The sequence below is a fragment of the Ixodes scapularis genome, unplaced genomic scaffold, assembly GCF_016920785.2.
Source record: "Ixodes scapularis isolate PalLabHiFi unplaced genomic scaffold, ASM1692078v2 PGA_scaffold44__24_contigs__length_19508400, whole genome shotgun sequence".
Taxonomy (NCBI): Eukaryota; Metazoa; Arthropoda; class Arachnida; order Ixodida; family Ixodidae; genus Ixodes; species Ixodes scapularis.
In genome coordinates, this window is record NW_024609873.1 from 916,389 (window position 1) to 988,117 (window position 71,729).

At 47.1% G+C, this 71,729-nt stretch overlaps 2 protein-coding genes across 2 annotated transcripts; both read right to left on the reverse strand.

Annotated features, from left to right (window-relative positions):
* Positions 1-20,219: 20,219 nt before the first annotated feature.
* On the reverse strand, positions 20,220-35,609 carry LOC120841714 (polycomb group protein Psc-like). Its single transcript, XM_042293079.1, has 5 exons — positions 35,571-35,609; positions 35,196-35,306; positions 24,002-24,082; positions 23,196-23,542; positions 20,220-22,566 (listed from the first exon to the last, which is right to left on the reverse strand). The coding sequence occupies exons 1-5, from the start codon at positions 35,607-35,609 to the stop codon at positions 21,516-21,518; spliced, it is 1,629 nt and encodes a 542-aa protein (XP_042149013.1). The 3' UTR covers positions 20,220-21,515.
* A 6,878-nt stretch (positions 35,610-42,487) lies between these two features.
* On the reverse strand, positions 42,488-46,754 carry LOC8042408 (polycomb complex protein BMI-1-like). The gene is made up of 6 exons (XM_040212676.2): positions 46,610-46,754; positions 46,445-46,541; positions 46,227-46,282; positions 45,985-46,032; positions 45,119-45,224; positions 42,488-42,563 (listed from the first exon to the last, which is right to left on the reverse strand). The coding sequence occupies exons 1-6, from the start codon at positions 46,710-46,712 to the stop codon at positions 42,488-42,490; spliced, it is 486 nt and encodes a 161-aa protein (XP_040068610.2). The 5' UTR covers positions 46,713-46,754.
* Between the last annotated feature and the right edge of the window lie 24,975 nt (positions 46,755-71,729).

The window sequence follows — 71,729 nt, forward strand, 5'->3', positions numbered from 1 at the left end:
TTATTTTTGAATGTTCTGGGACTGTCGTTTAGACTGCTGAGTGTGCGCATTTTTTTTTTCATGGGGATTGTTTAAGCGCGTTGGCCGAGCATTTGCATGATTTACTGCTTGCGCTTTTTTCCTTCCTTTTTTTTTCTTGTCGACTGTACGCTGTTTCGCCTTACATCATTCCGTGGCGTGCGTTGCTCCCCATCGGAGCCGATTCAAATCTGTGAACGAGTACGTGACTGTGTCTTAATTCCGCACGTGACGGCACTCCGGTCCTGCGGTCACGGGAACTGGCCCGGCCTTTGGTGGGCTCCGATGGCTGGTGCCCTTACAAAACTATTGAGCGCGAGTTTATCCAACTTGTACACCAAATTTTGGATGCAGTGAATAGATTACCTATTGAGATCGTATCCACCTTTTATCGTGTTTCTTGAGATAATTGGCCGACCACTCGAGATCGAACGGTTACAGACCAAAGTGTCTGATATTTATATAGAATGTATGTCGACTTCCTGTACAATGTTAAAACATTTTAGTGTATACCTTTTTTATCCAAATTGACGTGCCAATTATCTGAAGAAAGTCGTTAAAAATGCGGATATATTAGGGAGTTTTAGCAGGTCGTTTCCACACGAACGGTTCGCCCTCGAACGCATCCGCGACGCCACTGCGCATGCGCGCGCGAGTCGTTCGGGGAGTCGGGAGGCTCTGCTCGTTCGTTTCTCCCATTCCGGCCGCTGGAGTCGTCACCGCAACGCAGCCAGCACCGTTCACGACTCGGGTAAAAAAAGATGGCGGTCGGTTCGGCGACCGCCTTCGCCGACCCAGCCGAGCGTTCACTCTAAGAAAAAACGGGTGTAGTCGGGTGTATCAGCAGCACATGCACCCCCTTCCTGAAAGATGCACCTTCAGTTGCCCAGCCAGTGTATTTGTGCACCGACAATGAGCATCCTCCTCTCCCTTAAAAACCTCTAGGTGTATCAGTGCACCGCCACGCCAGCCACGCGCCCCGACCAGCGTGTGCTTGGATGCCCTCTTGGAGGTCACTTTTGGGTTGGTCAGTTTCTTAGGAAGTATGGAACTGTTTTGTTCACTCGGTATTGACTGTAGAGTAGACCCTATGCTTGTTTTAGGCCAATCGGGTCTCCGGGTAGGATCACGTGACTACAGTCTCCAAGCTAGAGATAAGGCAGAGCACGGCACCTGCCTCAAGGCCAAGGCCACGGGTAGCATCCATTGCACTATTAACTTTGGGTCGAACTTTCAAAAGGATATAGGGGACAAATCCTCTAGCTGCGTTCATTGTTGGGATAACCCTGAAGATAAGCCTTCGCGAGGGCGACCAATTTTGTCCTTGAAGGAGCTGCTATTTTCGTATACTCCTCTCTTTTCTTTCTCTCCCTAAGCTGAAAGCGTGGAAGAGGCTACGCAGTCGTCGGACCGATGAACCGGAGGCTTTTTTTATGCCTTGAGTCCGCTGTCTGGGCGCGGGTAATGGCAAGAGCGTGATCATGTGGCAAAGGTTTCACGAGTGACGTAGTAGCTCCTTCCGATCCGGAAATGTCTGATTCCCGGCCTAGTTTCTTGTGTGCTGTGCTGCGACCAGCGGGGCTGCCAGAGATTTCGTCCGTGACAACCTATTCGAGTGTACCAAGGCTTCCAGTGTTTAAAAAGTCCAACGTACATCGGCAACAAGCAATTTCTTCAAAAAATCTCAAGGAATTCATGTGATGCGTTTAGTGTTCGGTTTGGCAAATTACTTCTTCTGCCACATCGTGTTGAATCTTCACAGACCCCTTTCTTTCCGTGTTTGTGTTTGTGTGGTTCTGCAGTGCCCGTGCCAACATCTATCTCGGATTACATCTTTCAAGTCCGATATTTTCATCGTAAGTGCGCTGCAACCTACTCCCTTGCAGCAATTGACAGTTCCGTTCCTGATTACGTCTAAAATTAGGCAGTGTCTATTTCCTAGCAGCCGGGAGAATAATTTCCGCGAAATTCTATCGGCAGTCGCCTGACATTAGCTGTCTACAATCATGTGATAGCTGCCGGTGACTTTCTTATTCTCTCAGCGTTTTGTGAACACGCGTTTCATGGACACTTTTTCATTGATACACGTTTTCTAGACACGTTTCGTCGACACTAACGTTTCACCGTTACTCGTTACGCGAAATACACGCTGTAGGGACATTTCGTCGTGCGTGTGTCTCTGAGGCGCGTGCTCACCGACCCAGCCCATCCGTTCACGTCGCTTCGTGGCAAGAGTATGTGGCGGCTCATTAAAAAAAAATGTTCACCTTACCTGTGATACCCGTATATATCACCTCGCGCACATAGCCTGGGGCGGCTCATTACAAAAAAAAATGAGAAAAGAAGATTTTTATAGAGGAAAGCTAACCTGAGCTGTCGATGACACGTCGTTCGATGAAGTGATTATATCGCCAATGAGTGACGACTGCCGGCACGATTTCGGGTAAATAATTCTGCCGGCTGCTGAGAGAATAGACACTACCTAAGAATCACCCCGGTTCTTGTTCGCTCAGTAATCTCCTCAGTTGTGTAACAGCTTCGTTGTACATCTTCACATATCACAGATCGCTTGCACGTTTGTACTTGTTTACGGAATAGGCTGTCTAATAAACTTATAGGAGATTTGAAAACAATCCGTTGTGTCTGTTTACCTGCCTTTTTGCAACCACCTGGGCGCGTACGTTTTTTACAGGTTTCCTTGAGGTGGGTACACAAAGAGGTGTAATGGTACATCATTGAATGAGGTGTATATATGTTCCATATGAGCGGGGTGGGTGTAAAAAACGGTGTAATAGTAAACCCTGTTGGCGGGTGTATCTCCGTTCCCTATGAGCGGGGTGGGTGTAAACAACGGTGTAATAGCAAACCCGGTCGGTGGTGTAGAGAAGGGAATACTTATACACCTTAAATTGGGGTGTACCTGCACACCGAAACGGCAGTAAGGGTGTAAGAAAGGAGTAGTGACACACCCCAGTATGGGGTGTATCTGTGCACCCCCGAATGCTGAAGGTGTATAAAAGGGTGCACATATGCACCCCTAGAGAGGGTGTATATATGCACCTCGTTTTGAGGTGTACTTGTACACCTTTATGGGTGTAGTATATGTGGCAGCACTTACACCCCCTGTGGGTGTACCCACTACACCCTTTTTTTTTAGAGTGTTAGGCTTAGGATAGCGGGAGGCGATTTGCCGTCCTGTCAGTCTGCTTCATCTGAGAGGTTAAACCAAATCATTTCGAGGACTGCTCTCCGTGGTAAGGGATCGTGAATGCTGTAAACTGCGCATGCTAGTAAATTTTTGCGATCTGCGGGCAGACTAGCTGCCGTGGCGATCGCGAGGAGACGAAATGATTTGGTTCCACGGCACACAACGTGAACGATTGTTCAACTTCAAGATGACAGAGACACACCACATAGCTTTACGGTCGTTCAGATACTTTTTACTCTATCTAGCTTCGCAGTTCTTGAAATTCCGACCGGCAAATGTTACATCGGCCGTCTTGTTTACATCAGTCGTACGCCGTAAAGAGCTGCCACCACGGTGTCCGCCGCCGTCGCCACGGATTTACACGTTGCAGAATGTTTCACATGCTTACTAGAAGATGGCGCCACCGTTAAGCCCTATCATCATCATCGTCTACACGGTCGCGCCACTTCCACGATTCGCTAAAGTATGTCAAATTTGGCGTACGGTTTCACGGAACGGACCAGCTGTACCGTTCGTGATTTCGGAACCGTGAGCTTGAAAAACGACTCGCTAAAACTCCCTATTGTGGATAGGAAATAGTGCTAGAATGCCTGTAGGTCTTCTATTCAATGTTCAGACACTCAGTCTACAGCTTTTCGATTCCGAGTGGTCGGCCAATAAGCTCAAGTATGAGGGGGAGGGGGGGGGGGGCGGGGGGGAGGTGGGCCGGCCGCCTTATGAGCCCCCCGCCCCCTGGTTACGTGCCTGTTCCCAACCCAACACTCATCGGGCAAAAACTCACCGGACAAAAGCTCGCCAGGTACATTCTTTCCGGACATAACCTCACCGATTTTTTCACAGACCACCGATAAAAGTTACTTTTTAACAAGCCGGAAGAGAAGCTCCCTGAGCGCAAATTTATTTGTTTCTTCTCACAGATGGCGACTCTGATTGCCCTCGGCCCAAAAGTTTCGTTGAGTGGAGGCGATCAGGGGGCGAGATGCAGCACAGGAGGATTGTGCTGGACTCTTTGCTAGAGTTCATTCGAGAAGACGGTATCCCGCACTATTTTTAAACATTTCGTCCTCGGCTCCGCCTCTATAGAGGCGGAGCAAATATGACTCGTACTTCACGCATTATTTGAATTGTCTCTTGGAATAGCCCCCATCTCTTAATTCAACACCCTGGTCAAAGCAAATGTAGATCATTACGCTAATTACTCAAATTTAATACTTATCTTTTTTAATAAGTTTGACGAATCATGTTGACAATGCAGTGTTGAAACGCAGTCCACTGGCGCTGAACATTGCAATCAAGCTATTGCTTGATTGCAGCGTTCAGTGCCAGTGTAATCTATTTTCAGTTTTAGTGGCGTAATGAATCATTTTAATTGTTTCACAAGGATTCTAATGGATTAAAAAAAAACAATATTACTGGTTTTAACAAGACTCGTTGCAACAGCGGAGAACATATCTTGGGTGATGCTTTGTCACCGGTATTACAGAAATTTAGTATTATATTAATCGCCTAACCTGGAGCGTTTTTTCTATAAAAAATAAGCGCCGGAGCGATAAGGACCCACGAACCATGACCTTGGTATCGCAGCAGACGACGAAAATAAGACTGTCTTCGTGAATAAAATGCAACCACTTGAAAACATCAAGTGGCCCCTATCAGAAAGTTAAAAAGCCCGCGCTGGGAGTTTTAGGCTTTTAGTAGATCATTTAGTCCCTCCCGCAACTCCATACGCAATCCGTTATGGGCCTCCGCTATATATTCCGTAGCGGAGCCGCGTTTTCATGTTTTAGTTGAACGTTTGCTACCCGGTGCAGCATATAGCGTTGCGAGAGCTAACGCAACTCTTTCGGACACTAAAGCTAAAATTAAAGGTTTGTACAGCAATTGTTTGTAATCTTTAATTCATGCGGCTATCTAAATAGAATTTTAATTTATTAGCGAGTGCTTATGCTGGTCCTTGCTTCTTTGCGAGTACGTTTGCGACGAGTAGATTTGAGATTCACGTTGTTGACGCCGGGTTGGCTTGGTCGTGTACTACAGCCGCGTTCGTTTCGCGACACGAGAGGAACCCCGCGATATTGGATTAAGTTGGCCGCATAAAAAAAAAAAAGAAACGCGCGCAAGAGTTCAACTGTGTTCCCTTTGTGTGTGTGTGTGCGCGCGCTATTTGATATTGTACAACCCCTCATTTTCGCGGCCCCTATTTTTCGCGAATAGCTCACACAGGACATAATTGCGGCCACTAAATCTCGCGAATTCCAGACGCCTGCGTTGAAACTCTTAAGGATTGAAATTTTCGCGTGCCCTTAATTTCGCGAATTTTTCAATTCGCGAAATTCGCGAACGTTAAGGGCTCGCGAACATTAAGGGTCTTACAGCATGTAGAAGGAAGTTGAAGCTCGGCGCAAACTAAAAAAGCAGTGGTGAACCGTCGGCTGTGATGAATTATCCGTTCGTTCAAGCCCGCGGATCCGCCCTCCCTCCCCCACTTCGCCCCACAACCGGAATGGAATGTGAACCCTTTCTTCCGAGTGGACTCTTCCCGAATTAATATCTGATCATGTTTTCCGGATTCATTGCTTCTTTCCTTCGCCGAGTCGTCATTTCAGTGTCATTTAATGAGCATGGTTTTTGAAAAACGCGTGTTCCCGCAAGCCGGTCGTGGTCTCGGTGTTGACGGACTACAACGTGTGTCGCACGCATTCGCTCGCCGCAACGCAGTGCTCGAGGAACGTAGAGACGGGTCGACTCCAATAGAGCAGCGATCATAACAACTATACCTGATCCCGCAAAAGAAAAAAAAAATGCAGGTTTACGATGATTTATTTTCCGTCCGCCTTACTTGTCATTAAAGTTAAAACAAGTAGGCAGACGAGCTGGTTTAGGGACATATAGTTTCGTGCCTGTCGGTCCTTTTTTTGTTCCTTCTCTCAAGGGTTACTATGTCTACTAGTTATGTATATGATGTCCTCGAGTATTCGCGAAACAAGGAACAAAGAGCGGGAGATGAAAATACAAGAATCAAAGAAAGAATAGAAATAGTAAACACTTAAGGTCCTGTCACACTGAGGCAACACGATGGCACAACACGTTGTCCTACAGTCGGACAACTTGCTGCTCGCTCCCCGTGTTGTCCGACAAACCTGTCACATTGCGTCAACAGCAGCGCAACATGGACGACCACGAAAATGTTGCCTCGGTATGAGAGCTTTCGGCAACAAAAATAGCAGCAACTTGTATTGGACAACGTGTGTTGCCCGGGTCGCTGGCGGAGCGAATTTCGGGCCGGCAACACGACAACACACATAGCTTTGATGGCAGAACTAGTTCCCTATCAATAACGTCTTACTCAAATAAAGGCTTGGAAAACGTTATTTAAAAATAATTAAGGCTGGCGTGCAGCTAAACTAATTGTATGAATGTTTTTACTGCGTAATTGCGGAAAGCGACTCTCGAAATGGTCACGGTACTATCGTGAACGTAAAGACTGGTGATGAAATTAGAACTGCGAACAGACTAGCTCACATTACTGCTAGTGAAATCAAAAGGCATGACTACTCAACCGCTGATGAAGTATAATAAAAATAAACCAGAAAAGCCGAGATTAAAAAAAAATAAGCATTAAAACGACCCCTCTTATCATTATTGCTGATGCTTGGAACTTGGAAACAGCCGCTACCAGACAATTGATTTGTTTCAAAAATACCCATTACGCTTTGGGGAATGAAGCGATCATATAGCAGGCGGTAGGCAAATGGACAGCGTTGAAAACTATTTGTTCCACCGACTGTTACGAACGCCGATCGTGTCGGTGTCGCAGTTTTTAAGCACTGTCAGTTTAGCTCAACTCCACGCTACAAAAGACGCTTTGGGGTACTGCCGGTGCTAACTCAATTTCACGGTAGAAAAAGGAATTGCATGAAAGGGAACACGGTTGTGTTCCCTTTCCGAAGTGACACCTTAGCGGCCCCGACGACACACCTCAGCGACGGCTGAGGTGTAGCGTCGGGGCCGCTAAGGTGTCACTTCGGAGCAGATGGACTGAATGAACGGTAAACGTGCGACCGCGCAGCACTTATGTACGCCTAAACGTTTTGTATTAAACCGAGTAGCACACCGGACGAAAATTCCGTAGCATTTTGGAACCAATAAGTGTGTATTAAGTAGAGAGCATTTCACCAGTCTGCGTAAGAGGGGAGCGTGCTTTCGTACATCACTTCGGTAGAAATCATCACACGTGCCAAACGAAAAGCGCTGAATAAACAGGTAGAAGGAAGCAGACAAAACAAAGTGCAGTCTCAAATGAAGGTTTATTGAAACGAACAGACTCTTAATACCATCGTTCTGGCTAATCGTTTAGAAAATAAAACTCAATCTGTCAGGTGCCTGGACGGGGCAACAACGCACTTGCTTTCTGATACAGAATGCGTCGTCAACTTCTAAGGCAGCTTTATCCGCGTATCTCAAGAAAATTGTTGTTTGTGCTAATTCTGAGTCGCATGGGCACTTAGCCCAGTGCGCTGCCAGATTTCCCGGCGGGGACTGTTTTACTGGCCATGCATGTTATCTTGCTACCATGCATGATCATGCATCTTATCTTGCTCGCTCATTATCTCGTTATCAGCGGCCCGTGGAATATTTTTGGCGGAGCGCCGGAAGTGACCCGCGTCAATATGGAGCGCGGTCGACGGCGTGAAACCGCGAAGTGTCGAACTAACCGCTATCGCTGTAAAACACTTGGGGACAAGCACAGGCAGCAGTTCCTTCAACAATTGTTTCAACAAGACTTTTGTTTGGGCTAGCTGGTTCGTATTAGGCATGATTAAAATGGCGCGAACTTGATCAAGGACAAAAAGGCACACGTACACAGGACTGGCGCTATTTTAATTATGTCTAATACGAACCAACTCGCCCAATCAAAAGTCGTGTTACAACATATTTCTTTCACTCTAGCGCCTTTCGTTTTCACCGATCCAAGCAAGAACCTACCATCACCTGTATCAACCTTATTGCCATTTCTATCTGCCAATATCGGGTCCTGGCGCACTGCGTAAAAAGAAAATGCATTCCTTTTGAGGTTCAAGCTCTGTTCAGGGTACTGGAACCTTCTTGAGGTCATGCAAAGAGAATCTGCAAGATCTTGAAATCTGAATACTGGAGACATGTGCTCGCCTGCTTCAAGACTGGCTGAGGATCATCGCTCAATTGGGGAAGACGGATCTCACAATCAAGACCGTCGGTATGCCGAGTCGGGAAGTTGGCGAAACAGACCACATAATTTATATAGCAGAGAATACGATTAAGCCTACCTTCATCAAGGAAGAACCACGCAAGAGAAAGCGCCAGTGCTGTTGTACGTATGCCTTTTTTTGTCTTTGTCAAGTTCGCGATATTTCAATCATGTCTAATATCTTTTCAACTTTGAACTTCAACTTTCGACAGCTGCCTAAGCCAGAAATGAATTTGTTGTCTTTCCTTTTACTTTTCTCTCTTTTCTTTCCTCACTCCTTTACTTCGGCTTTGCTTGTTTTTCCAGGTGTTTTCTATGTATCATCTTAAGTTTAAGAATATGGGAGGGAGAACCCATGCATTGAAAAAGAATTCACTAAATGTTCGTGTCTAGTTGAAAGGACTGCGTTGTCTCTCCTTGTCGCTATAAGGTGTTTTCATTATTTCTTTTGATTCCAGTATTCGCGACTTCAGCGACCTATAGGGGTCGCACATCTCAACACAAATATCGGCCAAAAACAGTTTCTGGCGTGTCATGTGGTTGCTCAACGCAAGACCTTCTGGTTTGAGTAGGCAAGTTGCTTCAAAATGGTTTGCCGCGGTTTTTATCCCCTACATTCATAACCTGCGGTGACGCGTTGGGGCAAGCGAGATTCCAGAGGCCTTCTTCGGGGGAGCGATGGAAGGTTTGAAGTTTGAATACAGCCTTTCTTTGAGCTAATGAACGTTTATAAACGCACAATGTCTGATTCAAGCTGTTTCGTAGACTACGTTCACAGCGCCCTTGGCAACAGGCTGAGACGACGTAGCGACAGAGTCACGGGGTCAAAACTATTCATCCCGCACAACATGAAACACAATGCAAAGCGCACCATATGGTACGCGTGTTCCCCACGGCCCTGCCGCCGCTGTTGCCGTTTGCGTTGCTGTGAGTCTAAACAACGGAAATTCCGTTCCTTAACTTCTGTGGCCATCGCGCCCCAGCCGCCGAAACATGCAGTCACAAAAGCCACGGAAGACGAGCAGAAAAAAAAAACGAAAAAAAAAAAAAAAACACGGAAAGACGTGTTCCGCCCAGCCCAGTGTTTTCCCGCTAAGTGCCGTCTGTTTTGCACGAGTCGCGAAGTAGTCTCGATGTAGTCTCCATGATGATTGTAGTCGGGCCGGCCCATCTGCCCGGTCGGTCCACGCAAGCCATCAGATACGACGGTAATGCGCGATAAGAACGATAAACACTGCGTCGCAAGATTCGGGAATTATTGTAAATAAGGACAAAACAATTGCCAATGGAAATGCGTTGACGCATGGAAAGTTCCAAACCACGGAACGCTGATCACAGCCTTCCGTCTCGGCGAGCTGCAGGAAGAATGAAAGCGAGCTACAGAAAAAAAAAAAAAGGAGAAGAAAAAGAAAAAAAAAAAAAAAAAAACAGGAGAGGAGTCTAGGCGCAGATGTGTGCCGCCCAAAAAAAAAAAAAAGAAAAAAGACCGGTTGTTCTTGTTTTTTCGCCAACCTGATGCAGAATGGCGGATCACGTGGGAAAGGAGAAAATCCGAGGGGGTGGGAGAGGGGGCCCATTCTCCTTCCTTTTAATATTCACTCGATGGTTGTTTTCCTTTCACTTTCGCTCCCTGCCGACAGCGACCCCGCGTTCGTGCGGCTAAAAAGAAAAAAAAAGCGCGACGGGGATTGCAAGCAGATGAGGTTGGGGTGCGACCGTGCGCGTCGTCGTCGTCGTTCTTCGTACGGGCGTTGTAGAGAAGGTGTCGTGGAAAGAGGGGCGGCCGCGCTGCGAGGGGTTTTTTGAGTAGACGTCAAGTGGTGGTGCGGCATTGAGTCCCCTGGGGGAGCGCGCCCCGCCGCCTCCCGGAGTGGTTTTTTTGAAGCGTTTTTGCAACGAAGAACTGTTGGAAATGAAAATGTTAAAAGAAGTGTCATTTCTTCTCGTAGTTAGTTGGCAGCAGCGAGAGGGAGGGCGAGCCGCTTCACAAAGTGGTAAAAAAAGCGCTAAGAAGGAGCAGGCCGAGTCAGACAGAAGGGGCTAGCGTACTTTTGCCGCCGCATGCTGTCTCTCGTTGCTAGTTCTATTTCCCGCGTTGACGCTGCGTTTAATCAACCGTTCAATCATAGCTCGGTCCTATCAGCTTACTTTGCCCCCGACTGTGCCTCCAAAAAACCTGTCTAATGTGTTTCGACGACACACAGCCGGGGGGAGTAATCTCGTCCACAGGTGACTGTCTAGTAAGCAAGGCCGCAGTCAAAAGCATAACCGAAGAGGTTAACTAAAATATCTGGCAACACTGTGATTTCAGTATCAACGAACTTCATGGTGCGCCGAGGATGATTGGCAAGCGCCCAATTTTCGGTTATGACCAAATATTTCAAGAAAAGGAACACTAATGGATACCTCTGTCCTGGAACCAAAGCAAACCTTCTAGTGATTTCAATAAGGAGCACAGAAGCCCCCTCAACTTTATAGGAGTGACAGCAGTCGTTCCTTCACTCAAGTGTGGGAACACTCCAGCTTTGCATGATTCATTTGCCCTAGTAAGTCTCACTGGCTGTGGTGAGATGGTTCTGGAAAATACTGATATATTACTGGCGCCTGTAGCGGTGGCCCGAATCAAATTTAATGTTATTAAAATAAATATTTGGATATCGTCCTCAGAGATGTATAATGGACTCCGTCCTTGATTTTGTTCCGACTCTCACAAACGAGCCCAAATCTAGGAACTTAAATGGCCTCTCCAGCCACAAATGGTGGTCGTTAGTTTGATATAAAGCATTGTGGCAGTTACGAACACCTCCTCGTGGAAGTGTCCATAAAGTTTCGACTCGCGATTTGAAGAATAAAGCGTACAAAATGTATCTGGAAATTCACGTGTTGCAACTCACTCGATAAGCAAGCCGTGACGTAAGAGGATCAGGGTGCCGTCTCCTAAGGGCGCTACTTGCTCCGACCTCATCGCCACCTATGCACCTTTTCTACAAGGGTGCAGGCATCATGAATGTTGTCACATCTGGTACGCGGTAAAACATCGTTTTGATCTCTCCACGCTGTTGGAAGGTGTTTACGAAAAACGCGCGTTTGTCACACATTCTTGTTTTGCCTCACCTACATTTTCTCACATATTCCAGGTTCGAATGTATTATTATTTTTTTCGTCCCGCATACCAGATACGGAACCCGCGGGACTGAGAACGACAGGAAACAGAAAACGTCTATGCATTTCTTCCTCTCGCGCCTTCTCACCTATTGTCAACGCATTGGTCGCGTCGCGTCGCTCAACACATCTCGGGTTCTTATTAGCTAAAGTCACTGAATCCTGGGAAAGTAGCGCCATTGCCTTCTTTACCTGCCAGCCGGACACAAACCCATACTAACATATAGACCGACACACTGTTTACAAACAAGCCCGCCTTTGCCCACACCCGGTGTGGGCACTGCGCGAGCGCAGAAATCAGATTCGCGTGAGGTGGAGCTTCTGCGCATGCGCCGTAGCGACAACAGCGCCACCGCAGAAGCGTGACGTCACAGCCGCGTGTTGATCTATATTCGACCAAAACCTCGCGAGGCGATTGGCTAATCTGTCCACAGCTGCCATGGAAATCTCCATTTCGGTCCCTTCAAATCTTCGAAGGTTCCAGAGGGTCGTTCTAAACCAGTCGCGCCAAGGTCACCATGGATCATCAACGTACTGGAAGCGTTCCTCGCCAATATAAGAGTGTTTGGCACTGTGTATGCGACCAACTTATGAATCATGCCCATCTTCACGGATTTCGTATACACTTATATTGTTCTTCTCGCGTATTTCGAAACAGTAAACTTATTTTTCAGTGCCTCCAAGCACCGACACAGCATGTGGTCGTGGTGTGAAGGTGTACGCTTGTTTCGCCGGTATGTGGATAGAAAAACCCGTCACCAGCGAATTTAGGTCGGCTCACCGAAAACGGAGGGGTCAAGGAGAAATCGCTCATTTCAGGGACGAAAATGGCGACCATACAAGGAACTTGGCGCCTTTTGCAGGATCCAGTGACCATAATATTAGCAGCAACAGCGCGTAACCAACAAGGAAAAAAAAGGAGATAACATATAGAATGACGACCACAGCGCTGACTTAAAATCAGTTTTCTTCTACTTCTTCGTAAAAAAAAAAAAAAAACATAATACAAAAAACAATTTTTAGTTTTTTCACTTTGGCGAAGAAGGAAGACCAGCGAAGCTGTACTATGGTGGGAATGAAGTAATGGCCGGCCGCAAGTTTTCGAGGCAGAATGGAAAGGCTCGAAAGGTTGCCACCATCGATGACCGACGGCGGCAACCAGACATCCGACAAGCCGGTGTTCTGGTTGCCGCCGTTGCACAAAGATGTCGGTAGCTGTCCAGATTTCTGTGTCATCAGGTCATTTGAGGACGAACACGATCCACGGGAAACTAACCCTTAACAGCTCCGCTGTAAAAACACTATTGAAGGAGTCGCTCATTACACTGACTACTTCGCCAAGTATAATATAATACCCCTGACAGACGGGCACCTAAAAGGACCTTTACGCCTAAGGACCTTTAGTGTAAACGTTATTTAAGCAGTGCCACACGACAACTCATACGGCATTTAGCGTAAAGGTCCTTTTCGTGAATTAACCTGAGTTCCCGCAACTCCTGTACGGTTACTAAAGGCGTACTCTCGTCAGCAGCGGTCTACACTAGAGAAGCGAATTGAAATAAAAGATCGCACTGATATCTAAGATCAATGTTTTTGGTATTTTTAATATTGAAAAAGAGCGTGTTTCACGTATATTCTGTACAGACCTCGCGCCACTAATAGTTTTCTGTACTCACGGCCCCAGCTATCCGCCGTCCGGCTGCTCGCCTGCTCGCGTCGTCCGCTTCGGCGCTTCGGTTTTCCTCCTCTTGATTTTCCTTGCAGCCATAGTTATCTAGCTTTTACTTCTGTACTTTATATTTTATGCTGCTTTAATACTGTATTGATAACTGTTTTTTGTACATATATGTTTCTTTATCTCACTCTCGCGTCGTGCGATATGTCGAACGACGGAGGAGCGTCCACGACTATAGGAAGGGGTCGTCGCGCTTCCTTCGGAGCGTTGAGGCGACCTGGGCGCTGATACAACTTCGGGAGAATCGGCTGGAGGACCTCGGACGCTTGCGATGAAACTCAAGCGCGAGCCCGACGCCGAACTGAACAGGGAAAAAGCGTAGCAGAAGCACGGAAAGGACCGGGAGTACTGAGCAACGTTAGGACTGAGCGAGCGGGAGCCGTTCAAGGTTGCCGCCAATTGCCAAAAAAACAAAAACAAAAAAAAACACTTGCTTGAGTTTAAAATGGACTTTGTTGCAATCATTTGGCTGAACTCGTCATTTTGTCTTTTTTTTATATTTGCTTAGATTTGTTTGTTTTATTTATATTTGTATTTGTTTAGATTTGCTTAATCTAAAAAAAAAACCTAAACAAATATTTATATCTCTAAAATATAATTTTTTCCGGCGTGGACGTGATTTATGCGTTTGAACGAGTTAACGAGACTTCAGTCGCTGCAAACATAGTCTAAATGACATTTACCTGCGCTTTCTCGCGCGGAAGAACGCAAAGGTCATTTAGAAATCCTAAAGGCCTTTGGCTTAAAGGCCCTTTTAGGTGCCCGTCTGACGGAGGTAGTATTCTTTGGCGAATCAAGAAACGGAAGGGGCGCTGATATACTTGTCCTGGAGTCTCGCGATGTTCTCTGCCTCAATAAGTTCTCTAATTACAGAGTGGCCACTCTGCGCCATTACAGCGCATTTTGTGAACTGAGGATCACAACCCCGGTATCGGCAGTGAATTCCTAGAGGGCCAGGACAGTCTTGTGCGGGTTGTTATGATGCTCTCGCAGTCGATCGTTGAGACCGTCTGCCACATTGTGCAACATATACAAGGTGTTTCACGAAAGGTTAACAAATTCGATATTGCGAAAACTAGGCATCGCACCAAAAAAAGTCTTGTGTCGTTTTCGTCCTATGCCAGGAGCCTACTCAGAAAAATGATTAAAGTTCGGGATAATTAAGTGGGTAATTATTTTCACGTAATGAATATATTAAATATTAAGTGTAAGGTTCCAATTAGAATCTTGCTGAGCCTCATCGAAAAACCGTAAATCAATAAAATTGAGAACAATAGAAGGCACGCGCGGTATTTTACGGCTTTCTGAAAAACCGCAAAATTTCGATAGGTTTTTAAGTTTCGGTTTGCAATCGGACCCTTAGCGAAAAACCGGGGCTCTTAAAGCATACCTTATTTGCACTTCCAAAAGTATGCTTGATGCTCTAAATTGGCCGGTTTTTAGTATACTCTTGACGCACTTTACAAGTAACATTTCGCCATCCTTTTAGGATACTTCTAAGCGTAACCGTAAGAGGCGTTTTAGAATACTTCTTACACACTTCGAAAGTAACATTTTGCCATACTTTTAGGATACTTCTTCTAGTACACTTCTGAGCAGAATTTTAGTATGCTTTTATGCAGGCCTTTATTACTATAAATTGTACCTTGAATTAAACTGGGAAGCAGGCTTCCAAATATAATCACGGGTACACTCAGTAGAATTTTTAAAGCATTTCACCAATTTATTCCTGACCAATTCCAGATAGGATATGTAGAAAATTATGTTGATCTAGCAATTGCAGTGGTTTGCACTTATCGAAACTGAAATGCATTATGTTACAGGCTTTAATGTAGACGAGTTCAAAGTGAAGACAAATTAAAGTAAGAACTTTTTATTAAACATTTTTAAATAGAACAAACACATGTTGCCTACAACAAACACACTTACGATGGAGCAAAAAAAGACATATAATACTTTCACTGGCTTACAAATATCACAGATACACTTAAAGCTTTAAACATGCTCTTATTAGACGAAGAAAATAATTACAAACTATCATGCTGAAGAAAAACGAGTAAAAAGTATTACAGCTGTTAAAATAAAACCTACAATATATTATATTTATAATCTACCATGACTGAAGTAACATCACCTACATGACTGAACTAAAATGAATGAAAAAAAGTTAAAGCAATTGTTAAATAAAATCTAAAATATTAATCGCTAATCAGATTGAAGAGAGAAAATAGAAGCTAATGCACAAAATGAATGAAAATGAAAGCTAATCTTTTCTTTCATTCTGCAGTTTTCTTCTGTGTGTTGGAGGCTTTCTTGTGAGTGTAGGAAGTATTGCTGCCCTTCCTTCGCAGGTATCCCTTCACAGACTTCCGAGTTTCCCCAGGGAATTTGCCAATAACAAAAGCTGAAAAGAGAAGACAATAGACAACTAAGAAACTTGCCTTGAAGCTTCATATTTAGTTAATACAACTTAATTATAGTTCATGTCCACAGCACAACCCACGAACTTAAGCACAACCCACGAGCTTAAGCGCAACCCACGAGCTTCAAGTAACTGAGTAATTTAAGGACAGCCAATGACGCTTGACTGGATTTCAATGGGAACCATATATACCTCCGCGTAAAAAGTATATATTAGAAATATTGTGATGCTTGTATGTTGACAGCCTTGATGCTAGCACGACTCAACGAGTGACTCGTCTCCTAGCTGTAGATGAGAAATTCAACCGGTGCAGTACAATTCCGCTGACCTGGGGTCTCTAACGTGTACCACACTGTAGTAAAGTTTTGTAAGGGCGACATTATTTTTGTAGGGGTAATTTTGTAAGGGTAGACGAACGCCTGCCGGTACGAAACTCGCCCAGTTCTGCAGCGCAAAGCTTTCGCTCCACGCTCCGAGCTCTGGTTCGCTCGGCCAGCGATCCCAGTGTAAAAATTAGGTTGTCATTTTGCTAATTATATGCCAGTCTTCACAATGTTTCAAAAAAGGGAGGCGCGGATTGAAGGTAGCTGAACAGAAGGAGCTCGCGACGTGCCCAGTGTGTCCATTTTTATTGAATGAAACGTGCGGATATTTTCTTGTAAGTTAGCCGCCGTAGATGTTCGTTGCAAATTAATCCTTCGTATATAGAGCCCTCATAAAAGAGAAGCAATGCTATCACATTTCGACGTAGACTGCGACAAAGCACCGCAGAAACACCGGCCCCCCCCCCCTCTTTTGTTACTCGGAGCACGATAATTGCCAACGTCTGTTCGACGGGAACTTACGAATGCGGGCAGCATCTCTCTCCCTGGGTTTGGGAGAGGTGTCGGGTGTGAAAACGTCCTTTCCCCGACCACGGCCGGTGAATACGACGACGAAGCAGCGGAGAGACGACGCGTTCAAAATGCAAAACTTATTTGCCTTCACCTATAGACCTTTCCAGCGGCAGTCTCGAACGAGGCGATTTACAGCGCGCGTCCCTGATTTTGAGAGTGTACGTCAGTGTTGCCCGACTCCGCTGAGCTGTGGAGTTTCTCGTCAGTGGGCTGTGGCAGCCTGCGTTGGCGCAATTCCGGACGCTGGTAGCGGCTGAATTGCCGCGTTTTCTTTTTTATTTTGTGTTCTGTGGCGAACATATTCATAGATGTATTTAAGAAATCAGTGCTCTATTTTTGGGAACAAAAACAAAGAAATTAAAGCTGTTTCGGTGAGTCCGTGCGCGACAGAACAAATGCAACTGGAATGTTTGTTTCATTTTATGTTCATCGTTTTACGGCACGGTAGACTCAGCCGTGTCAATCTTATAGGTCAAAATATTTGACCACACAGGATATCCGAACTGCATGGATATTCCCCTCCCAAAACATGAAATTCAATGAGTCTCATCTATCGAACAACATATATTGTACGTACCCCACGGTGCCGCGTTATCCGAACAGGATTTGAGAAAGGTCTCAAGTAACACAGCATATCCAGAATATTGTGTCGACGATAGCCGCTTCACGACGATCGGACGGAATCCGGCGTGTTTTGGGAAACATGTAGAAGAGAGCAGCTTTTTTGCACAGCTTCAAAGCAAATGAATGAACCCTCGGACCCGACCCTATCGGCTATTTTTCGCGAAAACCCGGAACACAGCCGGGAAGGCTTTTTGGAGATTATTCTCAACGGAAATAATCCTCCAAGAACGTCAAACTGCCTGCGTCGCGGGCTGCTTGACGTTCGCTCTCTTCTTTCGTTTTCTGCGAGGGCCGAGCAGGCTACGAGCCCTGGTATTCTCTGGTTCTCACAGTGGAAGATAACGCACAAAGGGTAAGCACCCTAAACAGGCGAATGAAGTAAAAACTTCCAAGAAAAGCCGGCGAACTCCGAGTGTAAAATGCAGGTGGGGAGTCACGCTGACCGGGTTTCCACAGCTCAGGCGGGTGCCAGAAATTTCTGGCTGATAGGGGTCGCTCGATTCGAAAAATGGCGCCGGCCAGAGCGCTCTTTTTGCAAAGGTCTATACATGCGCGCAGGTCTGAGCCCCTCGTGTCCCCCGACCGACACTCGACTACCGAGACACTTCATCTTTCACCCCATTCTTGTCCCCCTCCCCTCGCCCACCCGCTCCACGTGGGTTCCGTTCCGTTCTGAAAGGGGACACATTCCTCAGGTTTCCCACCGGCGACTAACCCCCCCCCCCCCCCCCCCCCCCTTCCCCAACCTCCCCTGCGGGGTGAAGGCCCCATAGTAACTCTGGAGGGCAGCTAAGCGTAGACATCTACCAAGAAAAACAACCCTACGATTCTAACATTTCCCCTATTAAAATATTTGAAGTGTGTAGTAAACGAATATTGCTACGTATAAAAATACCAGAGGGATGTGGATCTAAAAATAAATGAGAATAAATGAGGCGATTTTGTATCTACAATGTCAAGCAGAAAGGAGCCGTGCGTCGTGGTGCAAGGGGTACACCGAAAGATCGACTGCCGCAAGTTTGCCAGACTCTGCTTCTTTATACAGACTACGTAATCTACATCTTCCTGAACTGGACCAAGGAGGGATACGTCACAAGGCGCTACAAGAACGTTCCAGAAGAGCCGCGAAAAATACAATGAACTAGGCAGGCGGGGTTCGAACCCCGAGCCTTAGCGTGCGACGTACGCTTTTTTTCTTCTTCTTGTTTATTGTGCCTGCGACGTAGGCGCAAAACCAATTTGGCAATAATATGAGGGTCGTTCGAGGCTGACCGAGACTTCTATTCCTACGAAGGAATTAGAACTTTCGACCAGCAGGCAACTACTGGATACGACTTAATTTTCGCGAGGACCTAATTTTCGCGAATTTCGTGAATCGCCTATAATTCGCAAAAAAAAAAAAAAAAAAAAAAAAAAATTGGTCCCGCGAACGATTCTAGTAAAATGTGAACACACCGGAATCTATATTGAGATCTCACCCCGTTGCGAAAATTAAGCCCCGGGATTTATTCCAAAATCCCGATTTAGGGTTTGACCTAAATCGGGAAATGTTCATCCCGCAAAAAAATACGTCGCTTACAGTATTTCAGCTGTTGAACGTATTCCCCGAGGTATAGCCAAGGCACCGTGCTCTGCTACAGATTTGAAAGCTCCCAGATTCTTTGGGAAAAGAAAGAACTGGATGCTGTGACTCCCGTCAAATGAACGTGTCCGTGTGTTTAGTTTGTCACTTGCTCTCGTTCCTCCCTAAACTGTTGATACCATTCGTACAGTCTTGTCCGCAACACCATTTGTTCCTCATGCTCCGCTTGCAATCTTCTCAAAATTTCAGCCGATTTCGCGCTCTCCCTCACTAGCACTTTTATTTTTCACCACCGTTCTACAGCTACAGACACTCTGCTCGCCGCCATGATAGCTGCAACTATTACGCAGGGGTCATATACACCGTTTCGGGAGCTAAAAAATCGAGAGGGATTACGTTAACGTTCACCGCAGGTTTCATTATGCTACACATGTTTAGCAATTTTCTTTTATGGACAAAGGTCCCGATCAATCTTAAACAACCGTTGCATATTTTTTTTTTTTAAAGGTATTTTAATCTTAGTGATAAGCTTAAAGGGGCACTGAATTCAGTTTTGAAAAAGATGGTATTTGATCTTATATTGTTTAAAATGTGTTAGTTCCCACATACACCAAGTCCTAGGCTATATTACAAAACCGCCTATTCATCTCAGGGCAACGAAAAAACATATGGATTGTTTTTACTCCCGGACTACATTGGTGTGGACCAATGAAAGCCCTACAATACGCGCAGATTCTGAATGATTTTGTCGCAACTTCTTTCGAAGAGAGTCTGATCGGTACACATTTGGATAAGACTCCTCGTTTTTCTCGCGGGAGAAGCCATCGCTTGCCACTCACCGACAGGCGCCCTTCGTCGACCAGTTCACTCGGAAGTAAATTCTTCGCAAAAAGGGCGTGTCGAGATCTTAGACCACGCTTTTAACGAGGAACTAAGCTACGCACGATTGTGATTTCAGGTTGGTTGGGACGCCTAGAGCGTCTAGATTGAGTTATCACCAACAAATGACGATCTAAGAATCAACTTCGGTGCCCCTGTAAGAGGCAACGAATGTGTAGCTTGTTCTGAGCTGTCTTGGGTGATTACTTATAGGATCATTATTCAGCTCGAAAGACACGCTTCGCATAATGTGTGATCCTACCTAATGCGCGGGACTAAGACACCCATCACTGCCACATCAAGGCACTGAGCGGAAACTCAGCCGAATCTGAAAGCAACCAGCATCTCTTATTTCGGCAGTAGGCACCCACTCGGCGACGCCGTTTCCGTCGCTTCTCCTTACCTTTGACTCGGACTGAAGGAAGACAACGCCGATGGCCGGCAGGGGGCAGCCTTGAAGGCCTGGGTGTATTTGCTATATCGAAGATGTTCTCGACTAGAATAAGCGTGTTCTTGACTAGAATAAGAAAATATTCCTCTTTTGTTACCGTGTTCTAATATATAGGTGTCTTCGGAGGCTCTCTAGGCAGAAGGAAGTCTCCACCAACACTGGCATGGTCCTTCATTTTTCTGTGCAAGACATACCCCATTCTAATGTCTGCCTCCCTCCAAGGCTATCGAGCTTAAATTCTTACGTCCCGACTATACGCGTAGCCACGAATATAACAAAACGCGAAGCATTTACCTCTTTTATTCACGCAACAAGGTCATTAATAACCGCCCGAAAGTGGGCGGCACATCCGGCCATTTTGAAATAAACGTGCGGACGTCCTTCTATGGCTACGAGTATACAACGTCTATGTGTATGATGTCATGGCCTTCTCAGTTCAGTAATCTTAGCGCCAAGAAAACCATCCAAATGAAGCCCCTGCGAGACTGCACGCAGCAACTGTAACCATGTTCATAAACTTCTCTGTGTCCATGACTCAACATTACACGTGACCATTACGTGCCAAGCGGTCTACGTAAACCCCGTACAATACTTCCAGTGCCTCCTTTTAAAATGGCCCAGTTTAAGAATGGCGCGTATTCGAAATATTGCACAATCATAATGGGGTGCAGCCATTACACGTGTATTCGCGTTACTATGCCATTCGGCGTGCAGCCCGTACTTACGTATAAAGACATTTCTCCAACTGCTCTTCATCAAAGAGTTTGTTGAAAAAATCAGGGAAAATTTTTTTCCACGAGCACACCTGAGGTTCACAGAGAATCGGATAAGATGATGATAGGTAATCCGGCTTAATCCAGCGTAATCCAGGGGGGCACATATTCCTCGTGTCGAACACACTCACGCAGGACGGGAATCCGCGCACATTCTTGCCACCCACAAGCGTCGTAGCGCGCAAACGAAGCAGTCTTGACGGACGTCAGGACTGCTCCCCTTGCTGGCGGGTCATGAAGAGAGAGCAGGGTGCACGCGGCCGTCCGCGAACACACAACACATATGCCGGATGCACCTCGACGAATCCGTTCTGAACGGCAGGGAGTGTGTATCCAGATGTCTTCCGGCTGACCCCACAAAGACTCCCATCCATTCACACGCACAAACAAACGGCGCCGTCTCGCGCAAACCACGACAGCTCCGCGTACGCGCTCGCAAGAAGCAGACACACACCAGGCGAGAGACTAGAAAGTAGACGCAGGACAAAGCGAGCCGCTCCGTCTATCCGAGGGAGAGGGCAGGCACAGCAACGCGGCCTCACATCCTGTGGAAGCTGGCGCCGGAAGCGCGCGTTTGCAGGTTCTTGATGACGATGCGCGGGTGAAAGGCGTCCGGGTCCGGGTTGATGCACGTCAGGTTGGCGCCCTTGAGGAAGCCCCTGCTGCTGCTCCGGTGGTGGTTGTGGTGGTGGTGGTGCTGCTGCGACAGGGGCGGAGACGTGGCGGCCTCGTTGACCGCCACGGCCGGCTTCTGGTACAGCGACACCGCGGGGGACGACACCGCCGCCCTGCGGTGCGAGGAGGGCGAGGCGGTCCCCTTGGCGGTCCCCGGTGGGCCCGCCGGAGGGAGTGCGAGGGGCGGCCGCCCAACAGGCCTACGCACGGGCGCCGGCGCCGGCAGGCCGCGGTGGGACACCGTGAGGTCCAGAGGTCGCGTGTCCTCTTCGCCCTTCCTGGCGCTCGGGGCCAGCGGGGTGGCGGGAGAGGTCCTCGGGGTCTGCGGGTGCGCCTGAGGCGGAGACGCGGGCAGACCGCGGATGCCGGGCCCAGAGCCCTTGCCGGCGAGGCTCTGGCTCTGCTGGGTTGTTTCCAGGAGCGATGTGGTCTCGGGAAGCAGCCTGTCGGGCGAAGCAGAGCGGCACACGAGGCGGCCGTCCGCGGCGTCGTCGGCGCCGTCCAGCCTCGGGTTCTTCGCCGGCGTCCCCCCGTCTGGTCGCTCCGGGGAGCGGCTGCGGGGGCGCCGGGGCCTGTGGGCGTCCTGGCTGTCCGGGGGCCGTCCCTGGTGCCTGGCGTGCTGCAGTGGCCGCTCGGCGTCCCGCTGCTCCTTGCGCCTGTACTTCCTGGACTGCGGGGAGCGGGGCGGTGACATGGCCAGCGCCATCGCCGGGGCTACCTCCTTCGTCTGGATGGTGATTTTGTTGCTACTCCTGTCCAGGCTGCTGCTGAGGATCATCTTAGACAGGGCGGGGGCACTTTCGGTGACAGGCTCCTCCGCTTTCTGCCGCTGTTCCTGCTGCGGGGAGGACGACCAGATGGGAGCCGCGGCTTGGGCACTCCCAGGGGCAGCCGATTTCTCGGTCGCCGTCGTCCTGCGAAGAGTCCACGGACAGGCGCTAAATCATTAACGGGCGCGCCCGGGACTGATGGAGTACTGCGCCATGGCCTTCAATTTGTTACGTCTAGTTAAGCTAAAGAAATACGTCTGACATACACCTCGGAGCACTTCACGTTCCGACTACGGTCACAACTTAGACAATGATTACACCAGCAATATGGAAACGTCTAGAATTGCTCGGATTCAAATTGGCCTGGGACACCACCCTCAACGCTCTCCTACAGTTCAACGCGACTGTCCAGCGACCTTGTTGTCCTCCATAAAGTTTATGCAGGGACTGCTCTGATGAGAGAACGTATTAAGGGGTGCCTGCCACGGAGTGATGACAAGGTAAAACGGAATGGTTCGGGAAGTGAGAACGTGAACACCTAAAAGGCATTCGCTTGAGTGGATCGCCACATCCGGGCTACACCAATCAACCATCTACGGACTGCACGCTGGTTTCCGCGACCACGTTCTCCTTCTGTCAATGCACGAAGCCTGGTCAGGAGCCCATGGCGCAACGGTCCAATAGCCTACCCGGCGCGTAAACCTTGGCCCGGATTGTCAGCCTACGGGGTAAACGAGTCTGCGAGGTCCAAGGCTTCGGGTTCGGGCACTTACACATCCGGCGTCTCCGGTCGGCGCGTTTCCGGAGCGGGAACGACGGACAGAACGGCAGCGTCCGCAACCTCCTCCGCCGGCAAGACGTGCCTTGGCACCAGCGCAGGAGGTTCCGCTTCCGTCTCCGGACTCGCGGCGATCTGGGCGACGTCTCCCTCCACGCTGGCCGCCGTCGAAGACTCCGGCGCCGGTCGACAGGGAGCCGTCGAATGTTCCTGGAGGCACTGCTGCTGCCCGGCCGGGTCCACGCTGCAGTTCCTCCCGTCGACGTCTACCGGACCGTCCGCCGGCGCCGGCCGCTTTGCAGGATGGGAGTAAACCCGGAATGCGAGGCGTAGGGGAGACTCCTGCAAACCCCCGGATCAAGTCCCCCGTCAGGGACGCCATCGCGGCCGTGTGCCGCGGAGGGTAAAAGTTTGCCGACCGAGCGCAGTCCGCCGCCACGGAGTTAAGTGCGAACATTTGCAGAGTTCACAGCGAGAAGTTGAGTCTATCGATTCTTGCCGGGAAGCAAGGAAGCAGATTCCTATCATATCTGAAAACTAGACGCCGCTCGCCATCGATTAGAACTCTTACGCAACGCCTGGCAGTCGGCTTGGCATAAAAAAACAAGTCTAGCGCTTTCCAGCGCTGCACTGGCCACTCTCATCCGAACCATGCGCCTATAGTAATGGGTACTGGAAGTATTGCGAAGTGTAGCGACGTCACAAAATCTGCGAAAAGTGTGGGGTGATCCCAGAGAAGTTGCAAACGGGCATTCTTTTACACTCAGCAGTCACGCTTCCCTGCCGACACTGAAGGCTCACCCTCTTCCAGGCGTAGATGTAGGCCACGTCCATGAGTGAGTAACTGTCGCAGAGAACGTCGTCCATGTGCAGGATGTCAATCTGCGGGGGAGAAACGCAGTCCTGAGATGATTCTCGGTACGCTGAATCACTCGCTCGCATCGCTCGAGTTACACTAAAACGATTCGACTCCCCCCTGAGAAGGGGCGCAACTCGCACCCTCTACAGGCGACTGGTGCGCCAGTGAAAAAATCCGACTGCTCCGGGTATCGATCCCAGTACCTCCTCGTGGATCGTGGAGCATCAAGATAGCCCGAGACCTCAGGTGGAAATAAATTTATTCTAGCGTATACGTTCTCCACCTTAGGGAGTTTCCCGAAGATAATTAAAATCGCTTCAGTCCGCGCATGGTCGCAGTCGAAGAAAGGAGACAAAGGACAGAGGAGCGGCGCTTACCGTCTTCTTTTTCTTATGTCTTATGTCTCCGGTGTAACTTACACGGGAGTGAAACGTGGGTGTATTTTTATAACACCCGGCATTCCCGCGCCTCGCATTTGGATGTGCGCCAACTCAATTTTCTGACGTCACAATATTGCGGTGGTGCTGCTATTTTTCACTGCGCCGCAGGTGCAGAAGTTTTACCTCACGGGAGTCAGGTTTCTGCGCCCGAGCACTGCCCGGACAGAAAAAAAAAAAAAGGAAAACAATTAAATTTTTTAATTCTACGTACAAAGTCAAAATTACGCAGAATTAGTATTTGCTTTGTCGGTACATACGTGCGTAAACTTGAGTATTTCTTAAATAACATAATCGCGTTGTGTGTTTGTTTAGACAGCCGGAAGTTATAGGCAGCGTCGATAGACGTCTGGTGTCTCAGCTATAGATGCGAAATCTAGACAGTGCGGTACGACCGCTAGCCCGATGTGTACAATGAGCATCACGCAGCAATGATACTCGACCGCATGCCGGTACGATGCTCATCCACATTGAAAACGGGCAGGGGCAGTTAGAGGAACGATTGAACCCAGGGTCCCTGGGTTCTGTATGCGAGCTTTCGCTCTGCGTACTTCGAGCTGCTACGATTGAAGTTGACACAATCGGCCACCAATCCGCATGAAGCTTCTTGGTGTTTTTTTATCCAACTAATCGTAAATACAAAAACAGAAAAAAAAAAACAGACTGAGCATTCTATAAGATCTTCGCGCTTAATATTGCAAATTATTCGTATCATAGTTTTTTTTTTTTTTTTTGTCAGTAACGTAGTGCATAGAAAATTTAAAACCAGACATTGAGCACTTTTTGAGTTAAGACAGCTAGAATAAATAGATGAAAAATAGTCATGTATGACGGAAGTTTCAGTGGTGCCACAAATTAAAAGTATAGATGGCGCCACGCAAAGAACTCGGAGCAAAGAGCAGAAAAGAGAACGGTCCCCCCTAACGCTACATAAATCTCCCCCGTGTAAGTGAGAGTTAATTTGCACGTCAACAGATCCCGAGGTAGCCTTAATGAATTCCCAGTTATAATCATTGGGCTTGCAGGATTGCCTTCGTAAACTTGGCACGCAAATCCCTAATGGTGAGGGCCGCTCGCAGATTTGGAGTGCTCCAAAAGCGCCCCTTTTTTGGTGCGCGCATATTCCAGTCGCAGATCTGGCTCGAGTCGGTCACCTTCCGCTCGCAGATTTGTTGCCTCACAAGCTCCGTGGAGCGCTTCCGACCTCGCCACAACCGCTCCTCCATTAACTTCCAGGGAAATCTCCCCTGAAGTTGACAACAGCCTATTACTGCGCATGCGCGTCGCGGGCAGCAAGTCCGGTCTGGTACGGTCGGTCGGTTGTTTACGCGGGTGGTGACGGGCAGTGCATCCGGTGTGTGCAGTCCGTCTCGCCGCTACCTCGCATGGTTCAGGGGATGCATCGTCGGGACTGGAGCGTGGTGGATCATAAACGCTGACATACGCAATCCCGAGAGGAAGAACGACGTAAAAAGCACGACAGAAAATCCGCAGAAGAAAGCAGACGCAAGTTTAGGCGTGTTCGTTTTGCCGCGACTGAGAGTTTACCTTTGTACACTGCATGAACGCCGGGGACTTCTTGCGCAATAAAGCGAGAACAGACTAGGCAACGACCGTGCGAGGTTTGCTACCTCCGTGTGCGTGTTTTTTTTTTTAATGTCTTGCCAGCGACCTGATTTCCGCTACTGGCAATCAGTGCGTGCTCCGCCGTTCCGGGGAGGCAAAAACGCGGACCTCTTCCTCTCGTGTTTGCGACATTAACCCCGCGGTTCGGTGCTTGACCCGTGTCGCGTATTCCTTCTGCTGGTGGGCAGCAGCAAAACTGATTGGTAGTCGGAGATGCTATCCAGCTCGTAAAGTTCGAGCTCCGGCATGTTCCAGTAGCGGTCATTTGGAACCACAGATCGTCTCCGGCGGGTCGCTCTAAGAATGCGACTCCATCTTCAGCTCGTCGATTTGGAGCGGGTGGCGCGGAGCGGTTTTTGTCCTTCCTCGCAGATTCTGGGAAACGATCCCGATCTACCGGTGGAATTCACCATAAAATTTACGGTCTAAATTTGCGTGTTCGTCATGTTTCTGGATCGCTGAACGGCTTGTAAGAACCAGGGAACCAGTACTACGATACAAATGAGCCGCGATAGTATCTGGGAGATATTCTGCATACCTTCTATCGAGATACATTTGAAAAGTGTATTTGCATCTCAGTAGTAAAATACTTTTACGATGTATCGAGTGTCTGGCAATATTTGCCATGCTTCGGTATATCGATACATCCGTTTTCAAAAAAATTGACTGGTACGGGGGGTTGCAGAATTTATAATATAAAAGCAACATATAACATCCTCTAGCAGGGGAGGGGAGTGGGACTAGGGGGGGAAGGGTTATTTTGCATATTGTACAAAGAAGGCACCAAAATTGAAAACACAAATATGGTTCCAAGAGTGCCGAACTGACTCAATCGTTGTTCTCTGGTCTCATTTTCTGCAGATTCCGTGGGTCCGGTTTCCTCGTGCAACCTCTCCGGTCGGAGAGACTGGACTATGAAGCCGGACTCACGGGCCGTAGCGTACACAATTTGCCAAGAAACCGCAAAGCGGTTCCTAGACAGAGAGCGTCGCGTCGTGCGGGGGACCGCTCGGCCTCTATAGACGCTTTCAGCGAGTCAGTTACTCGAGCTGCCACCAGTCGGCGCGCCCTTCGTGCGCTTTCCGGGCCGCCATAGCCGAAACTTCAGTTCCTCGCCGTTGCTCCGCGTTGTGTGCTGCACAGGCCACTACCGGAGCTTCGTTTTCGTGTTCATTTACGTTCCGCGTTGAAATCTTGCACTTTCTTTGGGTCTTTTCGATATTTAGAACTTTCATTTGATATTTATATTTCGACATAGCTCTTGTAAATCTTATTTATGGAATGGAATCGGACAGCAAATGGGTCGACGATACAAGATTATGAGGCTTCAGTGACCATGTAAGTTCATCCCATTCTTACGTTTTTGTTGCTAATAAAGGGCAGTCAACACTATTGAGACATATGTAAATTGCAACTGACGCAGTAAGGCTATCGCAGTCGTGCTTCTCGCTGCATGTGCGCGCTCGTTTCCGTAAAGCCGACCCGCATGTCAGCGACTTAGCGTGCGACGAGACGAGCGACGGAGATTTTTTTTTTCTTTTTTTTTTTATTTACAAATACTGTCGCCTGTTGCATCGCTCGTTTTTTTTAGTTTTTAGAAAACGTCGCTCACCGTCTTGGTCGCTTGCTCCGTCACTTCCATGCGGTTTGCCTCGTCGCGCGACCGACTGAGCGACAGCGAAGCGGGTCGCCGTCGCTTATCTGGTCGCTCGCCAAATCGCTTACATGCGGTTTATACTCAATTAATTTCCATGCACACAGCAATGAACCATTGGCGCCTCGATATTAAGTATAAACCGCGTGCAAGCGATTCGGCGAGCAACGGGACAAGCGACGGTGACCCCCTTTGCTGTCGCTCGGGCAGTCGCGCGACGAGGCAAACCGCATGGAAGCGACGGGAGCAAGCGACCAAGACGGTGAGCGACGTTTTCTAAAAACCCAAGAAACCGAGCGATGCAACAGGCGACAGTGAGAAATCTTCGTCGCTGACTCTGGTCGTTGTCGCCGTCGCTCGTCTCGTCGCACGCTAAATCGCTTACATGCGGGTCGGCTTTACGGAAACAAGCGCGCACATGCAGTGAGAAGCACGACTGGATAGCCTTACTGCGTCAGTTGAAATTTGCATATGTCGCAATGGTGTTGACTGCCTTTATTAGCGAGAAAAACGTTAGAATGGGATGAACTTACATGGTCTCTGAAGCCATAATCGTGTATCGTCGATCCGTTCGCTGTCCGATTCCATTTCATAAATACGAAAATACAAGAGCTGTGTTGAAATATAGATATGAAATGATTAAATGAAAGCCCGAAATATCGAAAAGACCTAAAGAAAACACACGATTTCAACGCGGAACGTAAAAGAACGCGAAAACAAAGCTCCGGTAGGGGCCGGTGCAGCACACAACGCGGAGGAAAGGCGAGAAACTGAAGGGCGGCTATGGCGGCAGGGTCACGTGACGCCAAGATGGCGGCGCCCATGAAATGTTGCCTGAAAGGGTCTATTCCATCGCATGTCTCGACTTCGAGCCGGTTCCCTTCTAGCGGCAGGGTGTCCCCCTCCACCGCTCATTGATCCGATGTACGGGGAGAGGAGAGGCCGGCGGGGAGCTCCCCGACGGGCTCGGCGGGCCGACACTCCCCCGAGAGTCTGGGTGGACTCGTCTGCAGCTGGGAAGGCAGCGGGCGAGTTTAACGGTGGCCACGGGGACAAGGGGGAGTGGGGTAAATAATGCTGGCGCGCCGCTATGCACGCGCGAAAAAGACGTCCGCCCGCTCGACAGCAGCCCTAGCGCAGTCAAAAAGAGAAAGACTCGTACGACGCGCTACAGGCCACGCAATACTTGTGTCTAGTTACTTTTTTCGGTAACCAAGTAACGACCCGATTACTTTTAAAGGGGGCGATCTTATTAAAAAAGAATGTGCTTATGGGCTCGACGTCAAGCGAAAAGTGACGCGATCGAGTGTGACGAACAATTGCTACACACAGGTCATGGCGACATAAAGCATACAGGGTCCATGGCATTTTTAGCTATAATTACTCTAGGCACTCATATGTGAGCCTTATTAATCGCAACTATAATTCACCAAGCAGCTCAGTGGAAATCGAAGCCCATACCATGAGGTCCGCAGCCCTTTGCTCGGCACCACGAGAAGGAGCGAAAAACAGCGCAAACGGCAGTACAAAGTGTGAGCCACGGGAGCCTGCGTGAATAGGCGACCGTTGGCGCGCGCAGCCCGCTCCCAGACGACGAACCCTAAAGCTCCCTACGTGACCCCACGTCACGGGGCACATCATAACGTACAGACGGCTTGCGGAGCGGGCTTATGTCGCCGGGACTTAGCGCAGCCACCAGATAGATCGGTAGGGCACCTCGTAATCCACCACTCCAGTTACCGCTACGGACTCAAGGCACTACACACGCTGTCGGAAGAAGCAGAAGCGAGATACCTTACTAAGAGAATGCATCCTCTGCTCACTTGCATCAGACAGCGGGCCTTCAAAGTCAAATCCATCCCGAACGGTCTGAAATCTTTCCCGTCCCAGAAAATGTAATGGCATCGCACTGTCGACGCTGTCGCGCTGCATCGGCTAAGAGGGCTGCCGCCGATGTACGGAGACACCGAATTGGCGCAGACAGCGGAGACTGCTGTATCCGTCGTCTTGACAGGTTTACACGACGATAAATGGCTGCAGCTCGCAATTCAAAGGGGAAAACCCCGCCGAGGCCATGCGCGTCCCGCCGTTCCAGCATCGCAAAAGCTGTCGGCGCCAAGGGCAGTGGGTAATCCGTGGAGTAAGATGTATTCCCTAGTAAACTATTTGCATAACCCAATTTCTCATTTTGAAGCATACTCCTCGTGTATTCCACTCCTGAATAAATTTCAGGAGTGGAATACTTTTACAGCGGAGCTGTTAAAGGCTAGGTTCCCCAGGACCGTGTTCGTGTATGTCGACACAAACCTACCTGGACAGCTACCGCCATCTATAAGCGACGGCGGCAAGCACACAACCAGTATGGTTTCCGCCGTCGCTCGTAGATGGCGCCAACCTTTCCAGCTATAATAGAAAAATGGACAGCTTGCGCGTTGCTAGGAATTCATCGTAGGAAACCGCGCGGAAAACAGACGACGACGAAGAAGAAGCACACAGTGTTTCGAGCACAGCTCCGGTGGTCTTCCTTCTTCACGAGAGTGGAAAAGCTAAACGATTTTTTGATGGAGCAACGAGTAAAGGCTTTTTTTTTTTACCAGTAACGTGCACATGTCTAGAAAAATGTATCCTACAAAGACCGTCCGTTAAGGGCAATCTGTGTTGAACACAACAGCACCAAACAATACCACCGGACAAAACGAGAGTAGGTAAAAGAATATATTTACATCGAAGAACCCTCTACAGTCACAAGATATATGAAAGCAGTGTTGTAGGCATTACAGAAAAAAAAAAATTACGTCACTCGTTACTTGCAAAAAGAAGGAACGCGTTACCGACTTACGTTACCTCAAAATAGGGAGTTTTCGTAGATCGCTTTCGCCGTCCCGCAACGCTCTCCGCAACCCGCTACGATACCCGGAACTCTAGAGTCAAGGCCATTGGCGCGTAAACGCAGTAGCGGCTTCTTCGTTGCACAGGGTTTGGTAGAGCTTGAAACGCGGTCTACGAGAACTCCCCAATGAAAGAAACGCGTTAAAGTGGCGTTACCGATAAAGTGTAACGCACTTTACTTTTCATTTATAAATTAACAGTAACAGTGTTCTTGTTTTTTTTGTTTTCGACAGCGTTTTTGGAAAGTAGGACGAAGGGCGTGTAGGTGCGTTGAGGTTTTTCGGAAATGGGACTTTTTGCGTGGGGAAAAGACAGGCAAAATTTTGGAAGTATAGGGAATGAGTGCCCTAGTTAATGACCTGGCACCTAAGCTTAAGTACGGACGGAGCCGACGCTACGAGCTAATGGGCCAAGCAAGCAGAGTTACTACGTTATCCAAAAAAGTAACGCGTCAGCGGTAATTCCGTTACTTGGGACGCGTTACCGCAAACGCTGTAATGGGAGGGAATTTCTGGTAGAAACAAGGGCCAGAACCTATCCTTCGGTGCGAGTTTCTTAGCTGTGATAAATCTTGAGATCACGATGATTGGGAAGACCGTAGTCATGGCAAAAGGACTGATGGAGTGTTGTCGCCCATATGGTTCACTGTACATTACATTCTCAAAAGAAATCGTGAAGACCGGAGGTAAGGCCGGTTGAGTTCTAGATTTGTTTGACTTCATGCGCGAACGATGCAGAAAGCACACGAATAGGTTGCCCCGAATGATGTTTACGTAGCACAGGCGAGAGTGGACTGCAGGAACGCTGATATAACTTCGATAAATACACCTCGACAAGTCTAACTTCCATAACTACATACTCGATAAGTCTGAGAGCTGTGCTGATTGGTAGTTGTTAAACATGTGAATATCGGTAAAAATACATAGTTGGGAGTCAGCGCTCTGTCCTGTCCGGTTTGTCACTTTTGCACCTTTTCGCGCTGTTTTATTTTATCGTATAAACTCGATACTTCGTTCGCGCCTTCGCGCACGCGTCGCTTCATTAGCAGGGCCTAACATCTGCGTACTAAACTTCTTAATAGGAATTTCGCCCGTTTTCGCGTAGGCCTTCACATTCGCACCTTTCGAGAATGATCGTTTTCGAAAAGCCCTCCTCATCGACACCACACATTTGGACCATTCGCGTTTTCTCCTTCGCATTCCAACCCCTTGCCCCCCTCCCCTCGTTCCCCACATTTACGTACGCTCTCATCTCACATAAACACGAATGTTCCTTCAGTTGTTCCCAGCTCAAATCAAAAGCGGTTCGTTGGGTTAACTGAGATGCCGCGCTAGTGTTCTATTGTGTGAGAAATAAAAACCACCAGGTTGCCTTGCAATAAACCAAAACATCTACCTAAAGTATGTATATATATATATAGAGAGAATTAAGATGAAATGCAGGTGTGTTATAAGGGCCGGAGTAAGGTACAGGCTAAAGTGCTGTAGCTCATGGCCCCGCGCTGTCAGAGGGCACCAAGCTGGCACCTGAAAATGTGAAAAAATGCTAGTCTGTTTCCGTTCAAAACAGGTCATACCATGCAAATGAACGAAAAAAAAACCAACAGAGAAGCTTTTAACTTTTTGATGTCGTTCCTTTTTTTTTTTTTTTTTTTTTTTGAACGTGGAAACAGGGATGTAATAAATTTCCCTTCTTTAGAGGAGCTGGTGTTTGTTAGCACGTTCTACAAAACTACTCGCGCAACATAATGTAAGCGATGTCTCCCACCGTTCTTGTCGGAGGGAGCAAAGCTGTCGACACTGGTGGTCCTGTTGATGTCTCTTTGAAACCGTGCGGAAGGACGGCCACGTCTTTCGTACCAGGGACCCCTCGACGGCGTTGTACGAACGATGGGGAGTAGGAAGGCAAGCAAGAGTTGCTGAAGGCTACACATGCAACATACATGCTACACATGATTTTGTTTTAGTTCTTTTAGCGAGGTTTGTCGAGGAAAGTTTCCCCCAAAACAAGTTTAAAACGAGCAAAAAGGAAGACAGATGAAGCTCCTGAAAGTGTCGAACTTCCATCGAGTGATATGAGCGTCGCAAGCGGCAGCGACGTTCTAAATTACCTCGATTTGAAAAACAACAAGACCACCTCAGTTAAGTTGTTGTGCGTCCTCCCGGTGGTGTGGGAGGCAGGTTCCGCTCCGACGGTCTGGAGCGTTGTGGCACGAACGTCGCTGAGTCACGGGTCGACTTACTGCTTATAGAGCTATGTTCATTTACTTACACTCTAGTTACAAGTCCCAACTTGGGAGACCTCCTGCCTCGTCTAAAGTCGAGACCCGTGTCCCCAATTTCCCTCAATCAAATCCAAAGTCCGAATCTCCCAAAATCCGAGACCCGTGTCCCCAACTCGGTCTTGCGTGTTATATGAAAAGAATGCCTATTCCGTCGAGCGCCACGAGAGCGCACGACACGAGACCGCCCGACACGAGAGCGCACGACGGGAGAGCGCCGCGACACCAGAGCGGGTGCCATTAGAGCGCGCGTCACGAGAGCGCACTTTGGGAATGATCGATGTTTGAGTCTTCAAATACATGTTCTCTGAGAGCGCAGTTTTTTGCATGTAAGTTGGTTGCCCAATATATTGATAAATTTTATGCAACATACATGGCGTTTTTTTTTTGTTTTTTTTTTCTTTTTTTTATTAAAACGATATTTGTTTAAAGTAGGGCTTCGTGCTTTCTGGATGTTCTCTTCGATATGTGCTGTTCAACGTTGGGGGACATTGGAGCGGCCGATATACGGTAAAATATGTTGGGCAATCAACTAAAAGTGTCTTATTAGCACTTTAATTCAGTACTGTATGGTTCATGTTGTAATTGCAAGCATCGGCGTCTAATAGCGTGGTTGGTAGGGGGTTCCGGAAGAAACGTCTTCGGAAAAAAGTTCCCTAGGTGTAAAATAGGAACAAATGTCACCAAAGGGTTTTCTATCGCTGGGGTTCCGTGATTTTCATGGCCTTCGGGAGGTCCGGTTGTCCGGTCCAAGTGACTTGACCCACCTGGAGCATCGGAAGGAGCCGCTCGCGTAGTCCAGCACTTTTCCCGCTTGACTTCTGGAGCTGCTACGAACGGATATCCGAAGGGCTCCCGAGGACCACCAATCAAGTCAGTTCTGGCACAATGCATTCCAGAAGTCCCTGGGGCTGTATCTTTGGACACGTAAAAGCCAGTGGCCGCATTTCAAAGAGAGCAGAGCTTGACACAGCAGAAGCTGGCGGATGTACTTCGTGGAGAGCCTCAAAGAAGCAGCGAAGCCATCTACGTTCGCGTAGCAAAGAATCTGAGCAAGCTAGCTTGGAGAGGACGACCTAAGTGCATACTAGACTACCTCCGCGGCGTCGCAGAATGCTTCCGTCTTCAATTCTTTTTTTTTTTTTTGGAATCGCAGTCGATAAACATTTATATTTCTGAAACTCTGTGTCTTGTTTCATCATTTCGAGTTCGTAAAAATTGTATTTCTTATACTTCCCACAGGTCTGCGTACTTAACCAATAAAACGACGTAAAGCGTTCGATCCGAGAAAACATCTGTTTCAAGAGTCAAACATTCATCATCCCCAAGGCGCGCACATGAGCTCTCGTGACGCACGCTCTAATGGCACGCGCTCTCGTGTCGCGCGCTCTCCCGTCAGCGCTCTCGTGTCGTGCGCTCTTGTGTCGTACAGCCCCCCTGGACAATAAAAAAAATCTATATTTACATCCAGTGCAGAGCGATACAGGGAATAGCGGGGCCCGGCCACAGGAGGAAGGACACACTGAAATCTTGACAAAGCCCACTGCAGAGCCTCCACCGCCGACTTCTCTTGTCTAGGAAATGGGGCAGAAGCGTCTTTCACCCTCGGCCCACCGGCGAAAGTCCCGAAACGTGGAGCTCAGACGCGATCGATGGCAAGAACGCCGGAAGCGCCGAGCGCAACCCCCGAGGTCGACTATGTGGAAGCGGACACGTGCGTGCCACCCCCCAGCCCTATAGCTCTACGCTCCGATTTGAGGAGGTGGTGTCTCAGACACAGCACTCGAGACCGTTAAAGGAAAACATAAAGGTCCAACGGTTCACGGGTGCTGAAGGGATGGAATCAAACAAGACAGGTGTCCTTTCAAAGGTCCATCCCTTCTTCAATTTTCTTTCTTGCGAAGTCACCGGGAATGCAAACTCGGGCAAGGGAGCGTCGGGTGGGGTGACTCGTAACGGTTCCGTCCCAAATCGGCTCAGGCCTCAATTCGTCTAGAAGTTTCGATTTGGCTGGACGCCTCAGTTCGGCTACATCCTCACATTGGCTAGAAGTTTCGATTCGGCTGCATGCTTCAGTTTGACTAAAGCCTCGTTTCAATGCGGCTGGACGTACCAAGTTGATCAAGTTGGACATCCAAGCATAAGGTGCCCCGAATTTTGTAGGTATACGTTAATTATTTCCGCATCTCGCCTTAACATTGCAGCCTGCGAGTTTAAATCAATAAGCAAAACGTTGTAGGTGGACGTACCTTGAGGCTGGGCGCCAGGGCGTACTTGGTGCGGAGGAACTTTCGCAGGTGGTTCACGGTGAAGGCGGCGGGACAATTGAGAAACCTACGCTGCCTCCGGTCCTCCTTGCCCTAGTGGAAAAGTGTGGCAGTCAGCAACACCTCCCAGACGACGAGGCCGTAGTGCTGAATTTTTAGTCGTACTCTAAAGAAGACCCAAGCGGGGCACAGATGCCATGCGGCGAAAGCTGAGGTGCGTCGTTCGTCCAGAAGGGGACGCGCGCTCCCTTGCCCCCTCTGGCACCCAGATTTGTTGCACAGGGACTAGCGGAACTCTCAGTTCCCTGTAGTTTGAGCCACGGTCGCTCAATCGAGAAGCCGTGTTCGAGCGATCACCGCTGCGCGAATTAGGGCCAGGGCCTGCGCGGAAGTCATTGCGTAAAAGGTCAAAAGGCTGGCACTAGTGTTAAATTAGCGACAGTACAAATCCCAGCCGAGCGGTGGCGCAGCTACCCGATATGCTCGAGGAAACAAGGACGAGAAGAGACGTAAACACTGGCGCACTCGGAACTAACGCTTATTAAAAAAAAACAACAAAAAAACGAATCCTTCTATATAGCCTCGAAAAAACCCTTCTTCACGACTGGCACGGTGTAGATTCGTTTCTAGAAAATCAAATTCTTTTGTAGATAAGGTTATTGACGCGTCACTTGTGCACATCTTGCCCTTTGCTTTGATTTCAAAAGCCTCGTGGACTCCCTGGATATCTTATCTGGGTATCTGGCCAGAAATGTTGTGTCTTTAAATGACGGGGAACAATGGCAGCGGTTGCAGTGTGCTGCCAGATGTCCAGATGGGGTTGCTCGTGTGGCCGCGTCTTGCTCACGTGCGCAATCGTTGAAGCATCGGCCAGTCTGACCGATGTATACTGACCCGCATGACGTTGGAATTTGGTAAACAACTCCCGTTGTGCATTTAGTGTATTTCTTGCCGTGTTTAGTTTTGCATTTGTCTGCAGCATCAGCGGAAAAATTTATTTTGCGGCACATTCTTGACAGCTTATTAGGTGCCGAGAAAATTACTCGTACGTGGTACCGGTCAACTACCTTTTCAAGGTTGTGGGCAATGGAGTGCATGTAAGGAATTATTAGTGGTCTAACTGTACTTTTTTCCCCGAGGTAGCCTTTGTATGCCTTTCATCTTCTTGATTAGGTTTTCGGCCACCTGTACCAGAACACTTGGAGGGAAACCAGCCCTCTGCAGGCGCTCTGCCTGTTTCTTGAAGCTTTCTTGCGCAGTGTGCTCAGATGATTTTTTGATGGACGCCTCAATACACATTGAAGCAATCCCACGTTTCCCTCCAAGTGTTCTGGTAGAGTTAGCGGAAAGCCTAGTCAAGACGATAAAAGGCATACAAAGGCAACCTCGGGAAAAAAGCACAGTTAGATTCCGTACATGCACTCCATTGCCCACAACCTTAAAAAAGTAGCTGACCGGTACGCCGTACCAGTAGTTTTCTTGGCACCTAAGAAGCTGTCAGGACTTTGCCGCAAAATAAATTTTTTCGCTGATGCTGCAGACCAATGCAAAACTAAACACGGCAAGAAATACACAGAGTGCAAAACGGGAGTTGTTTACGAAACTCGAATGTCATGCGGGTCAGTATACATCGGCCAGACAGGCCGATGCTTCAACGATCGCGCACGTGAACATGACGCGGCCACACGAGCAACCCCATCTGGACATCTGGCAACACACTGCAACCGCCGCCATTGCTCCATGTCATTTAAAGACATCATTTCTGGCCAGATACTCACATAAGACATGTAGGGAGCTCCTCGAGGCTTTTGAAATCAAAGCACAGGGCAAGATGTCCACAAGTGACACGTCAATAACCTAATCGACAAAAGAATTTGATTTTCTAGAAACGGGTCTACACCGTGCCTAGTCGTGTCGAAGGGTTTTTTCAAGGCTATATAAGGGATTCGTTTGTTCAATAAATGTGAGTTGCGAGCGTGCCAGTGTTTACGTCTCTTCTCGTCCATGTTTTCTCGGCGCCCTTCTTTTTTTGGCGCCCAAATGGCCGAAATTGCCATCTTAATACCCAATATGCACCCGCGCTGCTGGACCCCTGCAGGTAACGTATCAAACCCGGCGCTCCGGCCTTGCTATTTCGGAGGGCTTGCGTCCGGCAGCGACCGCCGACTCTCCCGTGACTTTAAAAACCACCGCCGAAGATTTGTTCCGCAGCGCACCGCCACCGCACAAGCTCGCTTTCCGCTGGGCGCTTTCCCTTTCCTCGCGTCTATCGGGTCGACCATGCGACGAGGCAATCACGCCGGCCTCGGCTCTTTCTGCCTTCCCGAGTTGTGCTCTTTATCGTGCCTTGCACGCCGGAGAGCGGCTGTCTCGCGGTCGTTTTTCTTTGTTTCCTTCTTTATTTTTTCTTCTTTCTTTCGTAACTCTTAAAATAGTGCGCGAAGCTGCGGAGGAGCGGCATTGAGGAGGGGAAGAACGGGGAGCAGGTGCGAGGGCATTTATGGAAAACGCCTAATTAACGGGGCTGTCCTCACAAAACGAGCCTCCGTCCTCCCTTCGACGCGCGGCTTTCTCGTCATTATTATTGTTAATTTTCTTTTTTTTTTTTTCTTTTTTGAAGACGTATTTCCGTTTGTTTAGACACTTGCGTACAGATTGGAACGCTGTTGCGCGGACGAGTGTGTGCTTTCGTGAAATGGGCTCGCAGCGATCGGCGACCGCGGACGAGAGGATGAGGAGACACACTCTCATTAGGAGGCTGTGGGTCGCGTGACTTGTGACCACTGACGCTCGGCTACAGTACTATTGGCCGTCTGGATTGCTATCATGACGTCGCTCGCGCGAACTGCCGGGCCGGCTCGGCAGCCCCATTGATGCTCTCGTTGAAAACGCACGCGCAAACGGCAAAAAAGCACGACGTGTTTTGTTTAGTCTTTTCTCTGTTTATTAGAAAACATTGATGGTGACTTTTCTAGTTACTTGTATGAACACCGCGCGACGCCAAAAGCGTGGACGAGATATACGGGCGCTTATTTGCCCCTTTCTATCCCTAGGCATTACTAGCCCCCCAGCTCCAACCGCGCGAGAAAAAAAGATAGTAATCACCTTCATCCTGCGCATAGAGTCCCAGACGTACACAATGCGGACTTGTTATAGCGCGGCATTATTTCCCGACGAATTTAGTGGATGGCAGTCACGTGACGTGACACCAATCTCGTGACTACGTCTGGCGACATCACTTCCGTTGTGGTATCACGTGATATTGTGACGTCACATTACGTCAAACAGAACGGTGTCCCATAAACCGATGTCACGCGAGATTGACATCACGTGGTCATGTGACACTGTAGCGTCAAGTTACGTGGTCACGTCTCACCATGACATGCAACGCGTAGTAACATCGACCACGTGATTTTCATTAACCCGTGTTACCAAGTTTTCGTTGCAACTCTTCGTGACGCCCAAGGCTCAACGCAGTAGAGCATTAAACTTTAATTTAGAAATGCAGTTGTATTCCAATTAATGTATTAAACCATTACATGCAGAATTGCGTCTTCTGAGGAACGCAGGGGACGCTAACTCCTGCCTTTTATGCACGCGACGCCGTGTCTAGCGTTGTCACGTTTTCGTTTTGTTCCGTTTATTTTATTTTAGTTTTTGTTGTTGTTCTTGTGTTCGTAGTTTATCGGAGCTGGCGAAGTCTTCTCGACGCGTTTCGGAGTCCTCTCGGTTTTATTCTTCTCTCTTCGTCCTTTTATTCTTTTTTTCTCCCACAGTTACGTACTTCTATAGCATTGTCAGGCCGACAAAGCTCATACTCCTGGACAACGTTCTGTTGCATTTCAAAAGAAGTGAAGGGTGTCAGCGCACAGATTTAACTGAGGATCGGCGCTCAAGGTGCTCAAGTACCCGTGCTCCCATAGCTTGGAGTGCATCCACATAATGTCGTCTGCGAGCATAGTGCGGGTGTTTGGCAGCCGGCCAACCAGTCCAACTCTCTTCGACGTTGTTGACACGCTTCATTAGTACCCTCTCGAGGCTAAGCCGGAGTTAGCTTCTGCAACAACGCAACTGTACGTTTAAAACAACAACAACACAAAAAAAAAAAGGCGCGTGAGTGCATGGACGAACGCAAGTGCCTCGATACTTTGCCGCATTTGACACCAGTAACGGTTGTGTGTGTGTGTGTTTTCTTTGAGACTATGGGGGTCAGAAAGAGTGAATCCAAGAAACCACGGTGAAGCCACGTCGTACTTTCCCTGGCCGGTGTGTAGCATTGTCCGCACATACGCGCAGCACTCACGCAGAGGAGACGCCGTAAGCGAGTGTTTCGCCGCATAGAAAGATGTGCGCGGATTTCTGACGCTGCATCCTTCTCTGCGTACCGATGCCAAGAATCCGAAAGCCAAAGGACCCAAGAATAGATCGTCCCTCGAGTGTCACAGTCCGTTGCGCACTCTTGGCTCAGCGCTTTACGTCCTCAGAACTGGCAGGCGGTACGTGTCGTGCGTTTATAGACCCGTGGCTCGCCTTCTCTAAATTACATGGAAGGGCCTGCGTTGTTTGAAGTATTATTTCCCCGGACAATGCCACGTGTACCCTATTATTTTAGCCGCTCGTTTAAAACACCAGTTGCATCGCGGAGCATTTCGTGGATTTCCGCTTGGCAGGCACTCCGCGCTGTTTCACTTTCAGCTCCCCTGGTTTATTAGTCCTGGCACGTTTCTCGCTTACTTTATTCATTTCATGTCTACAGATGGGTCGCCTCTCGAGAGAAACAAAACAAGCAACTCCGCTCCGCGTGAAGAATTTCGTTCGGGGGTATGCGCGCATCGATGTTCACTTTTCACAATTTCGTTACTCAGTATCAAGACCTGTGACCTGAAGCATTTTGCATAAAATCAGTAATTGTCAGTGCACGGCACGATCTCCTAAAAATACAAGGGAGGGGGGGGGGGGGGGGAGCGAGAAAGAAAATTCAGCTATTGGAGCCCTTTCCGCGGAGAACACGTTTCTCAGTTTAAAACCTCAAACTTCATCTCGGCCATTATTGGCACCCTTTATATAGTCTCTGGTCACATTATCTCGCCCATTATTGGCACCTTCTATAGTCTCTCGTCACATTATACCAGCTGGAAAAATAATATATACTATATATAAAAAGTTACTATAATTGAGATCTGTATTCATTCATTTCTGTGACGCCGAACTCGGGCCCTGGCATTTTCCGCGGAGGAAAACGTCATCCACAATTCGTTCTTTGTCCCAAATGTCCTCACTTCAATTACTTTCCGAATAAACAAGGACACCCTATACCAGGCTGATATGAACAAAATGCCTCACTTGCAAAGTTCGCCATAAAAACCTTGTTTTTGTTTTATTATATAAAAAGAGTGAACACTTTTTTGTTGTTGCAGAAGTTTGTAAACCTGGATTGAAAATCAAGCGATATCGGTGTTGTCACAACACGCACGATGGCCGATACTACGCACGCGTTGTACAGAGGCTTGCAACCGCGATGATTCAGCGCAGTTGTCTTCCACCCGCGCTGCTTGCTTCGGACAGGGTTTTGTTCCCACGAAACTTTCCCTTGGTCAAGTACAGGGTGTCACAAAACAAAATCTACAGGGTCTTTTTCACCGCAAAAATAAACTAGGTCACCGAACGCTCATTCTCCGCTGAAAGTTAGCGCTAGAGGTCATAACCAGATGCCAAAGTTTCAGCCCGATCCGATAACTTAATCAAAAGTTATAAGTGATTTTCTAAAAATTTCAATGGGAAACTGGAGCCCATTTTCGCCCGTTTTCGGTTTCTGCTGTCATAGAGCCCCATGTCTTCGAAAACCCCGTCAGCTGCCATTTTCCCATTGAAATTTTCAGAAAATCACTTATAACTTTTGATTAAGTTATCGGAACGGACTGAAACTTTGGCATCTGGTTGTGACCTCTAGCGCTACCTTTGGGCGGAGAATGAGCGTTCGGCAATGCCTAGTTTATTTTTGAGGTAAAAAAGACCGTGTAAATTTTCCTTTGTGACACCTTGTACTTACACTGCCAACTGCAGCTGAACGAGCCAATATTAGAATACCACCGTTGTCCGGAGGCTCTTCGTGATAGGGCTGCGTTCTGTGCTGGTGCGAGACAAATATCCAGGAAGGATACTTCTTTGAAAGGAAAGCGCAAGAAATGGAGCTCGTCAGAAATAGGTCGATGTACGGGTTTCTTTCTAAAGATTACGAGCAAGATTATAAGGACGGAGAGCCAAGTGAGTATCACGAAACGTTATGAACTGGCGTTTCAATATCCTGCTACACAGACGGAGATGTGCTAGCGCCACACAAGCAAACGATGACCTGGGCAGATGTTCAGCAAATCTCCACGTGAAATGAAGCATAAATGGTCTCATCTACTGCGAAAACAGCAGCACTATTACCACTGCCGTCTAGCTGCAGACTCGCCGATCACTATACTCCGCCAGCTGCATAATACAGGGTGATTCAAGGAGACGCCAGGCTCTTTAAATCGACCGCAAAATTCGGTTTCTTAACCTGTCGCCCTACGACTTTGTGCAGCGTTGCCCACAGACGATGCATTTTTTTTTGTAAAATTTGCAAAGAGTGAACTTACCTGAGGAAAAAGTAAAGAAAGAAAAAAGCTTAGCTCCTATGGAAAAGCAGCGAAGCCACCGGTCTTCAAACAACACGGTGCCGTTTCGCACGGGAGACAAGAGATGGCGCAAGGGGCCGCGACGCCAACTGCCGTCAACGAACGAGCATACGACGCCGAGAGCCGGCGTCTTTAGCAGACAAGGAACTGCAGTTCCTTGTTTTTACCGCGCCTGTTTTTGTTTCTGCGACTGTAGCCGCCTGCGGAACGCGCGCCACTTTTGAGTCGAAAAGATCGTCTGCTACAGACGGCGGCTCTCGGCGCCGTATGCTCGTTCGTTGCGCCATCTCTTGTCTCCCGTGCGAAACGGCGCCGTGTTGTTTGAAGACCGGTGGTGTCGCTGCGTCTCCATAGGAGCTAAGCCTTTTTATTTCTTTACTTTTTCCTCAAGTAAATTCGCTCTTTGCAAATTTTACAAAAAAAAAAAAAAAAATTGCACCATCTAGTGGGCAACGCTGCACAAAGTCGTAGCGCTATAAGTTAAGAAACCGAATTTCGCGGTCGATTTAAAGAGCCTGGCCTCTCCTTGAATCACCGAGTAGAACGAACCACTGATCAACAGAGCTTAGAACCAGAACTAGAGTCAGAGAGGTGATAGAGTGGTGAGCGTCAACTCACCGCGCCATCAGCAGAGTCGGCAACGCCCTCTTTGCCGTCGTCTTTCGGCTCAAGGGTCTCCGTCGGGCTGCACAAGCGGGACGGGTCACGTGACGACCTGGACGCAGAGAACCGGCCCCCGAGAGAACACACTCAATGAGGATATAGCTTATGGGATGGGCATGACCGTCTAAATCGGACATTGCATGCCTCCCAGAAGAACGCAACCCGGGATAAACGTCCCTCTTAAGGGGCCTTAAGGAGGTTTCTGAGATTGCCTAACCATGGCGATAACTCACTGTGCGGTCTCTGAGCATCCTAGAACTTCCTAAATCACGAACATGTGCGGCCGATTTCTCTATTAACAAAAGCAATCAAAGATCGCAACACCCAGAGGTCATCTCAGACGATGGAAGGAGCATGTTCTAGAAGCCAGGATGACATGTCGCCAATGAAAACGCCACATTTCGGGGGGCTCGCAAACGTCGTTATTACCAAATATGTACTCTTTTGTGGATAATAAGAGCAAATGAGAGTGGGAGACAAATGTTAATTTATCGCGGTGAGCGAACGTAATACTGCGATAATCGTTCCAACAACAACGCACTATGTTTTTTGTTTTGTTTCTTTTTCGTTTTGCTTCCGCCGGAGTGATGTGTTCGGTCGTCTGCTGTTTTGTTCGCGAGCGCGCAAAAATCGTCGTCGTCAGGTTAGCGAGAACCATGGCGCAATAAAACGTGACAGCGATGGTACACGATTGACTTTGTCTGCTACGACAGTTCGACCGACTAAATAAACAAACTGGCCGCAGTCCGGGAGACTAACGTCCCTAGATGAACGCTGCAAGGTAACGACAATTTCTCCTCCCCCGACCCGATTCGTCCACTAGAGCCACTAAATGAGCTAAGTTTAGAGTACCGGCACTCTCTTCCCCGATACTTTTGAGGGCGCCGCCATTTTAGTGCTTGCACAGAGCAGACGTAGCTGCCGACCGACATCATTCAGAAGTCCGACTTTTTCAGCATTGGATTCGGTGTTGGGAAGCTCACGTAATATTCCTTTTCACTGTCGCGAAGTGTTCAAACATTTGCGGAGGACGGAAAAGCGTTTCCTGTGATTTCAGATAAAGCTTCAGATAACTGGCAACCACGATATTAAGCCACAAGATGGGTAGGTGTCGCTACTTAGAAGCGTATAGCTCATTTAGTGGCACTGTCGCCCGCCATGGCTGTGTTGAAAATCTTCCGAGTCACTCCGGCGGGTCATATCACGTGACAATCCAGACAGAACAACGCTGGCCGCGGGTAGGTTTTCGAACGCTAAAGAACCAAACCGTTACTCGAGAGGAAGGAGGAGCCGAATCCACCATATTCTTCCTAACCGCAAAACAGAACGCGTGCACGGGCCGGAAGCACTTCGCAAAGCGTTAATTGAAAAACCTGACGGGCGAGGAGTCGCGTCCATTCGAGACATCACTCGTCGGGTTCACCGGTCGGAGGCGGGAGGATCCTTCGCTAGGTTTCGGAACATGCTCCTCCCCTCCCCTGAGATCAGCTCGGTGTGTTGCGACCTTAGATTGCTGTTTTAATAGATAAATCGGACGCGTATCGTCATGATTGGGAGATTTGCAGGACGCTTAGAGCCAACAGAATGAGTTATCGCCATATTTAGGCGATCTGAGAAACCTGCTCAGGGCCCCTTTAACAATATGCTGATGATATTCAAGGCCGACGACCAGACAGAAGCTTTTGCAAGGCAAAAGATCCTCCTCACAATGGGGGAATAAGAAACAAGCAACGGTGGACAGGGTAGAAAGGGGCGAGAGGAGAAGGCGGGGGAAAAGTGGAAAGCGCGAACTGGGTCGTCGGTCTTTAAACGAACCTCTGAACATAATCTCCCAATACTGATGGCTTCGACGGAACAAGATCTAAACAGCCGCAATATTGTCGGGTCAGCGAGGAAGTAGTCCGCGCCAGCCGGCGGAAGCTTACGAGGACAGAAAATTGACCCCTATAGTCTTGAATACACTTAGAAGGATTACCAAAGTTTGACAGAAATGGGGAAAGACAACGTCTCGAACGTCCTCAGTCCCCCTTTTTCTTGTGCCTTAACACTTTTCGTAATTAAAATTTTCTCCCTGTTCCATCTCAGTTTCCGACTGATCTTAGTTCGTTCGCTCGGTAATACCATACAGGGGGAATATTGCAGAACATTAGCAGAACATTGCACCGATCTCAACAAATGGCATTTTACAACGTCACATTTTCTGAGTGTTTACTTGACAAGATACTTACCGAGGAAGTTGAGTTTCGCCGCCACGATCATATTTTAAAGGAAGCTGGTAACGAAACCGAAAAAGCAGCCTGGCTCTCTTAATTAAAAAAAATTAATACAATTGCCGAGCAAAACAAAACGCCGTCCACAGTGACAGTACCTCTCCACGGTACCACTTCCCCGCGATCAGTTGGGTTTCACAAAAGACCGCCATTTTCTCGCTGCACGAACGCCATCTTTACCAAGAGACCGCGAGTCGAAATACGCGCCACTCTGCGAGTTTCAGATTCCCCGTAGACGGCCGGGGTTGACGCATCACCTGAGAAAAAAGCGTCGGAGGGGTCGTCTCGTGCCCATACGCCAACTCACCCGGTGAAGTACTCGAGGGACACGCTCACGGTGTCTTGGGGGCTGAAGATGTGCCTGCTAGAGGCCTCCACTACGCCGCGGTCCTCTAGGCAAGCCACTTTGGCAGCTGCAGCGAAGGGGCAAAAAAGAAGGGGGTGTCAGGTCGCGATGGTGGCCGAGGCCCCCACGGCGCGCCAGAGCGGGAACACACCCGTCTTTCCCTTTCAACTGAACAATTAGTATCACCGTTCGTAATAATCGTGGAAGCTTCGTTCGCCGGAAAGGTGTGATACTGACATGAGTAGGCAAACAGCTTGTCTGCTCAGCACCCTCCTATCCCCTTTTTTACACAGACACACACATAAACACCACCACAGGCAGGAACGAGTGCCGAAAACACAATGAATAACGTAATAATAATAAATATTTCCGTTAAAAAATAACAAAAAGTCCACGAATAAAGAAAAACACACTGCACTATATTTTCAGCACTACGTGGCACGCGGTAAAGGCTATGTATAACCACCGCGAGCCACTGAGTGTGCCGGATTGGAGCACGTGGCAACACCCTATAAAAGTACAGTCCTGCGAAGAAGTCACGTGGTTCGCGCCTTCGTTGTGATTGGCTCACGCAAACTGTAGCTCTTGTTTTTGTTCTTTTTTTTTTTCGTTTTCGACACATTGCGCAGAGAGCATTATAGCCAATCCATTTTGACAGCCCGTACGCTGAAATCCAACCAGTCTCCCTGCCACGAGGAAGGCTGCCTCCAAGTTCTCGTTGACATCCACCAGGCCACCGCGAGCGCAGAGCAGCGAAGCATCAGCGCCGGTGCATCCGGCGATAGCCTAGATTGCGCAGACCGTATGAACAATAGGATGGTGCCCACCTGCGTCGGGGTACTGGTCGTAGAACTCCCGGCGCTGCTTCATCTCCTCTGAAAAAAAAAGAGGACGACCAACGCTCACGTGGACCCCTAATCGAGGAACAAACCATACAACTAGGAACGAGCAGCCACGACGACGTGGGGTGCTTGGTGGCGGGGAGCTATCGCGACACCTCGGGGAAGACTCGTTTCGACCCGGTGTTCCCACCAGCGAAAAGGCAAAATACTGGAGTAAAATCGCTTACTTTGGTAGAGTCCAGGAACCACCTTGTAGACGATGTCTTGCAGAGTCTTGTCCACCCTGGAGAAGGAGACGTGGGGGGAGGGGGGGGGGGTGTTAGAAAGACGGGCAGGGAACGAAGGCACGCAGACCTGCATGTGCGACCGGCCGTTCAAGCAAGAGGGCGGAGCGATCGTGCTTTTACCCCCGCTCTGTGTGACCCGATAAGGTATATGCGCCTACCTGAGGCAGCTGAGCGGCCTGGACTTGTGGACCGGCACGTCGCAGATGGGGCACAGCTTGCTGGTGTCCAGGTAGCGCACGATGCACACCTTGCAGACTGCAAGGAGAGAGGGACGCGTCCTCATCAGTGCATTCCAGAGGGAGAGAGAAGGAAGGCACACTCACAGGAGTGGAGGCAGTCGACCAGCGTGGCGGCGTTCACCAGGTAGCCCCCGCACAGCATGCAGGACAGCGCGGCGTTCAGGTCGCGCAGCAGGGCCCGGGGCATCCTCCCGGAACGCTGCCCTCCTCCTCTTCCTCAGCCGCCACGCTGCTCATGTGGACAAAGATAAAGGACAAGATTGAACTAATCGCCAAAGGTCAAATTAGGAATGAGCAGAATACTTTCAAAAATGTACTTGAATACAGGCACTAAATACTTCGACAAAAATGTGTTTAATTAAAAATTTAATGAAACTTTTAAAGGACAATACTTTACCGTATTTTCCGGACTAAGTCCGCACCCGCTGCATAGTCCGCAAGGGCAAAACTGGGGTAAAAAAAAATTTATTTGCTTAGCGAGTCCGCACCCGTTAAATAATCCGCACCCCGTGCATAGTCCGCACTTAAAGTCTAGTCCGAACGTAAAAAAAATATACAAAGCGGCCCCTGACACATGCCTACTGCATTTTCCCAAAGAAGCTTTATCGTACATAAATCAACATTAATATAGTCCGTTAATCATAGAATCCTTCACAACTGGTGGCAGTGGACGATCTAGAAAAAAAAAAAATCATTGTATAGTCCGCACCTCTAGATAGTCCGCATGTGGTGAATTTTCTACTTTAAAACATCTATAGTCAGGAAAATACGGTATATACAACATACAAATAAACGAGCAAATTTGATCATCTTCAAATGCATTTTCAAATACATTTTGTTCTCGAAGACCACCTTAGATTTGAATTTTACTCGACTAAAAAAGACGACACCCAAATAAAGAATGGAGTTTTTTTTTTTAATATATACTCAGAATCAAGTGCTTAGAGATAATGTGGCAGCTCTAAATATAGAATTTGTTTGTCGTAACTTCCATGGCGGATACAACGGGAGGGAAAACAATGTATTCTGCGTAAGATTAATAAAAAAAGGCTGAGTTTATTTATCAAACCTTTGCAATATACATATTAATTCGACGTATTAAAAAAATTTAATCACCTAACCAAAAAAGGCAATCATTATACTCATCCCATTTTTTCCTCGTTCAACTCTTCTTTTTTTCCCCAGAATGGCGCTTAGTTGCAGGTGTTTTTGGAAAGGAGAGCGGCGTCCAAGTGTACCACTCCCGCTTGAGCGGATAGCGTGGCATCAGATACATATGAGCGTAAGCCGTGGAATGTGTGTTGTCATTTTTTTTCTAATTAGTCTTTATTTGGATTTCCACCGATATTACCGGGTAGGGAGGCAGGGACAAAAGGCATTGCTGCCTGACAAGGCCCTCACTTTTCACAGTTCAGAGCATCATGCAGCGTAACAAGCGCCACATTCAAAATACGTCATCGAAATGTTCCATAACTGAAACGCCAAGCAGGAAAAACAACAATAGGGTAACACTCGCCACGGCCCTAATTGCAACAGGCATGTTGTCATCACACGCACGCAATGTCAATGGAAAAAAAAAAAAGTCACGTATCCCGATATTCGGGGCAAAACCACTTTAATCGCTCCTTTAAAAAAAAAATAGATTTGATATAAAACTAATATAATTATAAATAAGGGAAGACACACCAAGTGACCAGGAAGAGAAAGACGTGGTAAAACGTCTTTCCCCTCCAGGTGCTTTGTGTCTTCCCTCAATTATATTTACCGCTACCAGCAAGCTCTCCATTTAAAGTAAAGCAAGAATGTCTAAAACAAAATTGCTGTAGCGAATAACGAGTGTGCAATGCATTATGGCATGTATACTTATGTAAATTACCTGCAGGTGTGTTGACAAGAACTACATTTTTTGGGGGAGTTTTCCCGATTGGATCAAGCTGTACACGATATATAAACTAAGAAAAACTCGAGACGGAAAGCTGGTTCAGTGACGGACGACGGTGTTGCCTAATGCTTTCGTGATAGTGTTTCCTTTGAGGACAGCCTAAAAATTTAATACTCGGTAGGAGACATTGCTCTCCTGCAAGGAAAGAAAAAAAGAGGTCGTAGGTTTACACAGCCTCGAACTTGGTCTGCCTCAACGGGCGACAAAACTCCCAGCTGTAAATGAGCAATTTAGCCAGTGCAGTACAACAGCTAGCCTGGGGTATTTAACGTGCATCACGCAGTAGTAATACATGACCGCACGCGGGTACGATGCTCATCCAGATCGAAACGGGCAGGAGTGGGGATTGAACCCAGGATTCTGGGTTCTGCAGCACGAGGTTTCGCTCCACGTGCTCCGTGCTGGTGTGCGCTAACCCACCCGGCCACCGATCCCCCGCTCCTGCAAGGAGTGGCGTCGCCGCCTGTTGAATTTCATTTATTTCTATATTTAAGTTTTGAGAGGTAAGTTCCTTTTCCGGATATTTCACATTACCATTTTTACTGAATTCGCTTGACCATTAGAAATGAAAAAATAAGTGTTTCATGTTCCATAAAGTTTATGTATCTAGATCTATAGTTTTCACCTTGTATATCTTCGCGTACATTAATTATATAATGTGTAATAAGTGATGCTGATGTTGCGTTACTCGTGTTTTATTGCATGATTGTATATTTAACCAGTGCTGTTGCCAAATCTTTTTTGCTTTTTTTTACATTGCAATGGGACTACGCATATGTAGAAGGAGTTCAGATCCAGTCAAGCCGCACCCTTGCGGCTTATTGTCTGAGCTCCATACATCATTTGTTTAGTACTTTGTACTTGATAATGTTAAATAAACTTTGATTTGATTTGATTTTTTATTTGAATTTGGGGGGGGGAGGATGCCGATGATGATGGTGCTACTGGGGCAGGGTAATAAAGGCCGGTCCACACACCAGTGTTCGTTTACGTTGGGTTCTGTTACGGAAGCTTACGTCTGCTTACCTCGAAAGTCACCGGGACATCTGTACTTCGTACGGATCCTGTTACGTTATACGTAGGGCTCCGTGTTTTCGGAGTTCATTTTTCGTGAAATTCGGAGGGTATATTTGGGAGTTAATTTTTAGCGAAAATGAGTTGTTTATCGGAGTTTATTTTTCGTAAATCCCCAATTGTCCCAAATTCGGAGATTAACTGCGCAGTGTTTCCTATTAAAAAATAATAAATATTAACCGGATGCAAACGTATGCCAGATAAAAAATAAAACGCGCTTGTATCAATTCAATTTCTTCATTTGAATTTGGCGTCGGTGACAGTGAAAATACTAGTTTGCCCCACGACAAAAGTCGCACACAAGTGTGGCTTCGATAAACGTCCATACCCTAAAATCAATAAACTGCCGGAGGTAGCCGCAGGGAAGCTCGTGGTCATCCCATCAATCTATCCCGCGGCCGTGCAAGGTGGACTGCCCTTCTTCCCTACTTTATACTATATGTATGGTCCATAGCTTTTACTGTTACCCCCCCCCCTCCCCCCCCCCCCCCCCCGCGAAACGGGAGGCACTCACTTGATCGAATGACGTTTTAGCGAACACCCACGTTTCATCGAACGACACTTTAGCGAATAGTCGGACGCCGCGAAGCGGCGTTTTTGGGTTGACCAAATGGGTTCACATTTTTGTAATGAGCTGCCGCAGACTGTCGCCGCGAAGCGGCGTAAAGCGCAGCGCGACGGATGGGTTAACGCGCGCCCCCGTTATTCGCTAAAACGTCCATTCGCTCAAATGTCGCCGTTCGCTAAAATGTCATTCGCTCTTGTGATATGGACCCGTCGTGACACGAATGGTGCGATGACCTGTTTCCCTGAACCAACCTTGACGAGGCAAGCTGTAAGACCCCCCTTTGACAACGGTCCGATGCTTGAAAGGTAATAAAGGTGTAATTTTTCCAGGACCATTCATCCTGCGCTCCTCAAATTGAAAGAGAAAAAAAAACATTATTTGTTGTGTGTGTGTGTGGGGGGGGGGGGGGGTGGCATGGGCACATAACAATTCGTAGTTTATCGGATAAATTCCGAATTGACAAAAACTTTTACCGGCGAGTGTTTTTCGCGGTTTTTCGGATTTATCCGAAAACACGGAGTCCTAGTTATACTGTAGTTATACGTAACACAATCCAACGTAGGCATACACTGCAGTGTGAATGGGCATTAAAGGGCCCCTAAAAAGAAAAAAAAAGAAAATTTTTTAACAGTCTGATAGGGACAGGCGCGTAAAAAATTATTTTACGCAAAAAAATTAGAGCAATTTTGACGGTGCGAGACGCGATTTAGCCAGTAATCACCTCCTTTCCACTTGTTTTCTCTCTCGTCATTTCGGGCGCGTGGAGGAGAGGTGGATCGGCTTCGCCTTCACGTTGAGGTGGAAAGAGCGAAAGACCGAGATGGTCCGTCCGGAATGACCCGTGACGTCATGGACTTTGCGCGCAGAATTTTAAGTAAATCTCTCGCCGTCCATATTGCTCTAAACAAAATTTTCGCGTAAAATTTATTTTTTGACACGCATGTCCCAATCAGTATGTTAAAAAAAAAAAAAAAAAACAGCCCATTTTTATTTTAGGGGCCTATTAGGGCCCCCTGAGAAAGTCCCGTTCACAGAGTAGCATTTCTTACGTTACGTTACGTGAGGAGTCACCTGGACATTCGTGCTTCGTATGTCGCGTGCAAAGCTACACCATAAATCGCGTACTACGCTTCGTGGGAAGCACGGATGTCCAGGTGAATCGCTGTATTGCAGAGCTTCCCGTTCCTGACAAGAATCGACAATGGGCATCCAACGGCGCGAGACACTTGCCATAAACAAATGCTGAAAAAAAAAAAAAGACTACTGTAAACGACTTAAATTTGGCAAGGACCTAATTTTTGCGAATTTCGCGAATCGCCTGCAATTCGCGAAAAATAGGTCCCGCGAACAATTCCGGTGAAGTGTAAACAGATTGAAATCTATATTGAGATCCAGCCGCGTCGCGAAAGTTAGAACCCGCGAATTATTCCAAAACTTCAGCTTTGACCTAAACCGTGAAATACTGAGCTTACGAAAAATAAGTCGGTGACAGTATTTAGCGCAATACTCTTCTATGAAAGTGCGTACCCTACAGTGACTGCTGCGTCGATTATGCGAGGTCGCCATATTTTGGTCAGGCACTTCAAGCATGGGACCGTTCGGCTGGGCCAGGGGGCGCGCTGGAGCGATACCTGTGGCGCCGCGCCGTGGCCTAAATTCGCCCTAATTAGCCGTTCACTCGTCCTATCCCGCTGCCAGTTGCAATGGCGGGCACCGCGTCGAAGCTTTCTGCCTGTTAAAAAAAACGTTGATCATTCTTTAAAGAGGCGAACCTCCGCAAAGAGAGGTTGCCTGTGTGTCAGGCAGGGATGGGCTGTATTTCAAATACAAGTATTTGAAATACGTATTTCAAATACTTTGTGCATTTTGCATTTGTATTTAATTACAAATTGGGTAATGTATTTGACGTGTGTCTTTAAATACTAAAACGTGGGTATTTGAAATACAATTGTAATTAAATATAATTTTGTGGGCGAAAATACATCCCTCAAACTTATTGTCACGACTCAATTTGCTCACCTTAAGACGTGTCCAGAGCATGAAGAAAACTACGTTCTGCACCGAATGCAGTGTCTCTCAATCAAGCACAAGCGTTTAGTGACTTTGTGATTACGGTGCTAGTCCACGGCAAGAATAGTGACGAAATCGACGTTACCGGCAGACTGGCTAAATAAGTGCCTGTGACAACTTGTGATGCTTTCCAGCCTGATTTCCATCCATACTTTTTTTTGCCTGGAACATTCTAAATGCGCGGGTCGTCTAGATTTTCGTAACTGGTGCGAGTTGCAACAATAAAAAAATATCTAGCTAGTGCTGCGCCTTGGTCGTCTCAGTTCTTTGTTGGTCTATACCAAAATGTAATCGACAAAAAAAGTGCTTGAAGCTCGGTACTTTTTTCACCTATTACGTCCAAGCTGATTACATTTTTTGTGATTATATTTCTATTACGTTACTAGAGTCTCGCACACTAACTCCAGAGTGAGCGATGGAAAATTAAAATGAGATACCCAGAAACCCGTTGCAGGCAGAGGTCGGCATTTTAGGTCACCCTCACTCACCCTCACCCTCACAGCCACACTCACCTAAGCCCCTCACTCACCCTCACCCTCACAGCTACACTCACTTTCAGCCCCTCACTCACCCTCATTCTCAGTCACGCTCACCTTCAGCCCTTCACTCACCCACTGAACCTCACGGCCCTCACACACTCGTGGCCCTCACGCCCCTCACGCACTCACCGCCCTCACGGCCCTCACGCCGCTCACCGCCCTCACACCCCTCACGCACTCACCGCCCTCACGCACTCATGGCCCACACGCCACTCACCGCCCTCACGCCCCTCACGCACTCACCGCCCTCGCGGCATTCACAGCCCTCACGCCCCTCACGCACTCATGGCCCTCGCGCCACTCAGGCCAGCTTCAGATGGGGCAATTTCGCCCAGAAACTTGACGTCGCAACACCAGCAACACGGGCCGCCCGCGATCACACGCAGCAACCAATTGCTGCAATTTGCCATCATCATCATGAAATTTTATTTTTCTTGCGCTGTTTAGACACAATTACGCGTTATAAACGTGTTTTTATGCATTTAAATCTCGTTGAGGATACTAATGTACCTTTCAGAAACAATTTATTTCCGAAAACGATCGATTTCAAACCAGAACCAAGTCTTTCGGTGTCATCATCCCCGGCACGAGGTATCACGTTAAAATTTTTCGTCCCTGATTGGATGCAGCCGCTTCAAACGTTTTCGAATTGCTCCGAGTTGCTTGATTATTTCGAACCGGACCCCATCTCAGCAATTCGTGTCGATCCAGGGAAAGCTAGAGAACAACCCGCCATCAACACCAAAATTGCTGAGAAAGATGCTCCGTCTGAAGGGGGCGTCACGCACTCAACACCCTCACGCCCCTCACACCCCTCACGCCACTCACCGCCCTCACGGCCCTCATACCCCTCACCGCCCTCACGGCCCTCACGCATTCACGGCCCTCACCGCCCTCACACCCCGCACGCACTCATGGCCCTCACGCCACTCACCGCCCTCACGCCCCTCACGCACTCATGGCCCTCATACCCCTCACCGTCCTCACGGCCCTCACGCACTCACAGCCCTCACCGCCCCCACGGCCCTCACTCACCCTTATACTCATAAATTTTCCTGGTTCAGAAACTCACTCACCGTCACCTCACCTGTGAAATTGAGGGTGAGTGAGGGTAAGTGAGGGCTCTCATGAGTGAGGTTTGCCGAGGTATGGTTGTGGCTGCCCTGAAGTCGCTGACTCAAATTTTGAGGAATGTATTTGGAAAAGTATTTGGAGGAGACCAAATACATTTGGTTGTATTTGTATCTTGTACTTAAATGTTTTTTTGTAAATGTAATTAGATTTGTAATTAAATAAATTTTTGACGAAGTATTTTGTATTTGTATGTCGATACATATTTGCATGTATTTTGCCCATCCCTGGTGTCAGGTCTCCGGGGTGGAGCAAATAATCCAGGCACAGGAATATTTGTCGTTCGCGAAGTGTGTCTCGCAAGTGCAAGACAGCGTCGACCGTAACATCCGCCTCGAGATAAATGTTATTTTTTCTTTATGATTTCGCTAGCTCTTCAAAGACAGGGCTACTCGGACAAAGAGGAGGATGCCATATTGTTTAAATCGTCTTTTCGCGCACAGCTGCGCTGTCGCATACACACCTTGAACTGAGGTCAGTTCTCGGAGTTACCGTCTGATGGAAACATGCCGCGCCTGTTCTAATTCATCCGAATGAAATTAATGACGAGGCACGTACAGCCTGATCGCAACACTGGGTCAAGTTCTAATAAAAAAACCGTAACGGTAATTCAATAAGGCCTCCGCTTTTATTTTGAGCGGGTCCAACAAAAAATATACGCCGCAACATCTAGCTGTGTTTGCGCGCATCTGTCGCTGCCGCCAAAGCGGTAGAATCGCAATTCATGTACGTGCGTCAGTAACACACTTAATTTTATTGGTGAAGAGAGGAATCTCTAATCGACTTGCATTTCCGTTGTAAAGCGTCCCTTTTTTTCACTTACTTTTATGTGACCGCAGAATGATAATTTTGAACACAGTTCCGGTTCACAACAAATAAAATATTTTGCGTCACTATTTGTTTTGTTTGCTGTTTAGGTACAATTAAAGTTGATATATTTTCAGTCTGTGTGCCAGGAGAGGATCGTCAATATTCCTTCACTCTCTCTCTCTCTCTGCAAGAAAAGATTACTTAATTTTAAATTTCAATCATGAATGCTTAGTTACTGGCCTTTGTGACGAGCCCTGTCCTCGTCCTCTTTATTTTACTTTCAATTTATACCTCTAACATTGCCAACACACTCTTATTGGTTGACAGAGGAATGTCCGGGTTTGATGTTTTAGAGTTCCTTGGAAAGTAATTATGCCTGTTGTAGGTTAACCACATCATATTAATAACATTAAAAAAAAGAACTAGAGTACGGCCGTCAGTGTAAATCTCTTTTCAACTCTGCGCTCAAGTCAGTGCTCAATACGGGCTATGATTATCTGCCTCATTGGCCCTCATGTCTTTCGCTGCTTACTCCTCCCCCCAAAATAAAAAAAGAAACATTACAAATAAAAACGAAATTGATATCACAATTTATAAAAAAGGCCCTAAAACTTGTAAATTATTTCTAAATGTACACTCGAAACGTTCACTGATTTTGTGTGTCACACTTGGGAGGAAATTACGTGCCCACAGATTCGTCTCGGTAAATTACGAATTCCCAAATTTTCCTTTCACATTACAGTTTACAGGTGATTTCAGATTAGCGTGCAAATGTTACAGTGTACTACTCAGTGCACACAAATTTTACATTTCACTTAAAAATATCTAATCTTTTTATAACAATTTAGAAATATGTCACATTTCGCAGTTATGCATGAAACATTTCAGTTTCAATGGTTTCATTCCACTTTCTGCAACAACGACTGCGACTGGGTGGGGCTTTGGCGAGACGCACGACTTCGCAGCCTCCTAACGTCAGCCAAGGTGGCGGGGGGCGGCTGCAGCGTGTTGTTGGTATCATCGAGTGGAGTTGTCGACGGTCTTCCTTTGCGAGACGGTTAAAGCGCAGCCACGTGGAGAGTGTTTCGAGCGTCTCTTGGGAGTCAGCCGCTTTGCCGAAAACTGCTCTTTTTTTCTGTCTCCCATAAACTCGAGCGAGCCGACGCTACACGCACGAACGAGTTGTCTCGAACGACGCTTTCACTTCACGAGCGTGCCCGCATTACGAGTGCGCTTGAAGACGTCTAGCTCGCTCTCCTTTGCTCGCCCTTACGGTAAAATGAAATACACATTTCTACGAACGCCTGCAGTACATTTATCTTTGTTGTGGTTGTCTTTGTGGCCAATAAATATTTGAGCAATCTTCAATTATCACTTACGGTTGTCCCCTTCTCTCCTCTGTTGAGTGAAGCGGTTTACATTTTGCATTGCAGATTCTGTATTCTGCTCTGGATTGTAGAATTCAAGCGTGCAACGAAGCGATCGATGCCTATCCTATAAATTCAAAATTCTAGTTGGGCACGGCAAACTAGGTGGCTCAAGATAACGCCCAATACGAACAGAATCAATTATATTCGTTATCCACCCACTCAGATAGTAGCAGCCATCTGCCATGTAGTGAACGGAAGCGCCTAAACAGGAGGCCGAGACCAACTTTACAACAGTCGCTTGGTGCGCTGACAGCCAAGTGAGCCACCTATGGGAGTGGCCACTTTTCTTGTTAGCCTATTACTCTATGGAAATACTTTGAACTTGCGAGTCTCCCTAATATCGTTTGCACGGAGAGTCTGGTTTTTCGTATCAGTGTGCTTCTGCTTCCTCCTGTGTTGTGGGCGAGCAAGCTGAGGTGCTACTATTTGCAAAATAAAAAATAAATAAATAAACATACATGTATATATATTGCCGTCAAAGTTTTTGGTGACATGAGGAAAGGCTTTGATCGTCTGCAGAAATGTAACGGAATGCAATAATTCCCTTACGTAAAAGAGTAAGAACATTTCTTTATTATAGTACCTTCTGAAATATGTGGTTATCCCCTTAAAAGTGACTGAGAAATGTAAAGTATTACAGGCAATTTCGTTACTTATAACTAGGGCTTTGCGTTTTTGGATAAATCCGAAAAACTCCGAAAAACACCCGCCGGTGAAATTTTGGTCCATTCGAATTTATCCGATAAACTCCAAATTTTTATGTGCCAATGCAACGCCCCCCCCCCCCCAAAAAAAAAAAAAAAAAAAAAGAAAAAAAAAAAGAAAAAAGTATATATGTTTTTTAATTTGTTTAGCACGGAGGCAATGGTCCTGGGAAAATGGCACCATCATTATCTATCAAATCTCAGACCGTTGTCAAAAGGGGTCTTTCCGCTTGTCTCGTCGAGGTTGGTTCAGGGCAACTCAGCGGCGGTGGCGGCGGCGAAGGCAGCCTAGCATAACAGCTATCTTCAAATTCGCAGCTCTACCCTGGTTTCAACACCGAGAGGACATCGACAAGCCAGTTCTGCTGAATCGCTGCCCTGGGATCAACGCCGAGAGCACATCGTCATCATCGTACCAACGCCGGTTCAGCTCATTGGCTGCTCTACCCTGGTTCCAACACCGAGAGGACATCGACAAGCCAGTTCTGCTGAAGCGCTGCCCTGGTATCAACGCCGAGAGAACATCGTCATCATCGTACCAACGCCGGTTCAGCTCATTGGTTGACAAGCCAGCACGTGTTATACGTCACCCATCGCCGTTAAAAGCCGAAGTTCCTCAAGTTGCAAGACACTTGCTCAGCGGCGGTGGCGGCGGCGAAGGCAGCCTAGCATAACAGCTATCTTCAAATTCGGAGGTTGGTGGAATTTACACTGCGTACCGTTATCTACAATTTCTGTGCTGTCGTCGCCGCCGCTGTTACTGTTACTGTTGGTGTCGAGGTGCTGTGCTTCTCCTATCCTAGCCTGAAATGAATGAATCTGATCTGTGTTTAGTCTGTAATAAGTCACTGCCTGAGAACGGAGCGTATTTAACATGTTCTTTATGTGAATACGGTTATCACTTAGGCGCGTGTTCTGGTGTTACCAAGACAGCCTACAAGGCCAAGGGGGACGCAGAAAAATGTAAATGGAAATGTCAAACATGCGAAATCTCGAACGCTCGTGGGGCCGAAGCGCCTAGCCTTATCGCAACCGTAAGGCAGAAACCCGAACAAGGAACTGCATTTGAGAAGGTGCTGACAGAAATCAACACGAAACTAGCAGAACTTCCGGCAATCAGGTGCAAAGTAGACGAATTGATGCTGATGAAGCAGACTGTCATTAAGCTTGAACAATCGGTTCAGCATATGTCTGATCAGTACGATGAGGTACTAAAAGAGATGAAACGTCAATCTACTGAAATTGCAACATTGAAGAAAAAAATGGAAAAAATCGAGGCTGACAGTGCTAGCCACGAGGTTCAGGCGCTAAGACAGCAAGTTAACAATCTCGAGCAATACAGCAGGCGACAAAACCTGGAAATACACGGTTTGCCACAAAGTGACAATGAAAACCTTTTCCGTAAACTGAACGAGCTAGCGGGCGAACTAGAACTGCCAGAACTATCCCAAAACGAGGTACAGGGACTTCACAGGTTGTTTCCAAAACCAGGCAAGACGCCCGCCGTGCTCGTTCGCTTCGTCTCACGCGTTACACGTGACCAATGGATGGCAAAAAAGCAACATCTGAAGAACGTTAAATCCAGCGTGTACTTTCTGGACAATCTGACACCACAGAACAAGAAGCTACTCTGGATGATGATGGTGAAGGCTGAAGAAAAACAATACCAGTTTGCTTGGCAAAAGAACGGCCAGTTGTTCGTGCGCAAATCCCCGGGCGAGCGTGCAATCGCTATCGGATGTGAAGCTGACCTAGATAAAATATGTTGACTGTCAGTATAATTTAGACGCCGTGTCTGTTGCTCTGAATGGTTGAACTTGTGAATCACTGTCGCTATCATGATGCTGGTTCTTTTCGTAGTTTCAAATCTTTGAGGCATAAGCAGCTTGCCTCCTTTTCTTTTTATCACTTAAATACGTGTAGCCTCAAAAACAAAGAAGATGACGTCAGTATTTTCTTGTCCTCTTTAAACCACAATTTTGATGCAATGGCTTTTAGTGAGACGTGGTTTACTGGTATCGATGATGTGGTACAATTCGAAGGTTACCGATGCGAAGCCGTATATAGAACAAATAAAAAAGGCGGTGGTGTTGCCCTTTATATAAAGAACAATTTTGTTTACGAGGTCATCCTTGAGTACACCATTATTAATCAAAACTTTGAATCGCTTTTTGTGAAATCGGACGCGTTTGTGTTTGGCGTTATCTACCGGCCTCCCTCTGGTTCATTAGATGAGTTCCTTCGTTTTGTTGAACCCATGCTAGAATTCTTTTCGTCGTTCAAAATGCCTGTCGTAGTTATGGGCGACTTCAATATTAACATTTTGCAAAAATCTAACGTAGTTAATGAATTTCTTGATATTATATACTCAAACGGTTTCTCAAATGTAATTGATATACCCACTCGCATTACAGATTCTAGTGAAACACTAATCGACATATGTTTAACGAGCTGTTATAAAAACGATACTGAGGCAGGTGTACTCACAAGTGATATAAGTGATCATTTATCACTGTTTTGTTTTATTCCAAAAAGCTTGTCATATACTGCCAGACATATGAATACAAACACTTCCGCGCGAATCATTACCGAGAAAAAAATTGAGCACTTTCGTCAACTTGTAGCTTCAGTGGACTGGAGTGAAATATTTCAGATGGTAAATCCTAATAATGCGTACGATTTGTTCCTGAACAAAATTATCAGTTTCTATGATTGTGCATTCCCTGTTGTAATAATAAAAAAAAGTAAAAAAGCAAGAAAGCCGTGGATAACGTCAGATCTATTGCAAAGAATTAAGGCACGAAACAAACTATATCATGCATTTATATTAAGTAGAGACTTATTGATTTTGCAACAGTTTAAAAAAGTTAGAAACAAATTAGGTGCTGATATTAAGAAGTCTCGTATTCGCTACTATACTGATAAGTTCGCAGACATTTGCTATGATCCTCAGAAAACTTGGCGTACTATCAAAGGTTTATTGCAGAGGACACGAAACAGTGTACCAACCAAAATAAAAATAGGCGATGAAACTTTAAGCGGAAAGGCTCTTGCTAACGTGTTTAATCGACATTTTTTAACCTTTGGAGCCTCCGATCAAACAACCACTGAAAACTTTGAAGAGTACATAAAGCACAATCTCACGCATACTATTTTTCTTCACCCTACTACCCCCACAGAGATTTTCAGTCTAATAAGTGATCTTAAAAATAGTTGCTCCAGCGGTTATGATGAAATAAAAGCGGTGCCAATTAAAGCTGTTTCAGATTTAATATCTGACGTAGTCTGCCACATAACCAACTTGGTCTTATCTACTGGAATCTTTCCCGAAAAAATGAAAATGGCTAAAATTTCCGTTTTGCACAAAGGCGGTGCCGCTGATAGCATCAGCAATTACAGGCCAATATCAATACTCCCACTTTTTTCAAAAATAGTAGAAAAAGTTATAAATTCTAGAATAATTAATCATCTTCATAAATACCGACTAATTTCTGCAAACCAATATGGATTTCAGAGAGGTAAATCCACTGAGTCAGCTTTACTTAACATTCGAGGAAAACTTATCAGCAACATAGAAAATCAATCCTACACTATAGGCATCTTCGTAGATTTCAATAAAGCTTTTGACTCTATCAAGCATAATATTCTCTTTGATAAACTGCCACACTACGGAATTAGAGGCATCTCACTTAAACTATTGCGCAGTTATCTGACAAATCGTAGCCAGTTTGTGGTAGCTAATAGTATAGAATCGGACACTGAATATATAAAATTTGGTGTTCCGCAAGGATCAATATTAGGACCTATACTATTCCTTCTTTATATCAATGACATTGTTGCTATCGCCCATACGCCAGACATAGTACTTTACGCCGATGACACGAGTGTTTTTTTTTCATCCAGGGACCTATCATCTCTTATTCCTGTCACAAACGCATGGCTCAAAAACTTATCGAAGTGGCTTGATGCGAATCAGCTGCTTCTAAATGTTAACAAAACAAAATATATTGTTTTTTCCTCAATTAACAGACCAGTTAACCTTACTACCGAAATAGTATTCCAGTCACGGTCACTAGAAAGGGTTACCGAATACAAATTCTTAGGCATACATTTTCATGAAAACCTTCGCTGGACATGTCACGTGAATTTTGTGAAGCGTGACATCGCACAGTCTATTGGCATGCTGAATAGATTTCGTGCCTTATTACCAATGTGGCTAAAACGTCAGCTCTATTTCACTACTGTTCATTCTCGACTGCACTATTGTTTAATTGTCTGGGGGGTTACATCTAAATGTAATATGACTAGTTTGTACTTAATGCAGAAAAAAAGTATACGATTTATTGAAAACCTATCAAGCCGCGATCATACATTCCAATACTTTGAAAAACATCGTATCCTGAATATTGAGGCACTGTATAATCAACGATTGTCTGAGGTTATATTCTCCCAAGTTAAAACTGACCGTGAATTATTCCTTTCTACATATACGAATACTGATACACACTACAATTTTAGAAATACAAACTTTATAAAAATCAGAACCAGAACAAATTACGGTACGCAATTACTATCTTGGCAGATTCCCAATCTTCTCAACCTCCACCCTGGCTTGATCGATATAATCGATCATAATTCAAACCTCTTGACTTTCAGAAAAAAATCAAAAACATATTTTTTACTTTCCGCATAATACTGTTGTCTTCTAAATTATGTGTACAGATGTAATTGTAGTAATGTAGTTCATATATTTTTGTTGCATGTTGCGAATTATTTATTTTCATTGCAAGAGCGTATGTAGTGTAGTGATCTAGTTACTGTGTATTTTTTTGTTTTTGTTTATGGTTAACTATAGCACTCTACCACTAGTCTGCCTGCTGCATCTGCTGCATCTGCTGCAAGTGTAGTCTGGTGCTAGGGGCCTGGTCAGGTGACTTACTGTCACCTTTTGCCTCAGCACCATGACAATCCTGTATTGTCAAAAGTTCCAATAAACAAACAAACAAACAGGTCATTGCACATTTGGATCACGACAAAAGCCACTCCTTTGGTTTCCATTTGAGCCATCCGATTTGTGATTTAAATAAAGAAGAAGTTATATTTTTGTAACAGTGATAGCTAGGGACCATAGATATTGCATTAAATAGAGAAAAGAGACAGTTGAAACGGCGGGATAGATTGATGGGATGACTACGAGCTTCCTTGCGGCTACCTCTGGCAGTTTATTGATTTAAAGGTATCGACGTTTATCGAAGCCACACTTGTGTGTGACTTTTGTCGTGGGACAAATTAATAGTGCCAATGGCACGAACGTCAAATTCAACCGAAAAAAGTTTAATCGATAGAAGCGCCTTTTTTTTTTCATAATTTGGCATACGTTTACATCCGGTTATTATTTACATATCTATTTTCAATAGGAAAGAGTGAAATTAAACTCCGAATTTCGGAGAATTGGCAATCACACAAATGTAAACTCCGATAAACTCCGAATCTTCTTCAAAAAATAAACTCCGAAAAACACCCTCCGATTTAGACGAAAAATAAACTCCGAAAACACGGAGTCCTACTTATAACGGATTACATACAAGTGTGCATATGTATATGGTGTCTGGAATAACCCGGCTTGATCTAAAACGGGCCGTACAAATCGGCCCCTGGACGTAGCAATTTAAACTTTTAATAAAAGATGTATTTCACAGGTCGGTTTTATCTTGTAAAACTACAGAGCGTAGCTCCCTTTCTGTAATAAATAGGGCCAAAAAACCTGCCATGGTCAACGACAACGGCGACGCAGGCGCCTGAGTCGAGTGGTGGGGCGCGGTTGGCGCACGTATTGATAGATGGCCTTATCGAGACTGCTCGCGACGACCATGGTCTATTAAAATGAACATAATATTTTTCATGTACCTTTTGCTGCAAAAATAACTTCGAACAATGAAAACAAAACATTAAGAAAAAAAAAAAAAAAAAACGGGTTTGCATAGCGACGGCGCCTTTACTGCCGACAGATTTCGTCAGCGTGTTGTCTGCTTCATTCCACTGGTCGGCGCAACCTCTTGACGCTGCTCCCGACGCCATCTATCCACACGTGCGCCAAACGCGCTCCGCCACTTGACACGGTCGTCTGCGTCCCCGCCCACAATTAACACTAAGCTTTCTGGGACATTTTTTTTACAGACAGGGAGTTACTTCATTTGTAACTTTACAAGATAAAATCGACCTGTAAAATAAACCTTTGACGAAAAGTTTATTTTTTCTGCGCGCAGGCGCCGATTTTTAGGGCTCATTTTAGACCAAGCCTAGATATTTCAGACACCCTAGATATTTTTGAACGGTAACAATTTTAAAACGTGCACTGTTATATTAAAAAAATGTCAGGAAAACACGGAAAGATTTCTCCTTATCTAACAGACAGCACTAGCATATACAAAAAGTATAAATATATCGCCAAAAACGCTAACACACACACAAAAAAAAAAAAACACGAATGCAAGGCCTTCTGGTAGATAGTGTCTATGCAATTAATTTCATTATCTTCTTTGTTTCCTAAAAATGAAGAAGCATGTCAAGGTAAGCATAATGTTCTTGCTCTTTAGTGTATGAGCATAACGTAGGGTATCTTGAAATATACCTCTAACGCCGAAACAGAATCGCTTTCATTCAGAAATAAACAAGTGACGTGCGTTCCGTTTTACCAGTAACGGTAAAAATGTTCCTTTTATTTTGGGGTAACGTAGGTCGGTACTCGGTAGCAAGTTCCTTTTATTGGCAAATAAAGTATTTCGTTACTTTATTTTTCAGTAATGCCTACGAAATTGAGCACAATACCACGGGAATGCAACGTTGCGTCTACCCCAGCGGGTGCACGACGCTTCCATTGAGGCGAGGCGGTGGTATCACGGCCAGCGGTGAATGGGGGACGCCGAGACGCCACCGGCCAAGGTCGGGCACGGCAGCTCTCAATCGACCGACTGCACGCGAGCGCCTCGGGGAGACCGGCAAGGAGGCCGCCACCAAGGAGATACACAAAAGCAGGCACACAACCCCGCCATCGTGTAACAACCAGAATGCAAAAAGGAGGGAGAAAGAGGAGCCTCTACGGGGGGGGGGGGGGGGGGGGGGGGGGGGGGCGGATAAACGGCGCAGCAGATCGTTTCCGAGCACCGGCTCTCGCTGCTGCTCGCTACGCGCTTGCTCCCTCACGTGCGCCCAGCCTGTACCGGAGTGTCGCTCCCCAAAGCGGAAACAAAACACGACAAAAAAATGAAATGGAGAAAGTGAAACGAAGTCAGAAAAGAGGGTTCCCCGCTATTCGACGGAGCCATTCAGGGAGAGACTGGATCGTGGGGGGAATCCCCGCCGTCCGACCGCGATGTGGCGATAGAGGGCGTCCCGACAGTTTAAGAGGTGGGCGTCCAATTCCGCCGCAAACCGCAGAACCAGTGAAGCACTTGCCTTTGAGTGTGATCGAACTGCCTAACGACCGCTTATGATGGCTTACGGCAGGGCGGTTGCTGTGGCGACCGAGGTCCGCGAAAGGCTTTTAAGAAGCCGACAGAGCCCTCAGGATAGCTGCAGAGACTTCAAATGCTACTATAGGGAGGGAAGCCTCGCAAAAGTAAGACGAATTAGCAACTCAATATAGGATGTATAAACATGCAAGGGGAGAGAAATAGAATCAAGCGGGAAAATATTGAGGAACAATTAAAGGGGCGATCACCGCTTTTTGTACTTTGCGCAGATACCGTTTACAAGGAATCCCTGACGTTAGTGACCTATAAAACACGCGTTCATTTTTGACCACACGCAATCCAAGTCGCAGAGAAAACACGGCCGGACTGGAAGCGTGCGCTCTCTTTCTCTTCTTAGGGCCTTTGCGATTGGGGCAATCGCCACCTCCCGCCGCGATTCGCAGGTGCCGCTGTCACCTCCCCTGGGCTACCCTTTGCCGTTTGCACAGAGCGCGTCTGACAGTGTATCTCAGCGCTGTCGTAACTTGCGGCCGACATTTTTATAGCCTTTGACGCCTGATCCTTTCTTTTAGACCCTCAGCCACTATCTAATGCGCTTCTTATGAGCCCAAAGCGGTGAACACTTGACGCACATCTCCGAGAGATTCGGGAGTAAAAAGTAGCAGGTAGAGACAGCGAATGCAATTGCGGAAAAACTATACTCGTCTTTACCTCCAAAGCTTCGGTTGCAACTCAAGAACAGGAGGAGACGGGCATCTTCTACGTGGAAGAACTTTAAATGATAAATAATTCGTACACTCTCGTGAAATATAAGCTGGCCCAATCTATCAATTGCCGTGGTCTGCGTCATCATTTCATAGGCCGCACATGAAGTCGGTCAGCGGCTCTAGACGAGGCAATTGATACGAAGACACCGTTAACTCAAAGAAATAAAAAGAGGACACAAAGTAGTAGTCTGTACGATTTTCGCACAGTGCACATTACAGCCTAAAGTGCTTCCTCGAGGGCTTGTGCATATGTCCAGCTGATTTTTCGTTTCTGTCTGTGACCGTCTTTGCATGGTTAATCAAAAGTATTCTGAGGAACTGTTGCCAAAAGAACCCCCTACGAAGCTCAAATACCAGCGCAAAGCAGCTCGAAGGAACTCTCCGAGTGGGTTGAAGTCGGGTGAGGTGGTTGCGCCCCTGTCGGCAGGCAAGTGAACTACATACGGAGACAAAATGCCATTGACTCCCGGGCGATTTGCAAAGGCCGTAAGAAGAGAAAGAGAGCGCGCGCTTCCAGTCCGGCCGTAGCCAGAACAAGTGGCCCCGCGATGTGGAGCCGATTATACGCCGCCAATCTTGATCACATAGCCACACGCTGAGGTTGGCAACGCGCAGGACACGCGCTGAGTTCCGGACATTGTTAGGGTTCTGCTATTGTCGTCATTGCAGCGATCGGACACGAGGAATGACACGGGCCCCTTCACGAATGCTTGAAGAGCTACTGACTACCACGAACTCAAATCAAGACTTCCTTCCATGCTCGGGTACAGTCTATGAGCCGAATTTAAATATCGTCACTGAGGGATACTGCGAACCCGAAGCTACGTCATCAAGTTTTGCGAAGGAGAGATTGAAAGAAAACGCTCGCTTTTGACCTTGAAATTACACCGTATGTTACGTGCAAGTATAATCGGGTTCCATTAATGCCAGTAAGCTTGTAAAGTGAAAATCTTTCCAAGCGAATACCGTTGCAGCGCCCCCGAAATTATGAAAATGTTGTAGTGTACGGATTGGCAAAGACGCATCTTAGAGATGTGGAGGAACCACCCTTACCTGGCAGGTTATTTATGGGTGGGATGCATTCGGTGGGGAGGGGAAGGGAAAGGAGGAGAATGGGGAATACTAATGAAACGACAGGGCTGGGAAAGAGTGCGAGAAGGCTGCAGAGAACGCATGTGGTTAAAAGGCAGTGTCAGAGGTCCAGACATGCTCATCCAATTTGCTTATCTGAAAACGGAGACTGAGTAAAAAGAGGAAAATGCACAGCACTTGACATGTGTTTCATAAGATGTCGGAGGAATTGGCCTAAATCGGAATATAGTTATCTTAGGAGACACTAATGCTCCCTTAGAAGGCTTCGACGGATATAGAAATTCAACAGGGAGAATGCTACAAGAACGTTGCGATGCTCTAGATCTACTGCTGGTTAACGGCCAAGTAAAATGGGATGGAAAAGAAACGTGCTGGTTAACGTCCAAGTAAAATGCAATGAAAAAGTAACGTGATAGAGAAACAATACGCACTCAACAATCGATTAGTGTCTAATGTCTAGGAAATTGTATAACAGATTAGGACACCTGCAAATAGGTGAGGAAGGCACTAAAGGCCTAGGAAGTGAGCGACTTAAAATAAAATTTGGTGCAGAGAACCGCAGTCACAAATTCTCGAACGAGAATAAGGTTGTGAATAGACCAGCTGGTTGACGCACGTTATACAGGGTTGGGGAAAACAGCTCAGAGAACGTGGACGACAAAAAAAAAATATATATGTATATATACACGACAGGACAGTGCTGCTCTGTCGTAGCGACAAAGTAAGTCGACGCTAAACGACGCCGAACATCAATAAGTATCAGAACGAATGGAGAGTATAGTATTCATACAATTGGAGAGAATGGAGATATGACGATTTAGTAAACAGCACCTTTAAAAGTTAGATAGAGAAGTTCGAAATCGAACAAAGAGGAATAAGGACAAGCAAAGGGACACCGAAAAGCTGGTGTGACAGAGACGTTAAGGCGGTCATGTATCAGAGCGACAATAGGCCTCAGGGGAACACAGAGATGGGCGAAGAAAAAGGGCGACACAACCGCTGAAGTCGCATCAAAATTGAGTACATTTCAGGAAAGATAAAGAAGCATCTGCTCTCATCCAGACCAAGATTGGTAGAGCAGCATTGCAGTCGATGATGGAGGAAAATCAGAATTATAGGAATGCAGCAAAGAGGTTCTAGGAGCATATTAATGTATACGAGAGGAAAACAGAAGGGTTCCATTGTTCATTGACCACACACCAAGGGGTAAGTGTAGAGGGGGAGGAGGTAAGGTAATTCGTTAGACGAACAATTAAGGCAATATTCCCAGAACTTGAACCGAACGAGATTGGCCAGAACACAGACAGCAACACGGCACAAGACGAGAACACTAACGGGACAACTGAGACGACCACGGGGGAATGGGACAGAGCAGAAAGTAAAGTGCCGGCTGCGACAGGCCCAGATGGCAAAGGAATGAGACTAGCCCAGACACTAGGAACAGAAAGCAAATTACAGTTAAGACAGGAAACTGCTCAAATAATAAGGGGTGGCGTGGGAGGAGAGGGACCCAATGATGGGAGACTATGCAGAATGAGAATGCTATAGAAAGGCAAGTGAAATAAGGATATCATGGCAACATACCGACCAATCAGTTCGGTGCTGTACAGACTAGCAATTAAAAGGAATAATGGAATAATGACCAGCAAACATCTTAGGTGAGCTACAGAACGGGTTCCGAAGAGATAGAAGGTTGGATGATATTGATAACTTATTCAGGCATAACTCAATGCAAAAAGGTGGCACAGATGAGAAAACAAACAAAAAAACTTTATGGATAGAATTTTTAGACATTAAAAGTAAGTACGACAACGTCAGTCAGGAAAAAGTCTGGGTGGAGCTCAGAGGTACGAATTAGGTGCATACTGTGTTTCATTAGGCTTTTACAACAGGTATGGAATAAGTTCCTTATAACATGGGAGGCAGAAATAACCGAACAGGCAGAAATAAAAAGAGGACTCGGACAGGGTTGCCCCCTGTTGCCTCCGCTTTATATATATATATATATATATATATATATATATATATATATATATATAATGAAAAATATATTAGAGGGGCTGCAATTTAGGCTTTGATGTGTCATATGGAGATAGCGGGGACAAGCAAATCAAGTTATACCAGGAATGTCCTACGCAGACGACATAGTACTGTTAGCAGATAGCCGGGATATGTTACAAGAGCTGATTAAGATCCGTGGCGATCAAGGAGGCTCTCTAGGCCCGAAATTCAGTAGCGACAAGTCGGGAATAGTGGTTTAAAAGACGAGAAGGGGACCCACTGAAGATTCAAGACGTTTTTTTAGAACACGTAAAGAAGTATAAATGTCTCGGAGTACGGCTGAATGAGAGTAAAAAAATACTTCCAAGGACAAAGAGAAAATGTGCTAAAGTAATAAAAACATAAATGCAGCAATTATGAAGCATATGGCACTATAGAATTGCAATAGATATGAAGTTGTTACCGCAATATGGAAAGGTGTTATGGTGCCGCAGTCGTTTTTTGGCAAGGCAGTTTTATGTATGAGATCTGAGGTCCAGTCGAGTTTTAAGATTGGGCAGAGAAGCTTGCTTGGGCAGACTGGCACTGTGGGTGCATGGGAATACACCAACTGAAGAAGTGCAAGGAGACATGGGCTGGGCATCATTCGACGTCAAAGAGGCGATCAGGAAGTTTCAAATCGAAGAAAGGCTGGAAACAATGGAGGATGAACATGGGCGAGAAAGGTATAAACATCTATATATGAAAAGTCGTAACACTTAATGTAAAACCGAACGCGAAAACTGAAATTCAAATACCAACAGTCAAGTGTTGGGGTAAATCATATTATCTCTGTAAAAAAGGGAAGTAAAAGAAGAGAGGAAAATTTGAGAGGAAAGAATGCAGGGAAAACCAGCTTCAAGTATCTACAGAGGACGGAAACAGGAAATAAAGAAGGAACATTGGTATGATAATATCCCCCCTGGCCCTAAGGTGGCAATATTTTTATGAAGTATCTTTCGTTCCGAGAAGAAAACGTCAACTTGACTGGCCGAAGACACGTAAAACTCAAATAAGTGTCAGCGCGCCGAAGAACTATGGATTCATAAAGATAATAAAAAAAAATTGAAAAAACGAAGGACGCACAAAAGGGGGCCAAGATAAGTCGTTCAGTGAAAATTTTTGAGTGCAAATATTTTTTTCTTGCACAATATCAGGTAAGCATGCTGTAATGTCGATCGGATGACCTTTCCTTCGTGAGAAAACACCTGCATAAAAGCACGTACGTGCTCATTGTCGCCCCTTTGTGTTTTACTTACGTTTTCTTAAAGACCGACTTACGTACACTTCGCGCATTCCACTTTTGCCCGCCTGCTCCTTTCCTACATCCCCTCCACATTTCACCTTGCCCCAAATTGACTTCCCTCGTAGCCTAGGAGAGGAGGAGCGCTAAGAGGATCATGTTCCCTGCAGAAAACCGAAGTTGTACATCGGCCTTTACGTGACATGCGTTACTTTTTGCTGGTAAAGGTAAGGCGTTAAATTTATCTCGAGGTAACGTAGGGAGGTAGGGCGTCCCTCTTGTCTACAAGCAACAAGCAATGAATTTCGTTAACTTCTTTTCTCTAGCGTGTAAACACTGAGCCAGCAGCCAGGAACATGGGGCAGAGCCGCCAACCGCGCCGGAGTCAGGCCGTTACCACTCACTACAAAGAGAAGCGGACGACTAAAGAGGCACCGTAGTTACGACGCTGTACCTTCGCCCGCAGGCCTCAGGAATATCTGAAGCCGAAGACACCTGAACCGTGCGGCCGATATGACAACCGTTCCCCAAATATCTAGAGTCTGGCCAACAAGACATCGCAACACGCCCTAAGAGACACGGCGAGTGGTCCTCAACGACGTTTGCCATTTTTATTTTTTTTATTTAACGTATTTGATTTCCTTCGTAAACCTTTATTTTTCGAACAAACTCTTCGATTAATCGAGTGTCGAAATTTCTCCGAGGTTCCACATTGTAAACGATGAAATCGACCTCCCACGCCTCGTCAGAATTAGGGTGCGCTCACCCCCTGCCCAAACGAGCGGCAGGAAAATAGCCAGAAACTATGTCTCCCTCGACTTGCGCCACCAGCCCAATAACCTCTATAACTGGCAATCTCCTTCTTCTATTTAACCCTCGCTGTTTTTACACTCAAAACACCTTTCACCAGTCTCGCCTTCTGCAACTGCAGAGTGAATTCCATTCACAAAAGTGCGCTCTTCTCGAACGGTGCATAACATAAAGTGTATATCAGGTCAGAAACGATGCAAAGCCGCCGCCTCAGCCTTCCCGTGTGCCCCACGACAGCCATCATCCCGACGCGGCTCCGAAAGAAGCCGGCAGTTGCCCCTGGGGGGAGCCACCAGAGCCGCCTTGGAAACAAGGCAGCCTCCTCCTGGCTAGCACACACAACCGCGTCGAAGCCGCTTTGCGGAAGCGTGCCTGCAAGCGCACGGCGGCAGAGCGAGCCGAAGCAGGCTAAGCGCCAACGCGAACTTCGTCTCAACGTAGCGGACGTCCTCGAAAAATCGATAGCCGCGATATAGAGGGGAGGAGGAGGAGGGCAGGCGTTGTTGTAGGGGGCGCTGAGGAAGCCCTCGGAGAGCGAACGTCAAGCGAACGTGAAGGGAGCTCACGTCGAATAACACGGGCTCTAAAGCAGGCGCTGGGTCGGTACTCTCTTCTTCCTCGGAGGACGGAAGGGCGCGGCGCACCAACAACCAGAAAAGAAGCGTGCTTAAAGGGACCATGAAATGACCTTTTTACTTTTTCCAGATAGCTTTTACATTAAACCGTCAATGTTCACTGAATGCCGAACAGGCATCTGTTTTCGTCTCGGTTTGTTAACTTCTACACAAAAAATTATTGAAATATCGACTTTTTCATTCTCTCCAACTGACCGCAAAAGAAGCCGTGACGTAGGCCGTTTCCGGAACCGGAAGTTCTCTCGGCAGTAGGAGAATGGGAGTGTTAGCGGCAACGAGTTGGGGTGCGCCGGTAGGTTTTACTGCGCTGATGTCACCGACGTATTTCCTGAATCGGCGCCTCTCATCGCCGCATCGCAGCTGAGCGAAATTCAATGAGATATGTTGCGCTACAGCGACAGCATGGGACTAGTCCCATACGCCGGTATGCCTGTTGGGAAGTGCAGCGAGTCTTCCGGTGAAGACTCCAGAAGTCAACCACCCCGTCATTGTTGGCAGAAGGGCCGGCCCGTGTCAGTCGTTTGCAAAGCGACGTAGATGGCGTTTTTCGTGGCCTCGGAGATGCAGGAGCGAGCCGACGTTAAAAAAGATACGTTTGAACTATAAGTGTCAGCAAGAGCCACGTAAATACCTGTTTACACTCGGAGCGGACGCGCACGCTTGATGGAAGTCTTGTATTCGCGCTGTTTGTAAGCGCTTCGGGACCGTTCTTTTACAATTGCCACTCGATACTGACGCGACACTCGGCAAAGAAAGGTTGGACCGGGGTTGTACGTATACCTCCCAAGAAACTGTTATAGCTCGACAGTGACGTGCAGTCTGTCAGAATAAAAATGGCATACCAATAACAAAGTGTACATACCGTGTTACGAAGGTA

What these genes read in the sequence shown, in the direction of transcription:
- LOC120841714 (XM_042293079.1), bottom strand. Translation starts at nt 35,609, where the DNA reads ATGACTTCCGCGCAGGCCCTGGCCCTAATTCGCGCAGCG. An exon ending in ACATCTACGCCTGGAAGAGG is followed by an intron (nt 23,543 to 24,001) that starts GTGAGCCTTCAG and finishes GGGGGTTTGCAG; the next exon opens with GAGTCTCCCCTACGCCTCGC. An exon ending in CGACCGGAGACGCCGGATGT is followed by an intron (nt 22,567 to 23,195) that starts GTAAGTGCCCGA and finishes GACTCTTCGCAG; the next exon opens with GACGACGGCGACCGAGAAAT.
- LOC8042408 (XM_040212676.2), bottom strand. Translation starts at nt 46,712, where the DNA reads ATGCCCCGGGCCCTGCTGCGCGACCTGAACGCCGCGCTGTCCTGCATG. An exon ending in GGTCGACTGCCTCCACTCCT is followed by an intron (nt 46,542 to 46,609) that starts GTGAGTGTGCCT and finishes CTCTCCTTGCAG; the next exon opens with TCTGCAAGGTGTGCATCGTG. An exon ending in AGGCCGCTCAGCTGCCTCAG is followed by an intron (nt 46,283 to 46,444) that starts GTAGGCGCATAT and finishes CTCCTTCTCCAG; the next exon opens with GGTGGACAAGACTCTGCAAG.